This window comes from Neltuma alba, unplaced genomic scaffold, assembly GCF_004799145.2.
Source record: "Neltuma alba isolate B1F8T4 unplaced genomic scaffold, ASM479914v2 tig00001416_pilon, whole genome shotgun sequence".
Lineage (NCBI taxonomy): Eukaryota > Viridiplantae > Streptophyta > Magnoliopsida > Fabales > Fabaceae > Neltuma > Neltuma alba.
The window spans coordinates 1-71,377 of NW_021632456.1; the positions used below are offsets into that span (position 1 = coordinate 1).

At 32.6% G+C, this 71,377-nt stretch overlaps 7 protein-coding genes and 1 pseudogene across 7 annotated transcripts; 4 read left to right on the forward strand and 4 right to left on the reverse strand.

Moving 5' to 3' along the window:
- Window positions 1–732: 732 nt before the first annotated feature.
- LOC114756950 (dynamin-like protein ARC5) lies at window positions 733–4,719 on the reverse strand. Its single transcript, XM_028945933.1, has 10 exons — window positions 4,375–4,719; window positions 3,265–3,429; window positions 3,051–3,173; window positions 2,604–2,825; window positions 2,093–2,226; window positions 1,913–2,005; window positions 1,701–1,764; window positions 1,389–1,437; window positions 1,149–1,231; window positions 733–888 (listed from the first exon to the last, which is right to left on the reverse strand). The coding sequence occupies exons 1-10, from the start codon at window positions 4,705–4,707 to the stop codon at window positions 733–735; spliced, it is 1,422 nt and encodes a 473-aa protein (XP_028801766.1). The 5' UTR covers window positions 4,708–4,719.
- Window positions 4,720–8,267: 3,548 nt separating this feature from the next.
- Window positions 8,268–10,303, forward strand: LOC114756968 (7-deoxyloganetin glucosyltransferase). The gene is made up of 2 exons (XM_028945954.1): window positions 8,268–8,781; window positions 9,127–10,303. Exons 1-2 carry the CDS (start codon window positions 8,268–8,270, stop codon window positions 10,071–10,073), a joined length of 1,461 nt encoding a protein of 486 aa, XP_028801787.1. The 3' UTR covers window positions 10,074–10,303.
- An 852-nt stretch (window positions 10,304–11,155) lies between these two features.
- Window positions 11,156–14,055, reverse strand: LOC114757000 (uncharacterized). The gene is made up of 3 exons (XM_028945994.1): window positions 13,402–14,055; window positions 12,021–12,077; window positions 11,156–11,852 (listed from the first exon to the last, which is right to left on the reverse strand). Exons 1-3 carry the CDS (start codon window positions 13,924–13,926, stop codon window positions 11,505–11,507), a joined length of 930 nt encoding a protein of 309 aa, XP_028801827.1. The 5' UTR covers window positions 13,927–14,055; the 3' UTR covers window positions 11,156–11,504.
- Window positions 14,056–16,271: 2,216 nt separating this feature from the next.
- LOC114756959 (uncharacterized) lies at window positions 16,272–21,081 on the reverse strand. The gene is made up of 3 exons (XM_028945942.1): window positions 20,992–21,081; window positions 19,811–19,987; window positions 16,272–18,829 (listed from the first exon to the last, which is right to left on the reverse strand). The coding sequence occupies exon 3, from the start codon at window positions 18,481–18,483 to the stop codon at window positions 16,564–16,566; it is 1,920 nt and encodes a 639-aa protein (XP_028801775.1). The 5' UTR covers window positions 18,484–18,829; window positions 19,811–19,987; window positions 20,992–21,081; the 3' UTR covers window positions 16,272–16,563.
- Window positions 21,082–30,146: 9,065 nt separating this feature from the next.
- Window positions 30,147–35,269, reverse strand: LOC114757009 (beta-xylosidase/alpha-L-arabinofuranosidase 2). The gene is made up of 7 exons (XM_028946002.1): window positions 34,811–35,269; window positions 32,718–33,005; window positions 32,432–32,601; window positions 31,986–32,083; window positions 31,551–31,901; window positions 31,051–31,461; window positions 30,147–30,904 (listed from the first exon to the last, which is right to left on the reverse strand). The coding sequence occupies exons 1-7, from the start codon at window positions 35,237–35,239 to the stop codon at window positions 30,333–30,335; spliced, it is 2,319 nt and encodes a 772-aa protein (XP_028801835.1). The 5' UTR covers window positions 35,240–35,269; the 3' UTR covers window positions 30,147–30,332.
- Window positions 35,270–54,345: 19,076 nt separating this feature from the next.
- Window positions 54,346–58,899, forward strand: LOC114756991 (BRASSINOSTEROID INSENSITIVE 1-associated receptor kinase 1-like). Its single transcript, XM_028945985.1, has 8 exons — window positions 54,346–54,595; window positions 55,330–55,462; window positions 55,548–55,619; window positions 56,500–56,643; window positions 57,496–57,567; window positions 57,686–57,757; window positions 57,861–57,940; window positions 58,696–58,899. Exons 1-8 carry the CDS (start codon window positions 54,472–54,474, stop codon window positions 58,716–58,718), a joined length of 720 nt encoding a protein of 239 aa, XP_028801818.1. The 5' UTR covers window positions 54,346–54,471; the 3' UTR covers window positions 58,719–58,899.
- Window positions 58,900–61,680: 2,781 nt separating this feature from the next.
- On the forward strand, window positions 61,681–65,220 carry LOC114756975 (BRASSINOSTEROID INSENSITIVE 1-associated receptor kinase 1-like). Its single transcript, XM_028945968.1, has 8 exons — window positions 61,681–61,750; window positions 61,934–62,066; window positions 62,148–62,219; window positions 62,804–62,947; window positions 63,835–63,906; window positions 64,025–64,096; window positions 64,206–64,285; window positions 65,157–65,220. The coding sequence occupies exons 1-8, from the start codon at window positions 61,681–61,683 to the stop codon at window positions 65,177–65,179; spliced, it is 666 nt and encodes a 221-aa protein (XP_028801801.1). The 3' UTR covers window positions 65,180–65,220.
- A 2,260-nt stretch (window positions 65,221–67,480) lies between these two features.
- Window positions 67,481–69,975, forward strand: LOC114756983 (BRASSINOSTEROID INSENSITIVE 1-associated receptor kinase 1-like; annotated as a pseudogene).
- The last annotated feature ends 1,402 nt before the right edge of the window (window positions 69,976–71,377 follow it).

Genomic DNA, 71,377 nt, shown 5'->3' on the forward strand with positions numbered 1-71,377 from the left:
CCATGTTGGTGCAATACTTTAAATACATAAACAGCGTGGGTTGAAAAGGAAAAAAAACGTTGGAGCTGGTCAAAATGGGAGAAGGAGCTAACTTTTGACGGCATGATTTCTCAGTAGATTCTGCAAAGTTATTGAAGGCAGAAGCAACACGTCTAAGGGAACACTCATGACCACTAAGATACTCGCCGTCTTTCTGTCAGAAAACAAAAACATAAATTGGAAAGGGGTCAGCTAGATATTTTGATGAATCTAAGAAATTTTTGACAAGGAGGAAATATAGAAAACAAAATACCTGAAGAAGATACAGAGAATGGGGAGCAATCTCTTAAGTATATGCAGCAGTCTCGAACCCAACTGTGCCCAAAAAAAACCTTTTGTTGGTACACATTAGCATGCTTGCAAATGCACTTGATAGCTCATAGATAGGTGCACTAGATAGATATCATCCATGAAATAATGGTTAAAGAACTAGTAAGACGTAGCTACTTTGCCTTAGATGGAGACTGACCCAAGAATTGCAGTAAAAGTACCAAAGTGTACTCAGATATAATGAAAAGATGACTAGGAGTAACTTCACTCTCATATACTAGTTACCTGATGAAGAAAGGGTTCAAATTGTGTCACGAGCCTTTGCAACAGCGATTACACAAGCAGTCCTATTCAGGATCAAAGTTAAAAGTAAACTTCAGTACCTGTATTACAAGAAAGAAAACACAGAGGACAACCAAATACCTAAGAATTTGTTCCATCATGGATATCTTCAACTCCACAGGCATTTACAATTTCTTCCCGTGTAATTGGGGGACACTTGGTTCCTCCAACCACAAAGCGAAATTCAGCCATTGCCCGATGATATTGTGCACCACCATAGAGATGCATCCCTGCGTTCTACATACAGTGTTAACTCAGTTCATCAGATGTTTGCTTCACAAGAATATCTCGTGTCCAAAACACAAATATCACATCAAATGAAGCTCATTATGAAAAGGCATCCATAAGTAAGCAGAACATCAGCCAAAGGGACAAAAAATAGTAATATTGTCTATAAAGAAAGAAGGCGATAAAATAAATGAGTGATCTGCTTCCTCTAAAAATATAAATCAGGAAGTCAGCAGAAGAAGAAACAAACCGAAAGTGTTGTAACTTACGGGTATTAGCTTGCAAGGGAACTGCACCCCATCAGTACCAACAAATACTCCTCCATTTGTTCGTTCATCCTGTAGTGTTTCACCTGAAGCAGAACCAAAAAGAAAATACATGGTTTCTTTATCAAGCAGAAGGCTATATCCAAAAAAGATAAGCTTTCGTTTCTAGACATCAATATTATTAATTAATATCCACCAATTTTTTTATAGACTTATTTATAGAGCAGTGCTGAGATAATTTACCAAACTTATCAGGAGGCGCAACAACTGTCCCTTTAAGCAACAATGACAACTGAATAATAGAAAGTTATAAAGTCAGGTAGAAATAAATCCCAGAGGACGTTTATTTTCAATATTCAAGCACTATGAATTCCAATAGCTACAGAAAAATGAACAAGCATGCCTATAGCAGTCTGTATAAAATGTTGAAGGGAAAAGCTAATCTTTAGATGTGAGAAATTCAGTAAATTAACAATATCAAGTAGAATAAGAGTTCTTGTACTCCAAAGATGAAACTTTAACAAAGCAGGATTCAAGAGCCCGTTAGATGAATACCTTGGTCAAAAACAGATCATGAAAGGCTCTTCCCTTCTCCTTTAATTTGGCTTCATCCATGGAACTGTATAACATTGGAAGAAAAGATCAAGTGACTAGTGATGATAGAAGCATGAGCACCGAACACAGCAAAAGCTAAACGTAAAATGACCAGTATCGTCCCTGCCCATTGCAGATCATATAACAAAAAATATTTCTAGTTTCACACAAACCTCAGTTCTTGATTAATATCTTTCAATCTCCTTGTTACACTCTGGTGCTCTTTCTCAAGAAGAGGAATGATCAATGGTACATTATCCATATACCTTGCAAGCACATTCTTTATCATTTAGGCACAGATCATAAAAATTTCTAGACCCATTAACAAAATAAAAATCAAGTCTAATGCATACCTCTTTTGGAGCATTTCTTCCAGGAATGACCTAAGTTTGCTTACACCTATCCTACTTCTTTCTTGCTGCGACAATGGCCTGCCTAACTTCTCCTCCAAAGATGTAACATCTTCGACTTCTCTCAAGCATACCGCCTACATTCATAAGCACAACAGCTCATATTTATGCTATTATGCGGGTTGAGTTCCCAGAGGACATTAATGAAACATTTTTCACTTATACTAACTAACTCAAAATGGACCGTGTTTTAAATCAGCCATAATTTCAACATAGACTCTCTCTATAGTCTTGTCTGGCATTTTATAATAACAGGATGGAAGCTTTCAAATAAGCAACTGCTTTATTCCAAGCCTGATCAACAAAAGAAAAGGAAAAAAAATCCAAAGATTACAAAAGCATAGGCAATATAAATTTATAGCATCAAGTAAGTTCTGAGGAGCCAACTAATACGACATTTTCAATATGAGACAAAAGAGCAAATGAAAATAATGAATTGCCGAAAGGAATGAACCTGTTTGAACTCATCATGGGACCTGTATACTGAATCACTTCCAGAACCAACTCTTCCAGAAGGCACAGATGTGAAAAAGGGAGAATCACCCAGAATGCAGCCATCAAGGGCACATGCAGGTGGTGAAAGGAAAACCTCAACATCTGATGGACGTGCAAATTGAGGGATCCTAGTATCTAGCTTGGTTGAGACAATTACAGTCCTTGACAACTCTGGATCAATCTATAAATAAACCAAAACGGGAACTTACTTTTGGAGCCTTGGAACTCTGTATTTATACAAAAGAAGTGCCCACGCATTACATGGACTAATGCAGCTTGCTATATGTTTCATATTTTATATTGATTGATTTCTACTGAAAACACCATGCACTCTGCAAGCAAAGATATTAGGGCCTTAGGGGTACTTTACAAGACAACAAGTATGGAACATGAAGAGGGCACATGCCTGCATTACTACACGCCGTGTAGTAGCATTGCTCCAATCACTACAATCCTCAAGACACAATATAATAAATTCCTTATGCTGCATTTTTGCCCGCACTAAGGACTCCACTGCACGAGCTTGAGCCTGCAATGAATGTTATGAAATCCACCGTTACCAATAAGAACATTGTCCACAAGAAATCTAATGCATATGTTTAAAAAGAATTAAAATTAACCTGTAATGCTCTATTCTTTCGACCTGGAGCAGGAGCAATAAGTCCTGGAGTATCTATGATTGTAAGATTCGGGCAATATTTATATTCCACTTTAATAATTATTTCCTTAGCTGAAAATTGACAAGACTCGTGCTCCAACCTCACATTTTCAGCTTCAATATACGCCTATAAGAACAGCCATACAAGAATAACTTAACATCTACAAAATATTGCAAACAAATGTATGGACAAACATAGATAATCAAAGACTTGCAAAGGGTCCCTAGTTCCTCACATTTATCTACATAGGTCACAAACTCTTCATGAAGCCAAACTTAATCAGCCAGGTGGCTTTTCAAGGAAAACAACACAGTTTATGTTAGTAGAATGGGCTGTTGGGCTTCTTATAAACATAATTAACTTGTGATCTCCGACCCCAATAAGTCAAACAATGAACTATAATAAGCTTGAGTGGTTCACGAGCTGTAACATTTTTTTAGCCATAGGACGCTCAATTTTTTCCTTCATTCCGTTTTGCAGTTCATTACAGTGGGGTTCCAACCCCAAAACATGGATCTCACATGAACCAGGCAGGAGCCATGAGGCAAAGAGGCCAAATGCCGTGGACGAACCTCCATTCCTTAGCCTCAGTGATGGAAAAACACAAAACGCTCTTTAAAGGAAAATAAAGCTCAATCATATTTTCAGTTCATATAGCAACGCTCAACCCTATCTGAATTTTACCAACTTCTTTATCTTATTTACATTATATCTTTTATTCTTTGTATGAATATGCATGCACTTGCAGGTTATCACACACCTAAGATTAGTTACGGATGTTAAATTCTCTACAGTCAGTATTGTATCCAGAACACTATTTCCCACAGTAACCTTCTAATATAGAGTCATATGATAGTTCACGAAAAATTCATGAAAGAAGGTTTTTTTTAAAAAAAAAAAAAAGAAGAAAGGGCTGGACTTATTTAGCCTGTGGGAAAATTCAAAACACCAGTTGTGGGGGACGGTTTTTCCTTGCCAAGTTCTGCAATTTTACAATGCAGACAACTACAGGCAAAGGGAAGGCGAAAGCTTCGAAGTATCGAAGTAAAAAAAAGCAGATATTAAAAAGACCTGAATTTCCATAAGAGACTTCTCTTCGGCCAGAATAGGGTCAGCATCTGAGACAAGATAACACAGAGGGGACTCACAATCAGGGTCGTACTTCATGTGAAGTGTAATGGGTCGCCTGGTCTTGGTGCCGCCGCCAACATGGTTGAACTGAAAGCCCATGAGGGCTTCGACAAGGGCGCTTTTGCCGTCGGTCTGGTGACCCACCACCAGCACTGCCGGCGCGTCGAACGGTGTCTCGAACTCCTGAGCCAACCCATGAAGCTCATTGTAAGCTTCGTAGAGTCGTGAGTGGTCATCACATTGGGTGGCGCCCAAGCTTCGGTCTCCCTCCATATCCTTCTCTTTCCCAATCGGGATAAGAGACTGTAGAGTGGAGACTATACAGTATTCTGTGATACTGTCTGTCTGTCTGTCTCGTGCCGGGGGAGTGGGGAACGCCAAAAAGGCGGGTAAAATGATGATCATTGCCATTGGTCTATTGGATTATAGTTAAGCTCTTTTTTGAGTTTTTCCCCGGTACATAATAATTAAGCTCTAGGCTTACAAATCATGCAAAAATTATCCGTTGAAAAAGCCGGTCCTGGATGTTGCGGTGACTACTCCTAAATCAAGGGGCCATATGGATTCCTAGTAGAAAAAATAACTTAGGTTCAATTTGACTTTTAAATAATTTAGATTAGGTAATACTACCTCCTATCTTAATTATAAGAACTAGTTGACTAATTTGAAGAGATTAAAGAAATAAATTAAATCAGTTATTTGTCATAAATAGATGTTGTCTTTCTTAAAATATCTTTATTAATCAAGTGTATTGGCTAGAACTACTATTATTAAAAAGACTACCTTAGAAAAAAAATACATAAATATGAGAGACAAAATAGATTGGGGTCTTATATTTAGTATCAAAATAAAATTCAAACAATGTCTTATATTAAGGCCCAGAGGTAGTATAATTTAGGGTTAATACAATGATTAGTCCTTACACTTTTCATTCATTTTGGTTTTGGTCCCTGAAGTTTGGAACCTCCAGTTTTGGTCCTTTAAGTTTGCTCCGTTTAAAACTTTAGTCCTTATATTTTTAAAAGGACTTGGTGTCACCTTTAACACTGTTAAATATGTTGACATGTCCCTAACTCTGTTAAATATGCTCATATGGAACCAAGTGGACGAGCTGAGGTGGCTTATAAAAGATTAAAAAAAATTTGACAATTAAAAAAATGGTAGAGAAAGGAACAGGCGGTAAAATGTAATACCCAAGTCGAAGGCCAAAACCATTCTTTGCAATCGGAAAAAGAAAAGGAGAGGGTTAGGTCAAAAGCGGTCCCACTTGGTAGTCGCTGGAGTTGAGCTGGCCGTCGCCAGAGGTGGGGAACTGACCGATCAAGGTGCGATGACAGTGAAGGAGGAATCGCATTGGACAGCAAAAAAAAAAGTAAGCTCATCTCAGACAATCACCGCGCATTCTAACTCAAAGCTTATTTTCAACTATATTCTTGAATATATATTAGAAAAATGGTCTTCTCGAATACGTATTTGAGAACTGGTCTTCTTGAATACATATTCGAGAACTGATCTTGAATACGTATTCGAGAACTGATCTTTGGTCTTCTCTACTCTGTCCTCTTCTCAGACTTCACATGCGCCCCACCTCGCTTTGCTTTGCCTTAGCTCTCAATGTCGACGACGAAAGCGACCTTCGATGACAACATTGACCTTCGGTCAGTTCAAGAATATAACAGTTTCCTTTGTGATAGCGCGGTGATTGTCTGAGATGAGCTTACTTTTTTTTTTTGCTGTCAAATGCGATTCCTCCTTCACTGTCATCGCACCTTGATCGGTCAGTTCCCCACCTCCAGCGATAGCCAGCTCAACTCCAGCGACTACCAAGTGGGACCGCTTTTGACCTAACCCTCTCCTTTTCTTTTTTCGATTGCAAAGAATGGTTTTGGCCTTCGACTTGGGTATTACATTTTACCGCCTGTTCCTTTTTCTACCATTTTTTTAATTGTCAAATTTTTTTTAATCTTTTATAAGCCACCTCAGCTCGTCCACTTGGTTCCATATGAGCATATTTAACAGAGTTAGGGACATGTCAACATATTTAACAGTGGTAAAGGTGAGACCAAGTCCTTTTAAAAATATAAGGACTAAAGTTTTAAACGGAGCAAACTTAAAGGACCAAAACTGGAGGTTCCAAACTTCAGGGACCAAAACCAAAATGAATGAAAAGTGTAAGGACTAATCATTGTATCAACCCTATAATTTATGTTTGGATTGACTTTTATAAAAATTAATTTGTCAAAATAAAAATTATTTGGATTATAATTGAATAAGTAAGTTTCATTTGTAAAATGACCAAAATGAGTGTAATTTTTATTAAATAATAAAAAATATAAATTTACAAAATATAATAATTTTAAACTATTTTAATAAGAAGAAGCTAAATTTAATGCATCAAATATATTTAAAAAATATAGCTATGTGAAATTTTTAAAACAAATAATATATCATAATCAGATATATCCTGCACAATTTATGTAAATATAAAATAAAAATAATATTAAAAATTACAACTATGTTAAAAATTATTTTTATTTAAGAGAACATAAAGTTATTTATAATATGATAATTTTTTTAGAACATTTTATTATTAAAAATTTTGAAAATAAAAAAAATCAGCTTATGAGGGAGAAGAAAAAGAGGGCAAATTTGGTATTCAATTTGCAATAAATGCCTTCAGGACCGGAGACTAGACTAAGCACAAGAATACATGAGCCATAACTCATAAGCACCTCTTCACCTGCTTAATCCAAAAGGAGGATGGGCCAAAAGCTCAACCAAACGTCTCCTTCAATATGCAAACTAATTTTTTCCATTTATAAATTATTTTTACTTGTTGGACTGCAGCACCAAACACACACTGAATATTTTTATATTTTATGAGATGAAAATTATTTAACAAATTTATTTTGTATAATATAAAATCAATTAAAATAAGATAAGCTAAACACTTATTAGTATTGAGCCTGTGAATTTTTTATTCTCTTGCACATATATTTGAAAGTCCATATCCAAAACTCAATCTTAGCAATTCTTGGAGTCCAACGAGCTAGCCAACAAACAGACCCAACTTATTATTTCGACTCTAATTTGAACCATGACATCTGTTAGTTAATTAGCTACAATTGCAAAAATATTTTTATGCAAGTAAAAATCAAGCTACATCTATACAGGCATTTAATAAAGGTGTAGACTTTCATCTTTCATGTAAAGTCAAGAAGCTACTCTAGTATATGATTTATTAAACTTTTAACTTACCTATGACCTGGACTAAGTTTTGGGAAGGGTAATATAGGTGCCCCCAACAGAATCATGATTTAAAATATAAGTCATTTTAACTAATTTATCAAAACTAATAAAAAGTATTTAACTCATTAAATTTATTTCAAATTGAATTTTTTTTCACTTTTATCCATACTAAATAAGATTATAAAGGGGAGAGAAAAATACAAAGATTTACATTTAAACATTAATTACTCTTCAAATGACTTATATTGTGAAATAAAAAAATTTTATACAAATGACTTATATTGTATATCAGGAGTATTTATTACATGCCATAATAAAGGATATTTCCTCATACGTGTCTTTCAGGCCAGATTTTTAATAGGGTACCTTTTTTCCCCAGTTTTCTCAAAAACGAACATGGCTTATCATAATAGACGTGTTTTGTTTCCCGGATTATCTTTGGTCACAAGGAAAATTCATAAACTAATGAAAAGATGGGGCGAGTACAAAATTTCAATTATTTTAGGCGAAAAAAAAAATGAAGACAATAGATTTGTGGCCATTATAAGGAGAGACACAGCCAAGCAGGTTCATCATCAAGAGACATGGAAGGAGGATCTTCCAAAACCCGGAAACCTCATGCTCTTGTGATTCCATTTCCAACACAAGGTCACATCAACCCATTTCTGAAACTGGCAAAAATCCTTCACGCAAGAGGCTTTCACATTACCTTTGTGAACACTGAGTTCAACCACAAGCGCTTGCTCAAGTCCAAAGGCTCTGATGCTTTCAATGGCTTCACAGATTTCTGCTTTGAAACAATCCCTGATGGTCTGCCTCTCACTACCATGGACGCAACACAGAATATCCCTGCTCTCTGTGAATCCACCGACAAGCACTGTCTCGGTCCTTTCTTCCACCTTGTTGAAAAGATGCTTCATGACGATGATGTTCCTCCAGTTTCTTGCATAGTCTCTGATGGAATCATGTCCTTCACCATTAGAGCTTCTCAACATTTTGGGATCCCTAATGTCGCTTTTTGGACTCACAGTGCTTGTGCCTTCATGAGCTTCAGAGAATGCAAGAATCTCAAGGAAAAGGGTATAATACCACTTAAAGGTAAGCTAGCTGTTTTTGTTTTGATCTGATCTTTCTTTAAGATTTATAATGTAATCCCTCAGGAGTTGATAATAACACTATTGAGTGGTACCTCAGAAATTTGAGTTGAAGTAGCTAGATGTACATTGAATGGTGAATTTGATACATAAAAAATGGATTGAGGAAAGGGAAAAGGTAGGAAAAAATATTTTTACTCGGCCTTTTGAATGACAGTGGCTTGGAAAGAAGAGCTTTTTTATGAATCTTTACGGGAGAAAGCTTTCTCATTTCCTTTCCCTTCAGATTATCATAAAGTTGTTGAGTGATTTCACCTTCCGTCTTAAAAAAACCTGATCTTTTTTCCAGATGCAAGCTATCTGACAAATGGGTATCTAGACACCAAGATAGATTGGATACCTGGGATGAAGGATGTAAAACTAAGGGACCTTCCTGGGATATATAGGACCACAGATCCAAATGATTTTCTTCTGGACTTTGTTCCACAACAGATTGAGGCAGCCTCAAAAGCTTCTGCTCTCATGCTTCCCACTTTTGATGCCTTGGAACCTCAAGTCTTGAACGCTCTTTCTTCAATGTACCCACAACTTTACACAATTGGCCCACTTGACTTGCTCCTTCACAACCAAACACCAAACTCATCAGAAAACAACTGTGAGTCCATCAAATGCAATCTGTGGAAAGAAGAGTCAGATTGTCTGAAATGGCTTGATTCAAAGCAACCCAGTTCAGTTCTGTACGTGAACTTTGGTAGTGTCATAGTCATGAGACCTGAACAAGTCATTGAATTAGCATGGGGCCTAGCAAACAGCAAGCAGAGTTTCATATGGGTGATAAGGGGTGATTTGGTAGCTAATGGTAAAGCCATTCTGCCACAAGAAATCACAGAGGAAATCAAAGAGAGGAGTCTGATTCTGGGTTGGTGTCCACAAGAGGAAGTTCTGAAGCACCCAGCAATAGGAGGATTTCTGACTCACTGTGGTTGGAACTCAACAATTGAGAGCATAAGCAATGGTGTGCCTATGATATGCTGTCCTTTTTTCAATGATCAAATGTTGCATCGCAGGTTTGTAAGCAGGGAGTGGGGTTGTGGGATGGAGATGGAGAGCGAGGAGTTGAAGAGAGATGAAGTGGAAAGGCTTGTGAGGGAATTGATGGAAGGTGAAAAGGGTGTGAAGCTGAGGGATCAAGCTAGAAAGTGGAAGAAAATGGCTCAAGAAGCTACACAAGCTGGTGGGTCTTCGTCCTTGAATATGGACAAGTTAGTGAATGAGGTTCTGCTTTCCAAGAGTTAGGCGCTTAAGGAAACCCGTCAGATATTGCAGATGATCTTTTTTTATTGTTGGCGTCAAGGCATGTTGCGTCGCAGTCAAAAGATTTTAAATGTTTCATATGTTATGTTCAAAATTCTTTTTTTATAACAAAAGATGTTATGTTCGCATGTTATATAGATAGATTTTTGAGTACTCGATGTAATCGTAAGCGCGCAAATAAAAAGGTTGAATGCATCGTTATCTAATTGACTTCTTGAGGTAGAAAATTCGTTGCCTTGTATAGTTGCACAAAATATGGAGATAGGCTAGCAAAGGATATTCCCATAATTCCATAATTGAAACTAAAATAGCTTTCATTTCGCGGAGATCATGAAAATTATTTTCATCTCGTGGCGATCATCAACCCTTGGCATACATTTTTTTGTAATTTCTCCCTCACTCTGACCTACACGTAGCGATTTCGAATTGTAATCAAACTAGTTGGGTTGAAGATCAAGGGGAAAAAATATATACGGCGTCCTCAATGGGACAAGAGAAGATTTTTGCGTTAATTTGAGCATGCGGGCAACGATACTCCTTCTATCCCATTTTATAAGCAACAATTATTATTTCCTCGTTGTCCTTAAATATAAGCAACATATATAGTTATTTTAAATTTTGTAACAAATTTTCTATTTTATCCTCACTAATTATTTATTTTAATACTCAATATATTTATTATCTCATTTTCAAACCATCATCTCTCCAATACACATTCTCTCTTTTTCATAATTCTCTTATTATAATAATTTTTTTATTTTCTCTCTTGTACTTCTCTCTCCCTATAAATAAGGGTATTTTAGTGAAAGAACTTCTAATTTCTATACATTTATTGTCTTTAACTAATTTTAACTAATTTTTTATCTACGTGATGAGCTCCAATGTTGCTTATAAAAAGAGACGGAATGAGTATAAGATTATCCAAGAGCACTTGTTTTGTTCGCACTGAGCCCTTTGAACCACAAATATGTATTATTTTTAAAGAATATATATCTCATAATGATAAGGCTTTTGGGGGCTCGAAGAATGTGGATGTAGCACCAAAGAAACAGGGTTCTTGCTTCTTTCCAAAAAACGAATGGAGGTAATATTCAATCTAATAGCGTATAGAAGTCCACTTATTCATTGTAATTTTCAACAACGAATGAGATATAAGATGAAGCTCATAGTGCTAGAGATAGCTTTTCGGTGCACCTAATGAAACAGCTATTTACACGGCATATGAATGACCTCGTTCGTGAAAGCTAGGGGAATAATGATTTCTCAGAAATCAGGATACTAAAGTATGCACAGGTACAACCAACATGTTTGAAATGGTAGAGTTTTTCAGCAGCAAAAGAAACTAAGGATTTCAGAGGATAGGATATGAGAATGTGCAATATTACCTTCTGACAGCAAATATAGGGCTTTCAATCATGGAGATAGCTTCTCCGAACAAAGTTCAGCAAAAGCTGGTAGCCTGTTTTTAGTGGAGGGGCCGTAGAGAACGCTGGAAATATAAGCATCAACATGTTCCCTTGAGGGAGAATTATTAGGTGAAGCGTGTGGAACAACAAGCACAATGTTATCATCCAGGGGTGACCAGTCATTGGTGTGAGAATTGGCTAAGGCACGGTCAGGTTCAGGTTTAACAGGCGAAGCTGGTTTGGATGTTTTAACCGCTTCTTCAGATACAGCTGCACCCTGGAAGTGACGAAAAGTGCGGCTTCTTGGACCACATGCGCTTGATCCTGTACCAGAAGATGACTTGCTCGCATGTGCCTACACAGAATAAGAAACATTCATTAGCTTTCCTTTTTAGCCACCAGCATTTGAACCCCGTTACAGAACAGTTAACCATGAAGTGAACCACAAAGGCACACTCAGCTGGTAAAATGTTCAATTACCTGATTCACCGTTTATTATGTTACAAGACAAATATTTGTATACCTCAGATTTGTGAGCGCTGGAAAGACGAACAGGACGCTGCTCTTTTCCGTTTGCAAACTGCATTATGTCAATCCGGCAAAGTAAACAACTGTATGCCAAGCTATCAAATTCTATCGCCTAACACAGTGGATGAAGGACAGGGAAAGAATGGAAGGGAGAGAATGACTGTAAAGTTCTTAATATTATTCAGCTCATCAAACAGTTTATCATCAAAATAATCTCAGGGCTATTTATAGAGGCCTAAATACAATTATAAACCTAACTTAAACTTCAAGTAAAAGAAGGCATAAAATAGGAAATAATCTACGAAAGCGTAATAGGAAAGAGAATCAAGTCATAATAATAAATTACTAAAACATTAATTGAATCCTTCCGAATCATCTCATTATTTATTTTCCCATCAACAGTTTAATCCTTGCCGATCACTTTTAACTTTCAAGATCTTTCAAATACATCATGTGAATTAAACCCGAAAAACAATGAAAAGCCACCATAAAAGAGTCTAGCATCATAATGGTCACCCCTGAGCGAAAAAGCAAAAGACAATACAAAATATAAATAAAAGATAAAAAAGGTCAAAGAGGAAAATCTCGTTGACTAAGAAAGATAGGCAACTTGAATGATTCTTCTATCAGTATTACAAATTCGGAAGAAGCTGGCAAAAAAAAAATTCGGAAGAAGATTTAAATAAAACGCAATTCAGCACTAACACTTGGACGGATGAATTTAACTCGTCTCTTTTTGGGATAAAAATTTCTTTCTGCCCAACTTTTGTACTCCAGAATTTAAACAATATGCCACAAATTTTCAGGCTGTATCGCATGCCAACAGGCATTACCCAAGCTCGACAGCTCCTAAAATGATTATATACTTGAGAAAAAGTATGCTTCTGATCATAATCACAGTCAGACGGTATGACTAAAAAGGTATATTTCATATTCTTTTACTCAATGTTTAACTTTCCAAGTTAACTATCTTCCAAATTAACCTGAACGTTCACGTAATCTAGACCATTTTATATCTATTATCACATGATAACCGAGTCTAAATTACTTTCAAATGACTCCCTCAGGACCCATTTTGAACAAAAACATCAAATGTTAACTAGGGCGGCCTTTTTTTTTTTGGGTGACACAGGGCAGCTTTATTTTGCCGGTTCTCCAATCCATAATTCAGCATTATTTTAATTCATTTCCCTCTAATATTTCAGTTTTTAAATTCAGTAATTTAAGCCACGAGAAAAAAATTTCGTTCTTTGAAGTTTCTTACACGAGGCATGCCAATAAATAAACACCCCGAAGGAGTAGCAAATAGTTAAAAAATAGTAAACTATAAGGAAAAACCTGAGGCCTTGTTAGATTAGCTTATGGCGCGAACCAACCTTCTTCGTGACGTCCGTCAAGAGCCTCTTCCCTCCAGACGATGTTAGCTTCACCTGGATGTCGTCCATCACAAGAACTTCTTCTTCTGCCTTTACCGGTGTTCCGTACACAGGTGACGAAATCAATGGCATCATCTCCAAATTCTCAATTGAAGACAGGGGCGAAACCGGCAACCTATTTCGAGAGCCACAGCTACTACTCCCTGAACTGCTACTGTTATATTGCTGCAGTAATGCAGACCTGTTCTTGCGGGAGCCAATCGTCGGAGAGGTGAAAGACTCACCAGAAGGCGAGACCCCACCGGATATCGGAGATCCGGCGAGTAAGTAACGCGCAAGCGGAGAGTTAATGTCAAGATTTTCAGCGTACGATTGAAAGGTTGGACTCAATGCCATCGATTGATGAAAGCGTCTACTTCCAATAAACATCGGATCCTCCATCTCTAATTTCATCGGTGAAATATTCTCATTCGAAGCCTTCGCCTTCGGAATCTTGATCTTGCAATTACCGCGAGATTTCTCCATTGACTAATCGCGGATTCCAGACAAAGAATCAGAAGCTATCAAATTGAAACATCTTGACCGATCGAACTTTTGACAGAAAAAAGAAAAAATCTTAGTCCGCGGATATATCAGTTTCAACCACCGATTTCGCTCTAGGAATTCATCAATGCAACGCAATACGGTCAAATCTCAGCAGAAATCGAAGTAAAAAAGGAAAATCAGAATAAGCAGGGAAAGCGAACAAAGAATTTACCCGCACGAAATCGGATAGTCGGAGATGCGCGGAAGAAAAATCCCGTCCTTTTCTTCAGTATCTGAATCCTTCGTGGACACAGAGACCTGAGCTTATATTTATACTCTTAGGAAGTAGTTAAGTGAGATAAGTGTTTACTCTACATTGATCTTCCGTAACAGAGAAGCCTCTCAATCGTCAAGTTGAAACCTGGCGCCAAAAGTGGTATTTGTCATTTAATATCCGCTTGTTCGTCTTCCAGGTTCATGTGGCTGTTTGTTTCTTCGTCTCGCACAATGAAAATGCCAGCTTCGTTCTCTATTGCTTCTACCCTTTGCTGCCAGAGACTGCCGATGTACGGCAGTTTCTCCTTAGCCTGGCGACTTTCCGATTGCCTTCCTTTCTATAGCTGATGATTTTTGGTTTTTTTTTTTTGGCCATGACGTGGAAGTTATATGTCAGAATTCAATTAATCTGAAAAATATTAAATTTAAGCATAAAATATTCTAACATCCTTTATATTTTGACTTAATTATAACAATTTTTCTCTATGTTAAAATCATATAATTAAGTCTATTAAAAATATTTCAAAAATACTTTTTTAATTAAAATTTATGTTAGAAAGAGAATCATTTACCATTTTACTCTTCTTCATACTAAATTCCTAATTTTGATTAAAATTATTTTGAAGAATATTTTAAATTTTTTTCTTTTTCTTAATTTTATTTTTTATTTTTAAAAATACTTGCTTGTTTAATGTTTTTGGGATAAAAACTTAAATGACTTGATTAATGTAGACCTACAAAAATTTGATTAATTCTTTAAATAAATTTATAATTAAGTAAATATGTTTATAAATATCTGTAAAAAAAATTTTGAAAATTTTAAATATTAAATTTAAATTATTTATATAATCTGTCAAACTTGAATCATTTATATTATATGATAAAAAAATACATTTAAAATTTTTTTAGCCGTTTAAAAAAACCTTAATAAATATATTTGACTTGACGTGATGAAAATTTAAAATTATAAAATTTTATAATATAATCAAAATTAATAAATTTTATGACATATTAGATGTTTTGAAAATAGATCTATTAAAATAATTTTTGGTTGTATAAAAAAGGATTTTTAAAAAATATATAAATGTTTGGCATAAAACCAAATATAAATGCTTAAATGATTCTTATGTTAATGAGAGTATTTTAGTCAAAACAAAAGTTCAAGAGTCAAACTTAACGGTCATCTATCATTTGGATGGATTGAAATGAAATCCTAAATATGTAAGAGAGGTTTGTATAGCATATATATTAATTTCAAGGGAGGTTTATATATGTTTTCAAAATAAAGAAAAGATTTCTGTAATTTTAATGATTTCTTCTTTTTTTTTTGGCCATTTACGATTTCAATCCTTAAGTGTAAGTTTTTTCATATTTGCATAAGGTATTGTTAATGCTTATGAAGATTATCTAATCTTCTATTACATTAAGTCAGAGGAATTATGACTGTATGTGAAATTTATTACAAAAATATATTTACTGAAATATACTTGTATATCTGCTTACAATTATAATTGATTTAACTTACATTTTAAAAAATTGAACTTGGCTTTTATTCTTTCTAGTTCTAAATGTAGGAATTAAATCATTAATTTATTGATATTAAAAATTTAATTAAGCTAATTATTTATAACAAATATGTGTTAATTTTTCTAAAACACCCTCTATAATCATTAGTTTCATTAATAAAAACCATTTTATATACGTAATGAATGGGGATTGTTTGAGAAAAAATGTATAAATTTACCCCCAAAAACAAAGACTAAAACACACCCCCTTAACCAGCTCTTATGTTTAAAATAAAAGAGTAAGCAAATTCGACTGTTACAGTCTCTTTTTTTTTTTTTGGGTGAACAATGTTATGGTACAAACTGAAAAAAGAGCCATAACTTTTACTTCTTCTTCTTTTTTTGGATAAAGAACTTTTACTTCGATTTACGTGAAAGAATGTTTTATCAAACTCCTAGTCGGAAAAAACTACAATTACCTTAAACTTTCAATAAGCCAAACTCTTCAGGCAGAAAATAAATAAAAGAAAAAAAGGAAAAAGCTAAAAGCTAACACCAAAAAGCTTGAATTGGGGCAAGTCCAGAAATTGAGGCATTTACAACATTATGCTGTTCAAGGCAGCGAAATGGATTTAGGAACCTTTTAACATTGCCACTTTGCCACCATACCATGAAGAATGAAATCCATGACAACGATGAAAACCCACAAACAATAAAAGCCTAACCATTGACAACAAACTGAAGTCTATACATGAGGTTTTATTGAACAAACACAAACATCTATACACAAATCCAAACACGAAATGTCCCTGGTTCCCATAATGAACCTACAATCTTTCGAGTCACTAGACTCCCTTCAAACACCATCAAGTGCGTTCTTGAGATTCCCTCCAAAGTATAACATGAGGTCGCCACCATGGACCCTGCCCTCTGGCACGTTAAAATCAAGACCTTTCTTCACACCACTACAACCAACAGCAGCAACATGCCCATTTCTACTTTCCTCTGGCTTCTTGGCAGTCAAGAAGCTTAAATAAGATGGTGTTTTCATTGAGAGTGGAACCAAGACCTCTTCTGGTATAAGATGCTGCCTTTTAGCAGGTTTTTCCATGGAATCATAGCAATCAGACACAACACTCACCCCTGAAGATGAATTGTTGTTGTCAATACTGCTGCAGGCAGCAGAAGGTACAAGACCATGGAAGAGTCCCGGTGCAATAAGACTTCCCTTGCCAGTTTCACGCTCTTGCATCATGCTGCTGTGAGCTGCACAGAGACCACTCTTACCCCTTGCAAATTTCTCACATTTTCCTTCTCCCCAGTTGCATCGCTTTCCTCCACCATGAGCCTTGCAGAAATCTGTGCTACCTTGTGCACTCTTTCCACACCCACCAAACTTGCACCGTTTCCCACCGCCATGCCTGACACAACAATCAGTACGGCCTCGTGCACTCTTGGTGCAGCCTGGCACAGCACACCTCTTTCCACCACCATGAGCGACACAAAAGTTCGTGCCTCCATGTACACTCTTAGGACATATACCGCCACCATTGAAGAGGCAGCGTTTGCCTCCACCATGTGCCTTGCACAATGGGGTGCTCCCTTCAGCACCTTTGGTACAACCTTGAAAAGTGCAACGCTTTCCACCACCATGTGCCTTGCAAAACATAGTGCTCCCTTGTGCACCCTTAGCGCATCCTTGGTACTGGCAACGGCGTCCACCCCCATGAGAGATGCACAGGCCAGCCTGCCCTTCAGCACTCCTGGTGCAGCCTTCGACCTTACATCTCTTACCTCCTCCATGCCTGATGCAAAGTCCTGATTTACCTCTTGCAGCCTTAGTGCACCCACCTGGATACCCACAACGTCTGCCACCACCATGTGCAATGCAAAAATCCGTCTTTCCTTCAGCGCTTTTAGTGCACCCAAGATGTTGGCATCTCCTCCCTCCACCGTGGGCCTTACAGTAAGCAGTGCGGCTCTCAGCACCCTTGTTGCACCCTGGTTTCTGACATCTCTGACCACCCCCATGTCCAATACAAAGGCCTGAAGCACCTCGTGCGCCCTTTGCACAGCCAAAAAATTTGCATCTTTTCGGATTGCTCATTCGGTTGTCTGAAGCCATCATTGTGGCCTGGGGTTTGCATATGGTGCCAATGGAGTATCCTGTGCCATTGGAAGGTTCCTGGCAAAACTGAGTTTGTGTTCCTAGAATTTGCAGTTCCTGTGTCTGCACTGAAGTTTTGGCATTGTCCATGCTTGGAGCCAAAAGAAGTGATGGCATGTAGCCACCTGATTTCTTTGCTGAGGTAGAACCCTCGTCAACAACAGGTATCATAGAATAATTATTTTCAGCAGATGCCTGGCTCGAAAGACATGGCACATTTACATCAGTCTCAGTTGAGCATGAGTAGTCCATCACACTAGATGCATCATTAGTTCCTCCGGAAAGACCAAGTTGCAAGATTGAATCACACTCCGATGGCATATGCTGCGGAAAATGGGTGGTCAATTCTTTCTTCTTATTAAGCCCCGCATTGTAGATGTCATCATGATATGCCCTCGGTGGTGGGCCCAATCCCAGAACCAATCTGCAACCATCGTCAGAAGCATTGGAAAGCTTCGTCCCAAGATTGCTCTCAGTGTGCCTGTAATTGGTTGTATTGTTTTTTCCCAACGTAAGGCCATTCAAACATAATGCAGTATCACCAAAGTTATCATTTTTCCCAAGTTCAGCATCAAAAGGACACAATAAAGCTGTCTTGTTAAGATCCATTATCCAGATGTTGTGCACTATAACTACAAAAGGTTGAACTAAGCAGAACACTTCACCACATACTACTTCGATACCAAGGTCTACATACACATCAGAAATGCATGACTAGGAAGAAATTCCAATCTAGAAGCTCCCCCACTTACAAAACCTGACGTATCTGATCTGTCCATTTTCACTGTACTCTAGGAGAAGGTTGCACAAATTTTTCACCGAAGCCAATACCAACAAAAGTATCTTATAACGTCTCCTGGAAAGAAACCTTTAGCAAGAGTGCTCAACAGTGATGTAAAGAGTTCGCTGGAGCTTCCAATGCTCCTTTTGGACAAATCATTGAGCTTCATCAACCCTGACAAAGAAACAAGGCAACGCACTTTCAGGAAACCTTTTTTTTGTGTTTTTTCACCGAAGTACTTTCAGAAGACTTGATTAAAATCTGAAGCGATAGAAGATTCATCATTTTTTAACTCAAACCATTCATCCACATAAACCTTGGTTCCAAGGAAGAGAAATCAGTTCATGAAAATCAAAGAAAAAGGAAAAATCAAGTCATTGTCACAAGAGCTCAGGCATCAATAGAAGAGAAGGATTACTGAATGACACGTTGCAACAGATGCAAGTTCACACACAATCGGCGGGACTGTAAGTGGACATACTAAATTATTATGACTGAAGACAAAGAACAAATGAGAGTTATGCAGAGAGAGAATTATCATTAACGATCATCATGAGCAAAAGGAATCATAACTAAATCTCCCCCCCCCCCGGGTTTTTTTTTTTTGGGGGGGGGGGGACTGCACATGTAAAGAGTAATATAGCAATTTAGCTAGCAATTTTGAAGCCCTAAACTATACTTTGATGCTACACCATAAGAAAAAGAATGCTGCAGGATTGGTTCAACAATCATAAGAAATACTGGTTAATGAAGAGTCATTAACAGAATCAAAATGAAGAAACAAATCAGAAACGAATACCCAAATTAAGATTTCCAAAGAGTATAATGTCATTCATAAAAATCCAATTGAAGACATCTTGAATTCCAGTAACAAGAGGTGAAAAGAAATATGATTTTCTTTCCAGGATTCGTAATAAACTTCTCGGTGGGGAGAAATTGTTGTCAAATGTCAAAGAAAAGAATTTTGCCTTATGAGATAATTTTGCTCAAAACAGAATACAGAAAAAAAGCAATTTAAAGATTCTCCCCCCCCCCAAAGAAAGATGGTGCAAATATTACTTTGATGTGAAACAGAACCAAAATGAAAAACGAAATAAACCAATAAAAAAAGGATAAAAATGGGAAAATAAAAATATAAGAAAGAAGTACTCTGACCTGCCTTAATTTAACAGTAGGATCCATGGCCACTGAATTTATATGGAACTCCAAAGTCATGAAGTCCCTTCAGTGTACGAATTAAATGGGAATTTTCCTACTGAAACCAATTTTGCAAGTATACCGAAGAATGTCAATACCTCCCACACATAAATTATCCGTCCCACAGATTAAAAACTGCACATGAATAAGGTATTAGAAGCTCATAAATCTTTCTTATTTCCTAAATTCTCTTCTGTCCAGACATAAAATCTCCATAAACTATGACCCCAATCAAAAGGCTACTGAAGAAACGAAGATTTACTCCTGCATAAAATTTGAGCATATAAAGTAATTCAAGCCTCAAACTAGGCAGTAATGGCAAATACGGCTTCCTACTAGAACAGAATAACCAACAAAACATACTACATCGTTTTCAAATACTCAATCACTATACACTCAATAAAAAACAAGCTAAATTGCCAGTAAATAGTCACTACCTTCATAATAATACAAACAGAATCAACTTTTGAAAAAAAATTAAAAAAAAAAAAGCAACACAGAATTTAGTTGCAAGAAATAGAACAGCAGATCAACGCAAATTAGAGAAAATTCGCAAATTTTCCGGAGCCTTAGCTTGAAAAAAATTGAAGATAATTGATTTGAAAATGAAAAATACTAGGTGGATGTTTAAAAGGAGGGAACATCAGATCCATGTTATTCATTGAATTCATTGCTTGCTTACTCATAATACTGAAGGTACCAAATAACCAGATCAAAAACTACTGCTTCCTTTAGGGGGGGGAAAGAAAACAATCTATAACCCGACTAGATACCAACAAAAGAAAAAGAGCACAACTTCCGGTGAAAAAATAACAGCCCAAGTTCAACTGACAGCCGAAAGAACATCGAAACCAAAACCATACCCCTGAAGTTTTAAAACCATCACAACAATCACAGTGAACGGAAGCAGTAGCAAAAGAAGAACTAAGGACTAAATGAAACCACCAAGGTGAGTGAAATTACAACACGAAAAGGAAAGAACAGAGCAAAAACATCGCAGCATATAATGAAAAACTTCAGGGTATGAAACAATCAGCTTACGGAAACACAACTAGAGACTGAATTATCAGGCGAAAGAGCAAAATCAAAAGAGATGCTGTGTCAATTATATATATAGTTAGATTTCTCAAAAGGCCTACCGGATCTAGCAGCAACGAGAGATGGGAGGAGAAGGAGGAAGGAGAAGAATATAATTACGCAACAAGGGCCAGAGCAAAATGAGAACCAGGGGCGGCTCTGTTTATTTATTTTCGATTTTTACTTTTAATTTAAAATATATATATATAATTGATGCCCTGCGAAGCTGAAAAAAATCAATGGATCGTGTGAGATACCGAAAACGGGCACAAGAGTAAGAACGAGCTAGCTTCACATGCTCACCGGGGGCAATGGTTGGCCCTTGTAAGAAAAAGGATGTCTGTAAAATCTCAGAATTACCCTTGATGAGAACGGTACGTGTGGACGCTGGGAAGGGTGAATTCGTCTTTTTGCGTCCGCCCATCTTTCATTAGTGGGCATGACGGAAAGATTTTAGTGGCTGAGGCAGGAGTTGTCGTGGCGCGCTCGTGTCGCCCCCATTAAAGAACAAAAAGTGGGAGAGCAGAATAACCTGCGGTAATCGAATTAAGACATTAATCATGACCGTCAAATTTGATTAATTATATAAGTCAATGATCATTGAGTGTAAGAATCAGCGGGTTAAATTTATAGAGTCGAGGTTGCCGTAGAGGATTGGAAGCACTAATAGGAGCGTGGTTAGGCGATCTGATAGAGACATGGTGACGCAATCATTAACGTCGGCTTCGTTTGCGACACCCAGCTCCAAATATTAGCCACTTGATCAATTTTTAAAAAAAAAAAGAATTATAGACCTTTTGGGCCAAAGGAAAAAAAAAAGAAATTTATACATTTATTCGTAAAAATTAATATGCCACTATATTTATCACATTTTAAATGAAATTTTTAGAGTATAAATATAAAAATTGTAAATTTTCTTGTTGTAGGGTTTGATTATTATTCATAATATAGTTTTGAAATTTGAATGATAAATATACACAAATTCAAAAAAAAAGTAAAAGTATAATATTTGTTTACGGAAAAAAAAATAAACATAATAAATTTTCACAGTTGAAAATTCTCGTACCCCACCCATACGAATTTCTTTGGTCATAACTCATGGCATTGATTACAAAACTCGACTATTTATATAAATTAGATTAAGATTTGCTAAAAGACAAATTTAGATCTTTCGTAGGTAACGACCACACAATGCATTAAAAAAATTAAAATAACAACTGATGAAGCTAACCTTGTAAATGTAGTCGCGCCATTCTCTCTAGATTGTGTAAAAGTTAATGTTTTTTTCTTGAAAAAGGAAAATCCTGGATTATGAGATAATTAATACTCATCCGATAATGTAAAATTTAATTAACTAATTTGAATAAATTAATAGTATTAGTTAAATTAGTTAACGTGATACTACTTCCATCCTTAATATAAGAGTTAGTTGATTAATTTGAGTAGATTAAAAAAGTTTATTGAGTTACTTATTTATAATAAATAAGTTTTTTCTTCTTTAAAATACACTTATTAATCATATGTATTAGTTAGAACTATCATTTAATGAAACTTTTAATATGTGCAACTATTGCGATGACTACTTTGAAAAAAATGAATAAATATTATAGATAAAGTAGATTGGGGTCTTATATTTAGAACCAAATTAAAATTCAAACTAGCTCTTATATTAAGGACCAGAGGTAGTATGTTCTTTTTCTAAAACACCTTAATTATCTTTTTTAATTTTCTCCCTCCCTCTCCTTACTTAATTATTACTGAGAGAATATTAATATAATTATTTCAAGAAAAATTGATAAATATATTAAATAAGTTTTATATATAAGTTTGGTCTTATTTATAAGGTACTTTCAGCATGTTTTACACAAACCAAGAAAAACTTTAAACTTCATTAACTATCATTTAAAATTTAATAATTTTCCAACTTTATTCCTATTTAACATTCATTATACCTCATGTAAATAAAGTTAACACAATAATAAATAAGAGGTGAAATTACATATCCATACAAAAAATTTGTCTCAATACCCTATAAATAGAATTAGAAGATATCTTTTTTTCGCACTATAAATAGAACCAGAAGGGTGCGTTAATAACGGGAGAAGTAGTTAGAAAGAGCACCCGACATGTACATTTTCATGTCATTGGCGACAGAACACAATAGTACTAGACAGCTAATAATAATAAGAATCCATGTATTGGATTCTTCATGTGATGCTGCTTTCGAGACAGATGTGTTGCCGATGAACAAGTTGCCAACAGATTCCAAATTCTGCTTCTAATTATCATTACTTGATTGATAATTAACAGAACAGATGAATCTGTGTCAATAAGTGTACCTTATGCTTGCATTAAATACGTATGGAGTAACGTTGGGGGAAAAAAATGCATATGGGGCAACATCAAATATAGTAGTTGATTGATATCCTTAACGTTGGCAAAATATATACACACACGCAAATGGGGTCACGTCAAATATATTCTTCTGTCTTTAAAATAGGACCTAATTATTGAGTTGTTTTTTGTTCTAAATATAAAATTCATTTATCATATTTATCATTTTTCTCTAAATTACCCCTATGGATACTCCTTCAACTATAATCAAGTAGAAGAGGGAGAGGGGGTATTAAGAAAGATAATTATGGTATTTTAGGACAAATATGTCACATTTTTTATAATTAACTAACTTACCTAACTTTCTTAATCTAATCAAATTATTTAAATGGGTTTTATATTAAAGACCGGAGAAGTAATTGATATCCTTAACTTTTAACTGATATGCTATTTTACCAACGGGCGTGATGTCATTTTATAATACTCCTCCGGTCCTTAATATAGGACCCAATTGTTGAGTTGGTTTTGATTCTAAATATAAGACCCATTTTTCATATCTATCAGTTTTCTCTAAATTACCCCTATGGATACTCTCTCAACCATAATCAAGTGGAAGAGGGAGAGGGGATATTAAGAAAGATGATTATGGTGTTTTAGGAAAAATGTGTCACTTTTTTTATAATTAACTAACTTATCTAACTTCCTTAATCTAATCAAATTAGTTAAATGGGTCTTATATTAAGGATCGGAGGAGTAACATTTAATCGTGTTACAGGGTTTAGAAAATTTTCAATTTATTAAGTGTTTAGAAATCTCTCAAAAACACTTAGTACTAATATGTAAACTGTAACAAAATTTGTTTTAACAGCAGACATAAGTGACACAATCAATTATAGAATTTTTTAAAATAAGTGTTCTATTTTTAAGATTGATAGAGCAAGTTTTTGTTAAGAAAATTTTCTACAAGAAATCCAACTAAAAGATTTTACATCTCAGTTATTCTACTACTTTCGATTTTTAATATACGAGTTAGTTGACTAATTTAAATATATTAAAAAAATTAGTTCAATTAGTTATTTGTAATAAATAAGTATTATTTTTCTTATAATATTTTTATTAATTAAGTGTATTAGTTGTAACTACTATTATTATAAAGATTATCTTAAAAAATAGATAAATATGAGAAATGAAATGAATCAAGAATTTATATTTAAGATCTAAATAAAATTGTACTACTTTTTTCGATTAATTTTTTTTAAAAAAAATAAGAGTAATTTTCACAGTAAAAGTAAAATCTACCGTAAGTAGTAATCAACCCAACAACAACGCTTGTGCTGCCAGGTGGCGCCGTCCAACTACCTCTTGATCAACGAGAACTCCACGTTTCTCTTTCTTATTGGGCTGTCAACAAAAAAGGACACAACGGCATCGAACCGGTACGCTTATTACCACCCACGCATCCACCTAACCTACCCTTCAAAAGCGGTTCTCTCTCTTCTCTCTGATCACATATATGCGCCTGCTGCCGCGTCTCGAGCGTGTGTGGTCCCCACGCCGTCATATGCGCCGTGGGGGCCACCATGGGGAAGAAGGACAGAAACCGAGAAACGTGTGGGTAAATCGCATGTGACTGGCACGTGTCGAAAGGGGATTCGTTTTGCGTAATAATTAATAATTATTGGATTGGCCCCCTGAAAAGATCGACGTGTGACGCCTATGCCATAATAAACTACTACTCCTCCGGTCCTTAATATAGGACCCAATTGTTGAGTAAGGTTTGGTCCTAAATATAAGACCCATTTTTTATATTTATCAATTTTCTCTAAACTACCCCTATGGATACTCTCTCAACCATAATCAAATAGAAGAGGGAGATGAGGTATTAAAAAAGATGATTATGATGTTTTAGGAAAAATGTGTCACTTTTCTTATAATTAACCAACTTACCTAACTTCCTTAATCTAATCAAATTAGTTAAATGGATCTTATATTAAGGATCGAAGGAGTACTATAAAATATGAAACAAAAAGATTCTTTGGACTTTTTTTTATTTAAAAAAATCTAGTAAACTTTAAATTCTGCTAAGTTTCTTGTTTGACTAGGTTTTTTTTCCCCTTGTGATGACTATTTTCTGGGAAAAAAATTTGTTCTACAATCATTTCTTTGTACGCCCTCCTGCTCCAGCGTCCATTCCACTTTTACTTAAGATTAGGTCATATAAATTAAGAAATCTTTAATTAATATAAAATATGGACTAAAATACAACAATTTAATTTCCCTTATTTCATTTGATATTTTCCTCAAATTTAGGTATGGTTAAGGGTATAGTCTTAAAAAATGGCTGTAAGCCAAAAAAAAAAAAAATTTAGCCACTGCATATCAACGAGGATTTAATTGATCTCTGCACAAAAAATATATATTGTGATTTAATATTTAGCCGTATCTTGATCTAGCTTATCTCTAATGAGAAGATTGTAGGCTTGCCTATAAGAAATTAAAAAAAATTATCTATGGCTGGCAAGTGTAAATATAATTCAAGAAATTTTATATAATTTCTCCAAAATAAATTTAACTTCTAGAAAAATTAAATACTCCTCTGTCCTATTTATATAGCAGAGAGAGAAGACATTTTTTTTGTCCTATTTATATGGCATTAAAAGAAATTTTGTGTATGGATGTGTAATTTTACTCCTCATTTATTATTGTGTTGATTTTGTTTACGTGAGATATAATATATATTAAATAAAGATAAAATTAGAAAGTTATTGAATTTTAAATGAGAATTAATAAAATTTAAAGTTTTTCTTGATTTGTAAAAAACATACTGAAAATGTCTTGTAAATGAGATCAGAAGAGGCATATGACATATGCCAACCACCTCTCAAGATAAGATGAGGGGACTCGATTTATTGCACGCGAAGAGCTGACGCAGGAAAATTGAACGTTTGATCTATTAAATGTAATAAAAATACTCAAAGTAGCAATCCATAGGATATATAATAATAATTTACATTAGGGTTTGCACTTGCTAAAGGGCAGGCTGTCTCTTAGCATTAACCAAAAGCTTGCTATTATTGTTATTTTAATTCTGATCATTTTATATCATTATTCACGTACCATACTTAATTTCTTGGATTAATTAGTACCTAGTTAAATTAAATAATAAAATTAGTTCTCTTGTATTGGTAATTAATAATTATTTCCATTGTCCCTTGGTATTCATGAGAGGCAGATGATGTCATGGGAATATAATGTACGTAAAAGTTCTTTTTTTTCTCCTTCTTGACAAAACCAAGTTCACTGAATTATACGCCAAAAAAAAAAACAACATGAAGAAGAACATAAAAAGAAGAAAAGAAAAAAAAGAAGGGGAAATGACAAGTTCATTGGAGGGACGTTATCTTCAATTTAAATGAAATATGGAAGGCTTATATTTAATAATCGAGTTAAATGACACTTAATTCAGTTAGATTTTTAGTTATTTGTATGGCCGAAAAGGTTATTTCTAATATTCTAAATCTTACAATAGCTTAAGTTTATTCTTTTTGAATTTTTAAAATTTGTACTTTTTTGCCACCTAATTTTAAAATCTGCACAAATTGTTTTTGGCAAAAAAAAAAAAATCTATACAGAATTTATAGTGAAACGTGTATTATAAATAGTGGAATAGATTTTTAAAAAAAAAGTACATTTCAAACATAGATTCCAAGAATAAATTGAAGTCCTTCATGTTATTTATTCATATTTTAGACAATTCAGCTTCTTTGATGAAATAAAAAGATCAATAATGCTATTGCAATGTCGGGATTAATAATGCCTAGATCAATAACAATACGCATTTTTTAATAAAAAATTTGCATTTACTAAAATTCCTTTGAGTCCATAAAATTAGAAGACTTTAGTTTCAAAGCTAAATGACTTTTTTTTTTTTGACCGGAAAAGCTAAATGACTTTCATTACTAGTTTTTATACAATAAAAAGAGACTGACATACATTAAATACTTGAAGTTCCAATTGGTATTGAATCCCTGACATTCAGTGGTTTATAATTATTGCAAGAGTATTCTTTTTGGCAAAACAAGAGACTATTTTTTTTTATAATGCATAAAAACATACTCCTCTAATCCTATCTAGAGGGTAGAAAGATACTCCTTCAGTCTTTAATATAAGATCCATTTAACTAATTTGATTAGATTAAAGAAATTAGGTAAGTTAGTTAATTATAAGAAGAGTGACACATTTTTCCTAAAACACCATAATCATCTTTCTTAATACCCCATCTCCCTTTTCTACTTGATTATAATTGAGGGAGTATCCATAGGGGTAATTTAGAGAAAACTGATAAATATGAGAAATGAGTCTTATATTTAGGACCAAAACCAACTTAAGAATTGGGTCCTATATTAAGGATCGGAAGAATAATTTTTTTTTGTTTTATTTATAAGTTACTTTATTAAATTTTTACTATGAATGTACTATATTATCCTTCATTCATTATAGTGTCGATAGTTATTTTTTCTTGAAAGGTGCATATATTAAATAAGGACAAAGTTAGAAAGTTACTATATTTTAATAAAGAATTAATACAGTTTAATATTTTTATTGGTGAAATATGTCGAAAATGTCTTACAAATAAGACCAGATAAGTATCAATATCAAATTTAAACCTAAAATTTCATCTAAACATAATAGGTGATATTATTATTATTATTATTATTATTATTATTATTATTATTATTATTATTATTATTATTATAAGAACTGATTAAGTAAGTTTTGAAAGATGAAATGATTGAGAATACCAAGTTGATGATACATAGGGACTAGGGAGGCCGACTTTGTTGAGACGAGTGCAAGTCAATGTCTTGTTCCCAACCAACACATTAGATTATTGATTTCCATACACGAATTCTAGTTTTCTTAAAAATATTCATAAAAATATTATATATAACTAATATTAATTAACGCCCCTTTTGGACTCTTCTGCCTTTTGCATGCAGATTATTTGTTGTCACCTCCATACTCACTGCTCACGCGGACCCGTTCAATACGAGGCGTCATGTCTTCGATCTGTGGAATCTTATACACACTGCGTAAAATTTAAAATGAATAAAAATTGCTTATAATACTGCAGGTTTTTAATATAAAACTTCGTTTGATTTTTATTTTAATTTTAAATATAAGATTTCAATTTATTTTGTCTTTTATATTTATTTATTTTTTTCAAAATAGTCCCCCTACTAATGATAATAATTATAACTAATAAACTTGATTAATAAAGATATTTTAGAAAAGACAACACCTATTTATTACAAATAACTAACTTAACTTGTTTTCTCGATCTACTCAAATTAGTCAATTAACTCTTATATTTAGGATCGGAGGTAGTATATAATTTTCTATGCTATTCATATTATATATTGATTCATATTAATTATAATGGGATACATTGTACATTTGATGAAGTCCAAAATAAGTTAAATCATTTAGTGAGACTTCTTGCAATTTTTTTGTATTTTATACTATATGGAATGAATTGTGTGTTTTTATGGGAGTGAATGTGGATTAGATGGTTCCTGATGTGATTTTCTATATCTTGTTATTGATATATTGATTTTTTATTTAATATTCAAGAAAAATACAATCTAACAATTCTGTTTAATGCTAAAGCTTATTCTTACTCATATTAAGTGATTTTGAGCACTGATAGCCAATAAAAATACTTCAAAATTCATTTATTCTCTTTTGTTGTCAAATACTAATTAGGAGGTGTTTGGATGGAATCAAAACCATGATTTTAAAAGTGCTTTTACGATATACGATGCAAATATGTGGAAGAGTTTATCTCGATTACAGAAAAGTGCTTTTAAAAAGCACTTTTCAAGAAAGCTAAACACCTCCTAAATGTAGGAACATCTCGTAATGAAAATTTGAATATTAATTTGTCATACTGTTAGGGATTGTGTTCTTATACTAAACCAAACTCACATTGGTTTAAATATCTTATTTGAATAGAACTGAGAAAATAATTTCTCGATTTAGGATCTGTGTGTATGCATAATTGCATATGACTGATCGTTGACTGATGGCTATTTTATACTATCTTCATTTCTAATTATAAGAGTTTGTTGACTAATTTGAGGAGATTAAGAAAATAAGTTAAGTTGGTTATTTGTAATAAATATGTGTTGTTTTTTCTAAAATATCCTTGCTAATTAAATATATTGGTAGAACTGTTATTGTTAGAATGACTACCTTGGAAAAAATACATAAATATGAGAGATAAAGTGAATTGGGATTTTATATTTATGATCAAAATAAAAGTCAAACAAGGTCGTATATTAAGGACCAAAGGTAGTATTTGTATAGATATTTTAAATTTTAATGACTTGTTCGGAACTGGGCCAAACAAGCGCTGTTTATAACAGCGTTGTGATTACCCAAACCCAATATTCTCTCTAATGGGCTTGGCCCTTCTAAGTAATCATCTTTTAAAAGAAGATTTCAGGGGGTAAAAAAAAGAGAATGCATATAAACCATATTATTGAGATAAGTTGGGATTGGAAAAAAAAGAGAGAGAAGGGAGTATATTAGGGCAATTTAATCTTTTTTGAAAAAAATACTTAAATTACGTTTTTCAAACTTAATTTTCTTGAAACTCAATAATTTCCTTTTGAAATGTTTCGGTTTTAATAACATAACGCATGGGAAATTGTATAAACCCCTAATCCACCCAGATATAACATAAGCTATCACATTCGACTAATTGAAAATTTAACATAAATAAGACATAAAAATGCTCAAAACTTAGTATTCTAACGTGAAGATTCTATTTATCTTTTTTTTTTTTCAATTGTCCATATTCATGAATAAATTTAAAAAAAAAAACATAATTTCAATTTCAGATTTCTGATTCCATTAATTTAATTGGAGAAATTGGAGAAATAAGACAAACTTGTTACAATTTCCTCAAACTTATTTCTGGTTCCTTTTAAAAATGATGACTTGTAGTAAGGAAACCAATAAGGGGAAAATGATGAGCTTGTGGCTATGGATTTGAAGACTTATTTCAAATCCTTATACCTAAAGGATGCTTCAAGTGTCCCACATGAAGCATATGTTCTCCTAGGGCAACTTTCCAGTTACCCTGTTCATCAATCACACTCAAATCCTTACAGACATTAACCTTAAACTTCACAAGTGATTCTGATTTTCCTGGCAAGAACACTTTCTCAAATCTGACCAAATGCTTCTGAGGCGCGTTGTGCACCGAAGGAGGACTGTAGAACAGGAAAACTGTGTGGCTACTGCTCATTCTTCCTTTGTTCTTGACACTCAAATGAACATCAAAGGACAAGTTTTGACATTGTTCTTCAGCAACATCAAGTGACTGGCACTGCAAGGAACGACAAGCGTGGTCCTCTGCTAGTGGAACTGACACCAATCGTGGTGCACTAACAAGTTTGTGTTCCACTTTGGAGTAGCTTATTCCATCTCCAAATGCAAACACAGTTTCTCCTTTGTAAAATCTGTACGATCTGCCTGGGTATCCTGTTGCAGGATCTGGCCTCATGTTCATGTTGGTCATTGGTACCTTGTCTACATAGGATTGTGGGTACCATGTCATAGGTAGTCTTCCACCTGCATCAAAAATGTCACCCATGAATTCCAAAGCTAGTCGGTGACGTGGTCCTAGAAACTTCAAAAACAGTGTTTGTGCCAAACAGATTTATAGACATGAGACTTGTCCTTCACCATGAGGATTGGAGAGAGTATTAATGACTTACTAGGATTATGGAACCCAAAAATGACATCAGCTATGGCAGCCCCACCAGCTTGACCAGGGTAACCAACCCAAAGGATGCTTGAGATTTTATCATTTGACTTAGCAAATGACACATCCATGCCTCCACCAGACATGATGACAAGAATCACAGGTCCTTTAGCAGCATTAGCAATCTCAGTAACTAAAAGTTGTTGTTGTCCTGGAAGAAGAATGCTAACTCTGTCAAGACTCTCAGCCTCTATGGACTGATCCGCCCCCACTACTAGCACAGTTGCATCTGCAGAAGCTGCAATATTCTTGGCATCATCTAGCAAGGCACTGGCACATTTCACATCCGGACAACCAGCAGCATAGCTTGTAGGAACCAGAGCTGTTAGACCTTGAAAAGGCGATATCACAGTGCAAGGGCTACCTGCAAAAAGAAAAAAAAGTCATTTGTGTGAGAAAAGAAAGAAGTCAACACGTATCAGACACAGCACAAATGTATGCACATAAAAGTACCTTCATAGTTTCCAAGCATGGTTTTAGTAGCATTAGCATTTGGTCCAATAACTGCCAAGGATTTAATGGCTTTTGCATTAAGAGGAAGTGATCCTTTGCTGTTTTTAAGCAGAACAATGCCTTGCCTTGCGGCTTCACGGGCTAGTTCCTGGTTCCATGTGGTGCAAACATCCTTTGGACCAAGGTTTCCATAAGTTTGCTTGCTTGGATCACCATCAAAGAAACCAAGTCTCATCAATGTGGCAAAATTGTTGGACACTGCCTTGTCAATGGTTGGTTCATCCACAAGACCTTGCTTTACAGCGCCTTCTGTGTATTGGCCCAGAAATTTTCCACAGTTCAGATCCAACCCTGTTCAATCAAAATTTTGCATAAGCAAGCAAATATGCATATTATTTTTAAATCCAAACATTGTAGCCTTTCGTGTTCACTTACCTGCTAGAATTGACTTGGCCGCAGCTTCTTCAGGGGTCTTAGTGTAATGTTGATTTTTGAAAAACACATCTACTGAATCGCAATCAGAAACTATGTACCTGCACATCCCATACATGCAAAGCACTTTAATAGCTTGTTTTGTTAATGATGAAACAAAAGAAAAACATTTCTTTTTCCCTTATTAGGTTTTATATCTAGTCAAAGCAAACATTTTTTTCCAAAAGACAGCATAATATAGTTGTTCTTCTATGAGAGATGCAGAAAATTGGAGTTTTTTTCTTCAGGGTAGAATAAAGGATAGAAACTATTTTTTCTTCTTGACTATAGCCTTACAGGCTAGCACTAGACTGACTGTGCTTCCTGAGAAACTGATTTTTATCCTTGTTTCTTTAAATTAATCAGGAAACAAGTAAATGTGTATATGATTTAGGAGAATTAATAAATACCCATTTAGTTTCCAGTTCCCTCTGATGACTCCCTTTAGGAGGTCTGGGTCTGCACAAGTTGGCTTTCCGTTGACCTGATTGTAAGAGCACATGACACTAGCAACATTGCCATCAATCACACAACTCTTAAATGGTGGGTTGTATGTGTCATCCAAATCCTGCTGTGAAACCTACAAAAACCAACAAATCATAGAGCCAAAACAAATTATTTTCTTCATTCATGTCCATAAATGCACACTCAAACTGTCTCTTAAAGTGTTTCTTCCAAACTTAAGATTGCAATTACCACTGCATTGAAGGTGTATCTCACAACTCCTTTCCAGTTATCAAGATCATAGGCTGTGTAGTGCTTGCAACAAGCAGCAACTTTGAGCTTGTTCGAATCGCTATCATCGGTCTGTTGAAGGCCTTTTACGTAACCTGATGCATATTTGCTGCTAAGTAAAGGGTCTTCTCCCGGTGTTTCTTGACCTCTTCCCCATCTGGGATCTCTGAATATGTTTATGTTTGGAGACCAATATGTCAAACCAGCCAACCCTACATTGTGCATTGCTCTTGCTTCTGTTGAAACCACCTGTGTGTCAGAAGAAAATTTAGCCATAAACATCATTTGGAAGCATTCTTAATCGTCCTGTTTTCTAAAGTATTATGAAATGTGCGATTCAAGTGTAATGTTTGCATTATGTGTGCAAGTGATTAGTCTTCAATTATTTCACCGTTTTACAGGCTGAAACCTCTGAATTCATCATTAAAATCCATCTGAAAGCCAATGTTAGTGACAAAGATGGTAATTTTGCAGGAAAATATCAGCCAGGAAAGTAGAATAGTAATGGGATTTGTTAATCATCCACTTAAAAGTACTACAAGCAATGTTTAAAGGACTGATTAATCTTCTAGTTTCTGGTTTTCAATATGCAAAGCTGGAACCTTTAGATGAGGTATTTGCTTTCTTGCATATACCCAGCAAGACCATTTCTGCATTGTTATTCTGTTTTTTTAAATAAAAAATTGTGTTTTGCAATCATACATTTCTATTACCTGCTTAGAATATTTGGATTGAGGAAAATGAGGAGGAAAAATGATGAAAAGTTTGGATGAGATATCTTTTTGGAACTTTTTTCACTTGGAGAGTGGGGTCAAGGATTATTCAATAATCCTCCTAAAAATTCTCCACCTCATGATTTTTTAAAGTCAAGAAATTTTGGAATGGAAAGAAATCATTCAATATTCGCTTTCACCCTTTCTTTTTTTTGGAAAAAAAAAAAGAAGCAATAAGGAGTAGAGATAGTGGGAAAACCAATCATGTAGCTACCCCATCTACCTCACCATATCAATAATGAATACCTCATTGAAAACGCCATGCCTTATTTAAACATTAAATTACTTAATTAATTGGTCCATTTAATTAATCCTCTGTCATGCATAAAAAACACCAAAAGAAAGGAAGAAAATTGCAATCAAGATTCAAGAGTGGAGATATTGGAAAAATCAATCACGTTTTGATCTACCCCATCTACTTCTTTATGTCAATAATGAATAACCCTTATTGACATAATGCTAGTAATTATTAATACATTCTAATTAAAAACCACCACCTTTTTCTCTTTTAAGATATTTTCTCCTGCATCTGGATCTTTAAATGAACAAGACAATGATGTTCTGCATTAAGAATATACTAGAAAATAAGGAAACTACCAACTGTATCAAAGGACTTCATATGTGTCCTATGAATCAACCCTGTAAAATCATCTGTAATATTCAAATCTCACCAAACTCTGTCATATGTTAGTGTAAACAACATTACCCTCCCAACCTAATGCATTAAATTATCCACTTTCAACACTTTTTGTTTGACAAACCATTTTCTTAAACTATCAGAAAAGAAGTTGAAAAGACACAAAGCAGTGAGGGTGTCGTTGAAAAATTTAAGAAAATTTATTGAACTTACTTAAAACTGAATTAAATCTGCCCAAACTGGACCCACAATGGAATGTAATTTTTAAGTTTCATAACTTCATTTACCAACGTGATTTTGGGATTGATCTTCTCATCAAAATCCCAATCAAATTATTTAGAAATAGAAGACAATTATTAAAGAAATAAAAGCCCAAAGTCAAATATATCATCCGTTTTTACAGAACCAATTAAATCTACTTGGTATATCATGTTTAGTTCAAAACTGAATCAAATCAAGAAACACACTCAGACACTGAAATGATATAATGTCAATGAGCTTTGGCTCAGTGATACTGAAGTCATTTTCAGATATAAAAATCCGAGTTTGGATCCAAGTTGAAGCCAACTTGGCACACAAACAAACAAACAAACAAACACAGAAAAAAAACCATAGATGAAGATGAAGAAGAAGAGAAATCTGACCTTTCCAATGGCTTGAAACAGAGAAGCATTGAAAGAAGCTGCAGTGAGAATAGGCATAGGAAAACTTGTAGCTCCTGGAACTACATTGGAAAATCTAGTTCCGGGACCTGTGTAAGAGACGCCATGAAGAGCCTCAGACCACCACTCATATTTGGGAACTCCAAGTCTGGTCACACCTCCTGCAGCATTCACCAAGTTCGCTATTTTCTCCTGCAATGTCATCCTCTTCACCAGGTCGGCCACCCTCGCATCCACCGCCAACGACTTGTCGCAGAACCCATATCCGGCCACCGTCGGATCCTTTGTGGCGTCGCAGGCAAACACAGCCGATCCCTGGCCTGAAACCTGCCAAGAACTCATCAACAAAGCAATGAACAATGTGAGAAAACAGAGCAGAGCAGAGAGTGCTCTGTTTTCATGGTAGGCCATTGTGACCTTGAAATGAAAAAACTAAAGGCAAAACTCAAAAGAGTATGCTTGATATGAATCTGGCACGATACATATTTATATATAAATAAAGAACACGTTGTTTTCTAGCAGCCCGTGATGTGTGTATGGGAAGTAGTTGGAGAGACCTGTATTTTTATTTTTTTATTTTTGGGGTGAAAAAGAGACATCTATTAATGGTGGCTGTTTTTGGCTAAGGTATGCAAAAGAACAACTGTAAAGAATCTAATGCAATTTTTTTTGAGAGTCCGTGAATGCTTTTTCTCTTGGGTGTTAAGGGGAGCATGTTTTGTTTGGGAGCTCCACATATACTGTGAGACAAAGGTTAATTATTTTTCTCGTACATTGAAATATACAGGGTCAGTACGGCAAATCACGTGAGTTTTAGTTGGTTGGTTACATGATGACTACAACTTTGGCTCTGTTTATAGGGATTGGCAATCCGATTGGGAAAACAGAGCATCTAGTTTGGGTTTAAAAAAAATCCATTTTTCACGAGTTGAAGTGATGGTCTTAGTTAAGTTCTGAGGTAAAATAAGATAAAAGTGGGTATTTCAAGAAAGGTAGAGAGTAAAATATGACCAAATTTGACATTGTCCTCTTGATTGATATATGGTGGAAAATGGCGTCATTCAATCAAATTTGAAGGAAGTTAGGAGTTAAAAAATGGAATGTAAAATTTAGCTGTTGGTCTTTATTGGTTTTACCACTTGTTCTCCTTTAGTGTAAAGTTTTGAATTCAAGTCTTTGATCTGAACCAACTCAATAGGATAAGTGGGTGTATGGCATCTCTTCAAAAGATTGCTTTTTTATTTTACTTAACCAAACCCTTTACATGTTTATTTCCAACAGTATAGAGTCACTTAAAATAAGCTAAATGATTTAATTTAGATTTCAGAAACTGATGAGTAGTTAGGGGAAAAAAAACCAAGTGAACTGTTTGGTTGGTATATAACCAAAATATTGAGTGTCTGAAATGAAGAAAACAAAGGTGTAGGGAAGAAAACAGAAGAAGTCACAAGGGACTGTAAATGGCACAGAAGGAAGAAGGAGGAGAGGGCAGGAGACAGGGCTGATGCAGATTTTGAGGGTTGTTCATTGAAACAAAGGGTGAAACAGGAATAAGTTTCCTCACAAATCCCAACTTGGACTTGTGAGGGATTGAAAGGATGGATTAAAAATAATTGAAATGGGATGTCATTTTCATTTTTAATGCATGCCACTCAAGTGATCAAAGCTAAGTTGTTGGCATCTCATGAACAAACCAAATTCTTTTTTTTTTTTTTTTAAACTAGGTAAGGAGCAGACATTAGGGACTAGATAGTTCATGGAATTTATATTCTCTATCTTTGTCTTAACATATGTCTCTTCTAGGCTACTATAAGTGATTTCCATATTTTGCAAAGATAAATCCCTTAATTTTATGTAAATTATTGAGCAATGACAAGCTTGTCATGCTCCTTTCACATAGGATTGAAGACTTATGTAAATTCTGTATAAATGTTGATTTTTTTGGGACTCTTAATTACTTGATCTCTATATTTTCGATTTAGTTGTAATGTAACCTAATTTCTGAACTTTAACTTAATACAACTTAATATTTATTTTGACTCTATTCATACTTAATTTTTAAACTTTTTATGACTCTATCTTTATAGTTTTAACCATTTAAAATATTGGTCATTGCATTTTAAAAAATAATATTATAAGAACTAAAATTATTTTATCAAGATTTATGAATTACTATTTTCAATGGCTAAACTACATGTATATACTAAGTTGTATTGTGTGAATCAAAATTATAGAAATTAAGTTATATTGAGTGAGTTAAAGCTTAATGATTGAATTACAATTGAGATAAAATTATTAAAAAAAACCAAATGATTAAAAATTTGTTTATCTAGGTTGAATACAGCTAATCAAATTAGATTTAAATGATCTAAATTTTTTAAAATAAAAAGTTACACTAATGAGGTTTCTTCTTAACCTAAACATTAATGTGGATTACTCCCCACAGTAGTTTTTTTCTTTCTTTACATTTTTTGAGATGTATGAGTAATGCATTTCATTGTTTAGATATATCATATATCACTTATGGTAGGTGGTTAATTATTGGTATGTACTAAGAAAAAATTAATATCGTGGATGTGATTTTGTCATCTTTTTGAAAAATGAATCTTAGGAGAAGCTTCCTTTTCTATATTTGCTTTTAGTTGAAGGGTAACAAAAATGATAATGCTAGCCCAAAAAAAAAAGAAGTGTAGAAAATGAACCTTGCTTTTGTGAAGGAAACATTTTGTTGTGTTTTGTACATCTTATAGAGCAAAAACGACAATTGGTACACTCAGAGGGAAAGCTTCATAACATTTCAATTTTTATGAAAATGTGTTAAAAAAAAGATTAATTTTTTTTAAAGAAATGAATAAAACCAAGCAAAAATGTGTGAAAAAAATATCTAAAAAAAAATGCTAAAGTATACATTTGGTCCTTTAACTTTATATAAGGTTTTAATTTGGTCCCTTAACTTTAAAAAGCATATATTTGGTCTTTTAACCTTAAAATTATTAGGCTTTAATGATTTTTTTTGTAACAATTATGGATTTTTTTGAAAATTAAACTTAATATGTTAGCATTTGAGAATATTTCATCAATATTTAATATTTTAATGTCATCATTTTCTTAAAAAAATTTAGGGTTAATAGAGTAAAAATATATTTGTTAAAGTTAAGAGATCAAATTGAAACCATATATAAAATTAAAGGACCAAATATATATTTTAGTCAAAAAATAAAAATGCACAAAGTCCGAATAAATAGAAGAACAGTGTTATCCATTGTTGATAAATAGTGTGCTTTTCTGATAGTTTTATATTTTATTTCATATTATATTTATTTAATTAAATTTTATTTGATATCACACAAAAGAAGGTACCTAATAATTTGGAGACATGCATTAAAATTAAATTAGTCGAGTCACTTTCATAAGAAAAAGTAGTCTTTGTATTATTATTTTTTGACCCAGGAATAATAGTTTTTTGGGGCCGGCTAAATTCTTTTTACTGACAAGCTACTGGCTAATCCAAGCCAATAAGCCGACAAAGCCGAGTTGATACCTTTTTGTCCCATTGAGCGAGCAGGAAATTTGACGAAAGCATTAAAAAAAAAGAGTTAATCTTTTTAATATAGGTAATTTATAAATAACTTTTAATTTATATCATATTGCTTCGAACAGAGATACAAAATATCTGTCATCTAAATCTGTTAGGCAAAAAACATTTAAATTTTTTTATTTCACATTTTCACTTAATCAAAAATGTTTTAATTGAGGATTTTTTTACATGCGTCAAATAAATATATAAAATTATTTTAATGTATTTAAAAAGTAAGAGCCAAATTATATAATATGCATGTCTGACAAAAATGAATCTTATATATATTTTTCACTCTTAGCAATTTTTTGGGAAAAATGAAATTATACAAAATAAAAAAAATAAAAATTTCCACTATTTAAAATAAAATGTAGAAGTCGGTGGATCTCATTTCTCAAGTTTTGTTAATGAAAAATGATCACTTTACGTTACTATCCTTGATGACTGACGAGGTACAAGTGGGGTAGCCGTAGTATTTGGGTGGAGGCGAGCATTGGGCCACATGGTGTGACCTACCAATGAAATGCTGGGAGGAGATTTGGATAAGTGGGGCCCACGATAAGCATTCGCAGAGCAGCAAGGCAAGTCACGGGAGACACAAACGGGGTCCAACTTGATTCGGAAACCAGCAATGTGGTGCTTAGGTGGATCCTTACTGTAAACCACTCTATTCCTTTCTTCTATTTTTCTTTTCCTTTTTTTCAAATTATATTCTAATTTCCCAAGTAGAATATTCACTTTTTTTTTTGATACACCGGAAGGACATTAGAATATTCACTTTATTGACTGTTCTAATTACACATTTGTCCTTTTTTATATTATAATTTTTTTAAAACACTTATAATTCTTGAATAACATTTCTATATCTTTTTTAAAATATTGACATGCCAAAAAATTTATATTAAGAGAGCTATTCCAAAACTTAAGGCCAAACATTTTTAGATTTGTGTGCGAATTTGAATTTAATCCATCAATACCAAGTATTTTTCTTGTCCTATTTATAAGATACTTTTAATATATTTCACACAGACAAAAAAAAACTAAAATGCATTAATTCTCTATTAAAATATAATAATTTTTTAACTTTACTCATATTTAATATATACACATTTCAAAAGAGATAACTACTTACACTATAATAAATAAAGGACAAAATAGTATATTTATGCTGAAAATTTAATAAAATAACTTATAAATATGACAAAAAATATTCTCCCTCTGTCCTATAAATAGGATCAGAGGAGTATTATACAATTATTAAAAAATGTTTAACAAAAAGTGGCAAGTTGCAAACTTCTTTCCCCATTTTCCAATAAGAACATTAACTTTAGTGACTTTTATTTCATATTTATATTATTAGTATATTGATATGCCCATGAATCACATTATTATCGAGAGGAATATTGTGAGGAGACTAAGAATACTCGAACTTAACTTAATAATATTAAATATTAAATACTTATATAGAAATTAAAAAATAAAAAAAATGGCAAGATGCAAAACATGAGTAGGGTAAGGAGGAAGTAAGAAGGGTACATTAAGGTATAGTCCTACCCTACCACAGCAAGTTGGCTGGCATAAGGCTCCAAAAATTAGGCCTGCAATTATTGACATTTTCTTGTTTCTTAATTTCTCATAAACAGTTAAAAAGCACCAGACATTGTTGGACCAAACTATCCATTTTTCTCTCCTTTTAACATGATATAATCTAGATATTTATTTATATTATTGGTGGACAAAATGTCACGTTTCTTCTATTCATTCCCTATTCCCAATGAAATAAAATTAAAAAATAATAATAAAACAGTTGTCCCTCCGATTTTAAATATAAAAATTAATTAGGGTTTCCCAAATTATAAGAAAGGGATGGAGAGAGTACTTTTCTATTAGAAGGTTCATCACAAAAGTACATTGAACCATTGAAAGAAAAAAAAACTTGATACCTATTTTTTGTTCACAATGTACTTTCTTTTGTTTTTTTTGTTTTTGCCAAAACATAAATATACAATGTACTTTCTTATTACATCAATTGAAGTCCTTAATTAAGGTTAATGGATTGACTAATTATTGAACCCCTTTGTAGAAATTTTGCAGTGTCAATCAAATTCATTTTGGCTTGCTAATATATGGTAAGATTCATAAATTATTTTCTTCTTTTGAATTAAAGACTAAAACCTAAAAATTGTTTCTTTTTTGGGATTAATTAATGAAATCACTTCATCTAAGGGCGTTTCAATCTCTCATGTTCCCCAAGTCAAACTTGTGATGATGCTTAATTTTCAAGGGTAAACATAAACTTGCTAGGTTCCAAATAAATTTTATCTTGTTTATCTAATTATAAGAAAATAAGACTAACCTAAGCATGCAAGTAAGACTTATAATAATTGTGAAAATTCAAAGTAGCTAGCTGGAGTCAATTCCTTTTGATACAATTGTTTAGTGCCAATCTGCCCTAATTGCCGCAGATTAGGTCTAGACCAAGGACTTCACAAGTGGAATATGAATGGTTCAAAAAACCATGCTATTTTAAGAAAATAAATAGCAAAAGGAGAAAACAAATGTGATTTAAGGTTTTGAAATCATATAATCTGAATAATATCATATGTGTCAGCTATTATAATAAAAAACACAGGGTTTGATTCTAATAATATTGAAATTTGGATTAAACTATGGTATTCATTATTAGACTTTTATTAGGAAATTAAAAACATAATTTATCCAAAGTTTAGATTATAGTTGTATAATATAAAATTAAAATTTTAAAAATATTTTTTTTTGCGGGTTATAATAATATTTAACAGATAGCTTCAGGGGAAGACAGTACTTTTTCAAGATATACTCCTTTTTTTTTTTTTTGTGAGGCATGTCATGTCGTAGGCGACTTAGTTGACTTTCAGTGGGGAACACATGAGTGGGGAAAATCAGTACCCACTTGAAATTTGTTAACTATAATCAAACAAAATCAAATTAGATTCTTCAATCAGGAAAAACAATTTCAACTTTTTCAAGGTGTAATCTAATGCATTTTTTTCAATTCAAAGATAGCTATTAATTACTCCTATCTTATTAGTTATTTAATGATTAATTTGCATTGAGTTCATTCATGTGTTGATCATTGAATTAATCCAACAAGTTAGATTGCGAAATGATGGAAAAAGAGTTTGCAAAATATATATATGTTTTCTCTAGTCATATCATTAATTTAATTATCTTTTATACAATTTTTTTTACTCATTCTCTATTTCATTCACTCTTTCTTCATAAATAAAATAAAAGTATTTTTAAAAAATAAAATATATTACTAATGGGGTTAGATTTAGCAAAAGGAGTTAGTCTCCCAAACGTAGTAAACCAATATTCAAATCTTTTATTAGCAAAGGTGTCCATATCTGGTATATAATAATATCATTACCTCTAATAGAAAGATACTTGTTTAATCTATATAATTTTATTTTACATTGTACATATAGGAGTAAAATTGAAGGGAGCATCGCTTTTGAAAGCACAAAATGACAATCTATTTAATTGTAATGGCTCTGAATTTTCTGTCTTTATTAATGATTGCCGTAACACAATGTTTCCTCCATGTTCAGTGAACCTTCCAAAATTTGCATTCCAAAGTATACAGAAAAAGAGATTGGTGAACTTTTGGCCCTGGGGGTCCCGAAAGGATTAGTCTTTTAAAGAATCTAGATGCTTTGTTAATTAAGACAATATTTTTAATGATAAAAAAAAATTTCATTTCTCTTTATTTGAATTTCAATTCTCTGATTTGGGCAATATTTAGTGTGAAAAATGTTTATTGGATTAAACCCTAATCATTAGGCCTAATGCCATAATTAGCAGTGGTTTGAAAATATAAAAAAACAACCATTTTACGAGAATTAAGCCAACAATTTAACTTTTTCTTTATTAATGAAAGCAATAGGCACTAACAATATAAGGTTATAAACGGGATCAAACTCATGATATCTCACGAGCTTTTATACTAGTGGGCTATAAGACTATTGACAATAATTTAATTTTGAAATGTTTGTTTGGTTAATATTAGGTTTTAAAAGTAAGGAGAAATTCATATTATTTTTGTGAATAGTAGTAAATTTGGTGTCATAAATTCTTGTAGTCTTCTGGTATTAGAAGACAACGAATTTATTATTTTTAAGATAAATCACATAATTAATAATTGATAATTTTTATAAAAAAATTAAAACGATAATATGTAGAATAATAATTCAACAACCAAACCATCAATTAATTAAATTAATTACTTTCTTTCCAAGTCATGATGGGTAGATCGTATTTGGTATAGAAATTTCTCATCTTTTTAATGATATTATTGATTGGTACATGATTGGAGACGAATGGTTATCTTCCTTCCTACCCCCATGTGATTCTGATAATGACCATCTTGAAAAACAATCCCAGATTTGGTACTCCACCATCCTAAAAATAACCTAATTTACTAATAATAGAGGTTGATCTAGTTTAAAAAAATTATTCTATAATGAGAAAAACAGCATCCGATATTCTAATGTTATTTCTCAGAAACATTTAGCATGCTAATTTCGTTAATGGTAATTACTAATTATCTTAATGTTATTTTCTTAATGCATCCAGTACTCATTGATATTATTTTCTAATTAGGTAACTTACGTACTTACATCTAACATCCTAATCTTGTTCATAATTTAGGATGCTGGTTGCGCTATAAATAAGATTACCATGTTAAAAACATACAAAAAATAACGTTAGAGTGTTAGAGTCACGATAAATAATATTAAGATCTAAGATGTTAGATGCACTTGGGACATAACATTACTATTTTACTTGTTTATAATTCATAAAACTGTGCGTCCAAATATCATTACCACTACAACAAAATTTGGAAAATTTGCTTACCCAAAAAAATTGGAAAATTTGATGCCTATAAATGATGAGTCTAACAGTTTATAATTATTCCTCCAATCCTAAATATAAGGCTCCTTTCGTAGTGTTACCAAAGGAGCCTTATATTTAGGATCAGAGGAGTATCAAATTTAACCTTTTACGTAGTAGCATGTGGATGTGAGAATACTATTAGAGGATGATTTGTATCTATAAGTACTTGAATTTGCAACAAGTATAAGCACTTTCATGTGAACAAAAACAAAACTCTCATCACATATTTATTTATTATTCTAAAAATCACATTTTTACATGAACGAAAACAAAACTCTCCTTATATACTTATTCATGATTCTTTAGATCACGATTAAAAAATTACTTATAATTTATTCCAAACGGACCAATAAGTCGAGTCTCCGAAAAAAACTGCTTAATTCTAAACTGTTATTTATGATGAAATTAGGATGGAGGGAGAGAAAAAATGGTAAAGAAGTAGGAGTGGATCCAATTTCTAGAGGACGCTTAGAATCTGCTTTCTTTTTCTTATTTCCCCCTAATTAACTTCATCTTCTATCTAAAAGTGCTTCAGATGATTCGATTCCTTCACCATTCATCTCTATTGCGCTACACATCATTATTCTTAAGAAAATATCATAATTGAGACTGCCATTTTTTAATTTGTATTGAAATGGAAAAGCATTTTGGTTGTGTGTGTGTGTATGTAATATTCACAGCGTAACGTAACAAACAGGATAAAATAAAATAATTGAAACTTTGAAGACACAATAATTTTTTTTATTATTCTTATTGTAATTTTTGTTACATGTGAATTGGGAAAAAAACAAGGCATGCCATGCAACATTACTGGAGATGCCAGCCAAATATGTCTTTATTCACGTGCGTCTGTCTCTGTGTGTGTCTCGTTATATACACATTTATATATTATATATTCCACCAAGCTACAATATATAGTTAAGAAATTAAATAATGTGTTAGGCTTTTAGGCCATTGATAAATAATTGACTGGTATAACTAATGATTCTATACAAAGAGAACATGGTAAGCACAAACATATATAAAAAGGTTCAAATTGATTTACCAATAATGATACGATTTCGATGCATGTTACGTTAACAACTATATCATTTTTTATACTATTGAATTATTATATATGAGCATTTTTTTTTATTGGTTTCCTCTTATTGTAAACAATTTTGTTTGAGACATAATCGATACTAAATGCCAGCACTTCTCCCAACGAGAATTTGAATATTGATTTGTTAATTTATAAGAGACATATCTCTTATTGAGAATTCAATTATTGATTCGTTATATTGTAAAAGATTAATCCATTGCCTTCGACTTAGTCCCATTGGTTTATAGATGAGTGATTAATGATCCATTCAATCCTAAATGTAATATTTAAATAATTACCTTGTAAATATTGAGAAAATTATTTTTTAATTATATACAATTTAAATAACACACAACTGTCACAAAGCTATATTCATGTCCGAGACTCTACTCCTAAGCGTGGCGGGCGGTGCTACCATTTGTCATTAATATTAAAAATAATTAATTAAGTTTTTTATTTGTAAGGAAAAATGTGGTATTGTTTTCGAAATACTTATTTTAATTATTTACAGTGAAAACTATTTTCTTGATAAAAAAACTTTTTATTTGTGAAATTCATAGAAACATTTAGGAAAAATTATATTGATAAAAAACTTTTTATTTGTGAAATTCATAGAAACATTTAGGAAAAATTATAAATTTAAGAGATACAGTATTGAGATTTTTTATTTATGATCAAAATACTAACTCTTATGTTTAAGATGTAATGAAATATTATATAATGTGGATGAATTAATTTAGTGATGCCTTTAACGTATTTTTCACGCAGGGTCCCACAAAAGCATATGGCGTGAATGGGAATCAAGCGTGCTATTCTTGTTTATGTCCCTTTTTTGTTTTTTGCTTTGTTTTGGATGTAAGATGAGCAGCTAGTTGGTACTACATATCATTCTTCCCATCGTTTTCTTTTCATTTTTCCCATAAAAATTTAAAATGAATTCGATTTTGCAAACTTTATATACTACTTCTGGTCCTTAATATAAGAGTTATATGATTATTTTTTAGATATTAAGAAAATTAGTTAAACTTGTTATTCATCATAAATGCATATTAGTCTTCCTAAACTATCATCCTCAATTATGTGCATTTGATGATTAGAATTATTTCTTGGTGGAAATTTCCTATAATTAATAGGAATATTTTGGAGAATAATGACAGATAAAATAGATTAAGTTTTATATTTAGTACCAAATATGACTTCTATCTGGCTCTTATATTAAGAACCAGAGGTAGTATACAGAATAGGACTTAATTGAGTCAACTTTCAAAGGCTATAGTTCTTTCTGATTTTATTAAGGATAGGCCTTTTTAAGGTTTAGAGCACAAAAGGATTTTCTTTTCTCCCAAAAAGTGGGTTTCTCAATATTTGAATTTGTATTCTCCACCTTGTAATGTGAAACCACTTAATATTTTTGTTCTAAACTTCACATCGTGTACGTCTTTTGTATGGATTAGGTGTCTTTGTTGAACATGGTGTCACTTGCTTTTGTTTTTATTTGGACAAATGTAAGCAGAAGAAGAATTACAAGTAATTTCATGTCACATATTTCAAACTATACACTCGAATACAGTTCAAAATATTCGGGAGACAGCAATTAATAATATATCAATTAATTTGATAGATTAAAAGTAAGTGAGACTATGATTGACAACGAGACAAGCTAGCTAGCTGTTGAAGGCCACCGAAAAAAGGTAGAAATTTATACAAGTCCCATTCTTATTATAAGTATCTATTAATAACTTAGTTGTTTATTAGTTATTTATTAAAATATCAAAGTTTCTCTAAGTAAAAGTCCTTAATTAAATTAGTTAGGAAGTTTATAATTAGTTAAAGATACTATGCACACAAAAAAAAGACTCCTTCGGTCTTTAATAATATAAGATTTAATTAATTTGAGTAAATTAAAAAAATAAAAAATTACTTAATTCTAATATATGTGATGTGATCTTTCTAAAATATTCTTATGTAATATTAACTGTATCGTTTTATAAGTTAGGTAGGTTAATTTAAAAAAATGATAAATATGTGAGGTAAAATGAATTAGATTTTATATTTAGGATGAAAATTAACTTCATAATTAGCTCCTAAATTTATGATTGGATGAATAATATTTCAAATAAAACTTATATATTATAAAACATGTTAAAGTTCTTCATAATAAGGACAGGATTTTCACCCCAAAAAAAAAAAGATAATAAGGACAGGAAGGAGGAAGCGATTAAGGGATGATTAAATAATATTAAAAAAAAATTGTGAAGCTTGTGGGTTTATCAGTCTCAATCTCTTAAGGACATGGTGGGGTCACTTTGTGGGGTCCGCGTTTTGACACACTAATAATTCAATAATAAGTATTAATATGTTGAATTTCATTTTATTTATTTCTCTTAAGTGGGAATCATATGTATTCAATGAGGTTCCATCCTTTTCAAAGCAATTAAGTATCAATTACTTTTTGTACAATGTTAGCTAAGTCAAAAATAATTGCCCTAAATTTGTATATAGCCTCTAATCATACATACATCTCATTTAAAGGATTAATTTAATAATGGTCTCCTAACGTTGGATAGGGTGATTAAAGTCAATGGTATATGTCGTATTATTATTATAAGACATAGTATTTATTAAGGTTTTATATTTCAATTTATAAGACATTTTGCATCAATAATTAATCACCAAGTGATTAATGAATCATATACTATAATTCAAAGCTTGTGATAAGACATTAATGAATAATAAAGAAAGCGAAGAAGAAGACAACAAGAATGAAATTGATCATGTTATGCTCCAAGTAAAAAATATTTTCCCATAACTAAATGAATCTATGTCAAAGAAAAATTACTTTTAAATTTTCCCCTAATTAATGCTTGACCACCCTTTATAGTAGTAAATTAAATTATTTTCAATATCTTCTCCAATTTTTCTCTCAAATAGAATTTGATGAGAGGTATTTAAGCAAACAAATCGTATCATGATACGTGCCATCTAAAAAGTAAAAATGAGTTATATTTTGTAGGGCTGGTAATATGGTCAACCTGTAGGTTGCGGGTTGGTCCGTGGGGGGTTGAACCCATGACAGGTCATGCTGAAAAAGCTCGTTTGAAGGCGGGTTGGTTTTTAGCCAACCCTAACCCTCCAAGAACCAACCCACCAACACTTATTTATTTTTTTTTTGAATTTATTTTTTACTTTTAATTTTTTTATACAATATCCCAAAATAATAATATTTTTTTTGTTTTTTCTTAAAATGTTTGATTGAGAGTATCAAATAAATTATATAAGTATTTTTTAATTTTTTAGATATGATATAATATATAATAATATAATTATAATAATTAAAAAGTAAAAAAAGGGGGGTTAACCGGTGGGTTGGTAGGCTAACCCGTGACGGGTTGCAGGCCTGGCAATGCGAGTTGAAAAGACTTATTTACTAGCGGGTTAGACCCGCGTATTACCAGCTCTAATATTTTGGATAATTGTTTTTATTTTTTAATATTTGACATATTTGAGACAAAAAAGCAATATATATATGCACACATCGAAATAAAAATTTTGAGAAGTATATTTATGGTATTTGGCGTTGTTTTGAAAATCAGAATGTACTGCCCACTTTGATTACCCAATGTCTGGTGTGAAAACGGGTAAGTAAAACAGAAGGGTTAGAGAACTGGATAAATCGATCCTGAACTGATAAAAAAATTGATGATCAAATATTCAAATCAATTGAACTGGTTTTTTCCGGTAATAGTTGATTTGGTTTCTATCTATAACATATTTGTTTTTATGCTTATTTATGGAACTACATTCCCATGAGTTTTAATTTGTTTTTTTTTTCCATGTCATTTGCACATAAAAAGCAAAGAACGCCTGTAGGAGTAATTAATAACATTTTTTTTTAATTTTACCCTTATTGAATACAATAAAAAAATAGATGAGAGAAAAATATAAAACATATTTTTTTTTAATACCCTTCTTTAATAGGGACAAATGTATAAGAACATTAAATTATAATTTAGAAATTACTTTTGAATAAAGAATATGGATTATGAGTGGATTTTGTCTTTTTTATTTGAGTAGATTCTACTTTGTTTAGATGTCAATATTTATTTTTATGATACTCAGATTATTATTTTCTTTATTCTAGTATATATTACCACTATTTAGAATATTTTTAATTTAATTATGATTAGTTTGGCAACAATTTAATTATTAAACTATAAACTAGTGTTTTGATTAGTTAATGATTAGTCTGATTTCCATCCAATTAAAGCATGAAAATAAATTATTTAATAACACAAAGGAGTGAGAGAGTAAAGACATGTGAATGTAATAAAAGGCAATAATTAATGAGAGATGATAAAAATAGAAGAAAGTCTAAATGATGATGACTATATAGAGAAGGGTAAGGAATTAATTATAGAATAATTTACAATGCAGTTGCCGTGAAGTGGGGGAAAGCTAGTCAACGATACCTCAAAATGTGTATTAATTATTGGTTAATTAGACTAAACTTTGACCTTATGAGATTAAATATTTCAATTTCTAGTAGTAATGACTAATGATCATGTTTGCTAAATTTACTTTCTATTCACCTATGATATGAATTTCTCACTCGACTCGTTCTAAGCCCATATTTTATACCAATTTTATAGGATGCAGATTAATTATCCCTTTTCTAAACTATGATTTTTATTCAAAAAATCAGTATAAAGTGAAAAGGTTTAAATAACTAATTTCAAAGAGAAATGATTTAAATTAGAGATTAAGAGTTAAATTATTTACATTAAATCAAGATGATAAAAAAACCAGATGAAATTGCGAAGATTTGATGAAAAGGGGAAAAAAACTGTAAAAACTTAATTAAGAATAGATGAAAGTATAAGGATATGATAAAAAAATTATAAGGACTTAATCAAAAATTAGTTTAAACAATAAGAACTTGTAAATTAATTATCCTTTGAAAAAAAAAATTTAATATTTGTCTGAACAATTTAAACAATAATAAATCTAAAATATCAAATCTAGCCAGCGCCTTTGTGTCGCAGTGGCGTGGTAGCTGCCTGTCGGTGGCCTTTATTAGGGTTTGATCCTTGCCTGCAAGCTCTGCTTGCCTACTCAAAAAAAAAAAAAATCAAATCTACAATATAATACTATTTATATATAAATACTAGGCTCGAACTTGATTTAATAATATAAAAAAATAAAACCAATAAAAATTAGTCCAATTGATAAGGTTATGAGTTTAAATATCACTATTAATGTGAGGATATTGTTAATCAGTAATTTATAAGAATTTTTATAAGCTGCTTTTTTAAACCTGAAAGTATGCCTGTTTTGAATGAGACTTTGAACCCAACTCATTTATGCTCTTTTGCATTAAAAGCAAAAAGGGGAAAACTTTTTTTACAAAAAAGTGATTGCAACAAGACTTACCGTCAAGTGGGAGGGGTGGGTCAGCATAAAACATTAAAACTTGCATCTAAAGCATAAAGATGGAGACAATATTCACATGACTACAAGAATAACGGATGATAATTGGGCTTTTTCTTCTTTTTTTTTTCTGTAAAAATATCTTTTTTTTATTGAAAGCAATCTTATTCAAAAGATTGTTCGCTTTAAATGTGAACATTTCTTCTAATAAAAATTTGAATATTTTTTTTTGGTTGCCCAGAGTATCCTCCCACCCAAACGGTAAGAGACTAATCTCTCGGGGTACTATCAGGCGCCGTAGCGGGGACCCCTCCCAACAGTGTTTTTTCCATACACACCGTTCTAAGGATCGAACCCAGGACATGATGTTTAAGAGACCCAAGTCCCTTCCACTTGGACTAACACTTGTTGGTTAAAAATTTGAATATTGATTCATCACTTATGAAAGATTAGTTCTTTTCAATGGATCTAACCCATTAGTAGAGTCTCTTCTTATTTATTACGCCTGTCTCTTCTCCTTCATGGGCCCAACTTATCCGCAAGATATTCAAAGCCAACATCTTAAGTTTTAACCAACGAGAATTATATTTAACAGAAAGTGTTAGTTCTCTACAATTTGGAAAACCAAAGTTTAAATTCTCACAGAAAGAAATACTCATATTTAGTGTCTAATAATACTTCAAAGAGGATATTATCCCCAGGCAAAAGTCAAAACAAAGCAAACATTTTCTTTAATTACTTTCCTTTTGCGTCAATAACAACATCAACACATGACACAATTCATGGGTATAATTTATCTTGATTGCACTTTATTTCTTTTATTTAATTTTTTTTTCACATTAATTACATTAATTTCACGATTTTGCTCCCATATTTGATACCTTATTAAAAGAAATAACACATAATTTTTACATAGTAATGACAGATGACAGAGTAAATTGGTTTCTTTGGAATAGATAATTCAAATGCTTAAAGAGTGCCCACATAGACATTTATATATTACCCATTGGTAATATTCTTGCATCATGAATTTTATTCTTGCCAACTTCTTATTATATCAACTTTTGTTGGATAATATATCACAAAAAAATTTATTAGGTAATACGATTCGTTAAGAATACATGTTCTGATTATTTTTTTTATTTTTAATTTTGAATTAATTGGAGGAATTTTCACAGTTAAAAAATAACAAAAATACATCAATACAGTGTCATATAAATAGTGATTTGGTCTGGAAAATTTTAGGGCGTCGACCCTTTAATATAAGAACTAATTTGACTTTTATTTTGGTCATAAATATAAGATCACAATCTATTTTGTCTATCATATTTATCTATTTTTTTAAACTAGTCATCGTATTAATGACAATTCTAGCTATTACACTTGATTAACAATGATATTTTAGAAAAAGATATTTATTTATTACAAATAACTAACTTAACTAATTTTCTTAATGTATCCAAATTAATCAATTAGCTTTTATATTAAGGACTAGGGATAGTACATATAAATTACATACTATTGTTAAAAATAAGATTTCTTTTCCAGAATTAAAAAATGAATATATATATATATATTTATAGAGAGAGAGAGAGAGAGAGAGAGAGCGTGTGCGTGTATGTCATAATAGTGCCCTACAAGTTGAAGTGATCATAATGAGTAACGTGGTGTTGAAGACGATGCCATTTGGTCTTTTTAGTTGGCATCATTTCTTATCACTTGTGACACATACTCTCACACTAATCACATATTTTTGACCTTTTTCTTTTCTAACTTCGTGCATGTCGTTAATTAGTTAGTTAGTTAACCCCCTATCTGCTGATCTTATTTCTAACCACAAAATTAACTACTTGATGATGACAAATTAATTAGGATTGATTTGTTTTTTTTAATTAATGATTTGACTTCTTATCTCCATTTATATCAAACTGATCACTTCATGTAAACGCAATCCAATGGAAAAACAGTGAAGGGATACTTCAATTTGAGAATCAAATCTCACCAAAGTAAATGACCATAAAAGTACTAATAACGTTAGCCTTAGTAAAAAAAAAAAAGTAACATAATCATAAAAAAAAAGACCATGAAAATAAAACTAAAACCTAATATTAAATTAAACTAACGAAAATGAAATTACAAACTAAATAAAGTTAGCGTTTTCTAATATGAAACGAAACCAATTAATAATCAAAATCTATCTATTTGTTATGTTCATATGAGAGAGGATCTCTTCCAGTAATTTTCTGTCCCTTTTTTGAGTTGCTGCGTTCTGTGGCCTTCAAGCTCTAGCTTATTGTCTTTTGTAATTAAAAAAAAAATATTTCATCTCATTGGTCGAAAATATCTCATTTTTTGGAAAAAAAAAATCTCATTTTTAAAAGACTTAATTATTATTTACCCCTATGAAAAAGAAACTCTAATTAGTAATAATGCGTATTGATACTTGCAAATGAAGCAAGTGACTATAGGTACGCGTTGGATATCATATCATGTCATTTAGTAGTTTCAGAAATATTAATCTTAATTACTGGGGGTAATTAAGTACTTTGCACGGGTTTCTCTAATTAATATGAAGAAACATGAAAATTAAGCCGTTAACGTAGAATGATCAAAATGTTCTAATTTAAGCAAATCTGATTGAAATTGAATTTAAATTGATCAGTTTTACGTTTAATTAAAAAAAAGAAAATATTAACGGAAAATATTGATTTAACATTGCGAAATTCCGGAATCTAGTTCCGAAAAATTATTTTTACGAAGAAATATATTATTTTTGAATAAAACTATTATTAACTTTTGATATGAGCTTAATAAACTAAAAAGTATGATTGAATGATAATAATAAATGTTATGCATTTTAATTTTTATGTAAGAAAATATTTTCCCGCTATTTAATTCTGCCTGTTTGTAGCTTGTGATTTTATTTCATTTTTTCGGCTACCAATAACTTCATTGGAATATATTTTTCCACGGGATCTCAATTAGGCCCATTATTCTGAATCTTTTATCTTCCCAAATGTTATGACATCTTTGGGCCATTGATGTCGCTTCTAGGCCCAAACAGTTTGGGCTCCACAGATTGATAGAAAGCATTTTTAATGTCCTGGAAAAAAGCAAAATCATTTTGTTAATTGTTTTATCTAATTTTTAAAAAGTTTTCTACAGATTTTTTTTCCTGAGTTCTTACAGTTTTATCTATCCTTATAGTTGGGAAATATATTTGATCTTAATTATAATATTTTTTTTACCAGCATCTTAATAATAATTAATAGCTTATTTATAAACTGTTAATTGATTTTATCTCACAAACTTATATTTTTTCCCAAAAGATCTCTATAGATTATACATAATTACAGAGGCCAGAAAAATTAACACAGATTTATTACAAATAATTAATTTAATTAATTTTTTTAATATCCCTAAATTATTTATTTAATTCTTATGTTAGGGATTAAAGGCAGTAAATGTAGGTTTATATGCTCATAATCTATAAATTATGGCTGATGTAGATATTGACTAAAAGTCCTGTAATTTGATAATACCTCTGGTCCTTAATATAAGACTTTATTTGACTTTTATTTTGATCCTAAATATGAGACCCCAATTCATTTTGTCTCTCATATTTATACATTTTTTTTGGAGGTAATCCTTCTAGTAATGATAATACTAGCCAATACACTTAATTAGCAAGGATATTTTAGGAAATACAATACCTATTTATTACAAATAACTACTACCTCTGGTCCTTAATATAAGACCTTATTTGACTTTTATTTTAATCCTAAATATAAGACCCCAATCTACTTTGTCTCTGATATTTATGTATTTTTTTTCAAGATAGTCCTTCTAATAATGATAGTTCTCACCAACACCCTTGATTAGCAAGGGTATCTTTGAAAAAACAACATCAATTTATTACAAATAACTAACTTAACTTACTTCTTTAATCTCCTCAAATTAGTCAACTAACTCTTATAATTAGGACCAGAGGTAGTACTTAATTTCTTTCTTTAATCTCTTTAAATTAGTTAACTAGCTCTTATAATTAGGACCGGAGATAGTATTACCTCTTATCCTAAATATAAAAAAATTAAATCTTACATTTAGAACTGGAGGCAACACAAAAATATAAAATAGAAAAAGAGGTTTTTAAAAATAAAATTTATGATCAACAAAAAAAAAAATCTATAACGGTCTCCTTACACCTCTTTAAATTCTTACTTGAGTATAACTCTACGTGTTTGATTCTTTGAGTATCACGAGTTTTTTATTATTGGACGAAGGACGGAAAAAAAAAATTTAAATGAGGGAATTTGATGTATTGTGAAGAAGGTTGACTTTGACTTAGCTATCTTCAGCAATATTTGACCGATCAACATTCTCCAGCGTTCAACATTTTTACCGATAAAATATAAAAAAACATACACTACGCCAACGAGCTTGCGGCGTCAAGACATTCGAATTTTCATCACTTGCAAAAACACAACGAAACATGTTCTAGAATCCCCTAATCTTTTTCTCATTGAATATTACTTTCTTTCAGAGATATGCTTTGACTGATGACTAATTCAATTGCGACTTGAATCTGTTCATTTATATGAATCTAGTCTATATAATAGTATGGCTAAAGCTCTTGGAAATGTAGAGGAAGAAGATAGGAGAGACATGAGGATGATGGGTTCACTTCTTCTTCTGGCGATTTTAGCGTTTGATTTGGTTCTAAACGTTTCTGCTAATGCCGAAGGTGAGTGGTAACTTTTGTGTTTGATGAATTTTGTGTTGTTAATCTGATGAGCTTTTCATCTTCATCAGAAGGTGGCATGTTTAATTTTAAATTTCTTTTCATTTTTTTTCAACTTTTGGTTCGTTGTTTGGGGCTTGAAGTTCTCATTGATCCCCATTCTTTACGAGTCTAGAATTTAGGAGAATGTGACAATGGCTAACCTTTAGCAAGTTGTTGCCCTGAGCCTTTTATTGGGAGGGTTACCTTGAATGAGAAGAGGAGACTTACAAGGCCCTAGGCTTTCTAACTCCAATAACTAGCTTTTAGGATGTGGTTCTTCTAAAAACTAGTGTTCATCATATTAGTGCTTTTACTGAGACTTGGCCAATCAAAGAGGGCTACTTATGAGGTTTCTAACTGGCAAGAGGCTGACTAAAATGCCGAGTGAAATGCCATATTATGGAGCCGTCAGGATGTCTTCTCTCGAGGGGATGCATTGTCATAAGTCTCATATTCGGAGGGCGACCTTGAAAGAAGAGGCTAATAAGGCCTTTGGTTTTCCAATTCCAACAGCTAGCTTTTGGGATGTGATTCTTTTGAAAACTTGTGCCGGTTACACCTATTTCTTATTTTTGTACATAATTCCCATTACAACATTGTTGACATTTTTATGTGTTCCCATAAAATTGATGAAATGAAGTCGGTTGTCACCTTCGTTTACCTTGTGTGGGACTAAACATCATTTGATATGACAGGGGATGCGCTGTATGCATGGAAGACCAAGTTGGTTGATCCTAACAATGTTCTCCAAAGTTGGAATGCTAGCCTCGTAAATCCTTGCACTTGGTTTCATGTTACATGCAACAGTGACAATAGCGTGGTCCGTATGTAAGTAATTTTTGCGATTTTTGAGCTTCATTTGAGATTCTTACTGCACACATAGTTTAAAATATTGATTTGCGTTTTCTCACAGTGATCTTGGAGATGCAAACCTTTCGGGTCCACTGGTTCCCCAGCTTGGTCAGCTCTCAAATCTGCAATATTTGTGAGTTGATTTGCCTCATTTTCTGATACCAATATTCTGTTTAATAATAATTTTTGATCGGTATTCTCTTCTGTTATCACCTGGCGGCTTCTTGAAAAATGATCTTATGAAAAGTACTGATGCATTAAGCAGTCAGGCAATGAACAGATTTCTTAATTTACTACCACAAAGCTCAAAACCTTAGTAGATATTAATTTGGTATTAATTCTCCACGTTGTCCTGAAGATAGATAAAATTAGTTGCTTTTCCTTCTCCATCGATCGAAACTACCAAGTCCTGATGTCTAAACTCTTCCGTTGTTTTTGGGGATAAGAGAAGCAACTCACTTAAACACTCCATTGAGCATCTCTTACTACTCAATGTGAGATTTAATATTTCAATATCACCAGGTCTCCATCATATCCTTTGTTATCACCTAGTAGCTTCTTGAAAAATGATCTTACAACCAGTACTACTATATTGAGCAGGCAGGCTATGAACTGATTTCTTAATTCACTGCCACAAAGCTTAAAACTTCAGTAGATACAATCACCTGAGACTTGGGCTTTGATTCTCTGTATTGTCCTGAAGATAATTCAAATAAGTTGCCCTTGGTATGGGCTATTAAAGAAACGATACGGACTAATTAGCCAACAAAGGAGAAGTGATCAGTTTGATACCAGAAGCAGCAAATAACTGTGTTTCTTAAACAAACCTTAACATTAAACTGGAAAGGCACAGCCATTTGCTTGGTTGTTTTAATTGTCACCAAATGGAAACATCCACTTCTATTACATTTCAAGGCTTCAATCCTTTGCATGCTATGTTTTCTGGTATTTTAATTATGGTTTTCTAGTACTATACTTTTTCAAATCTGAAATAATGTTGTTCTGGGCTACAGGGAAGTCTATAGCAATAATATATCAGGAACAATTCCGAAGGAGATTGGAAATTTGACAAAGTTGGTGAGCTTGGATCTTTTCTTCAACAGATTAAGTGGTCCCATCCCAGACACATTGGGCAACCTTCAAAGGCTACGTTTTCTGTAAGTCATGCTTTCCTTAATGTCTTTCTAGGATTAGTAGTTTCCACTTTGATAGATGGTTTAAGGTATTGTTATTTGTCCCTTACTATATATATTGAGCATGTGTCTCATGAAGAGATACACTTTTACTAATCCTTTTCTTGCTAAGAAGATCATTTCCTTTCTCCCATGTTTGGATGGGAGAATAAGTCGAGAGGAAGAAAATGGGGGGGGAATGAGGGAAGTGAACCCACCACATTTTCTTGCCAACTTTTCTCTCCAAATATGGAGAGATTTTGAGAAGAAAATTCTTCTTACACCTCTCATGCTATTTTCTCACTCCAACCAACTCACCAAGTCACCTTAAAAGATATGAAAAATATATTCTTTTCAATTTATTTTTAAATATATAAATATGAAAAATATATTTTTAGATGTTTTTACTTGAAAATTGTTTGATAATGTTTATTTTTGTATAGTTTTAATGATGACATGAGATATGATAAATTAGGATATAATGATATTATTGTCATTGTGACATTTGCTCATTTTATTCCTTGATACTTTCTCTCTTTTGTCCAAAGAGGAGGAATGATAACATTATATTATCAATTTTTTGCCTCCCTACTTTTCTTTTCATCCAAACGAAGAATATTAAACTCAATTGTAAATGAATCACTCATCTCTGCACTTAACATATTTATTCCATTTTTGGCGCGTTTAGTTTGCCAAGCAGAAATTTGGTACAGGTTAGCAGCACATTAATCATATTACTTGATAACTGCACTCTGAATTGGGAACCATACTTAGCTCTCCACTGTTCCATTAGTTTAATATCTAAAAACACTAATTCTCTCTGCTCTTTTTAAACAGGCGTCTCAACAATAACAGCTTATCAGGAAACATTCCTATGTCCTTGACTGCCATTGCCTCTCTGCAAGTCCTGTGAGTGTTACTGCCATGAGCTAGTTTTCTGCAACATAATGCAAAGATAATTAGTTGTACTTTCATCTAAAATTTTTAAAATACTGAAACTTGAAACCACTGTTATTGTTGAATCTAGTGATCTCTCAAGCAACAATCTAACAGGAGATATCCCAATCAATGGCTCCTTTGCATTTTTCACTCCCATGAGGTTGGTACTAATAATAATTATTTTTTTAATTGTTCTTTTAGCCGTCATGGCTATTTCTGTGGGATCAGCAATTGTGCTAAGTATCATGTTCCACTCTTAACAGTTTTCGGAATAATCCTGGATTAAAACCTCAAAAGTTCCCTCCACCTCCACCAAGGTTTCAAATTGCGCCAACTCCTTCAGGTTTGTGGATGTTTGTTTTACTACTACTTTTATATTTTGTTAGTTTTGTTTTTCTTGTTTCCAGTCTTATAATTAAAGTATCAAAACAATTCTTTGTTTGGTTTCAAGATCCATGTTTTTCATGCAAAGTCAACTGCATATGAAAGGATATGAAAGAATTGTACTGTTCTTAAGATTTCTGCTCATACCATATACTACCTCCGGTCCTTAATATAAGACCCTGTTTGACTTTTATTTTAGTCCTGAATATAAGATCCCAATCCACTTTGTCTCTCATATTTATGCATTTTTTTCCAAGGTAGTCCTTTTAATAATTGTAGCTCTAGTCAATATAGTTGATTAGTAAGGATATTTTGGGAAAGACAACATCTATTTATTACAAATAACTAACTTAACTTCTTTCCTTAATCTCCTCAAATTAGTCAACTGGGTCTTATAATTAGGACCGGAGGTAGTATATATTGAATTAGAGGGGCAGTCACTAATGTTTAAGGTTATAAGACGGACTGAACTCATAATTTTCTACTTGCAAGAAAATATTTATGCCATTAGATTATAAGGCTATAGGCTCACATCACAGATTTTCATGATGGACTCAGTCAATAAATTGAGTCAATCGTTAAAAGAATTAACAAATTGAGTCATTAAGTTTTCAGCCATCTTTTTATATGAAACTTGTATCAAACATCGTCTCACACACACACAAGCTCTGTAACAGACCTGATTTGTGGGGATTAACAATTGTGTTGTTGCAGCTGGAGGCCCCTCTTCTGCATAATCAGCTCCAACATCATGAACTCTTGCCCAGTTTCTGCCTATTTTCTCTTGCTTCTGGGCTCATAATCCTTCCAATTTGACAATAGAGAGACTGTTACCAGATGATGAGTTCCTATTTTGATAATTTCTGTGTGTGTGTGTGTGTGTGTGTGTTGATGGGCCATTATTTTGGCATACTGTTATGTATTACTCCTCCGGTCCTTATTATAAGACCCCATTTGACTTTTTATTTGGTCCTAATTATAAGACCCCAATCCATTTTGTCTCTTATATTTATGCATTTTTTTTCCAAGATAATCCTTCTAATAATGATAGTTTTAGCCAATATACTTAATTAGCAAGGATATTTTAGGAATGACAACACTTATTTATTATAAATAACCAACTTAACTTACTTCCTTAATCTCCTCAAATAACTCAATTGGGTCTTATAATTAGGACCGGAGGAGTAGCAGTTAGTACTGTTGTGTGAGTGGTTTATCAGTTGCAATGGATCGCTGAGATTACATGGTTACTAGTTTCCTACTTTCAATAAAAAGGCATACATATGCTCTTAATTTGCGCTTTACAGCACAAAATTTTTTTCAAGTATTTGCCTCATGCAATGCAAAATTATTTAAAATAAGTTAATCCAAACACCCTTTATACATACAATCTCCAATCTTTTTTATGAGATTCAATTAACTGAATCACACTGTATAAGAAATTTATTAATATTACAAATATGTAAGGATTGTGTGTTTTTTTTTCCAATCATGCCCTTTTTTATAAGAGGGTAAGTAAGAGAGAGAAATAATGAAAAAAGATTAAAGAGAATATATGGAATAAAAGATAATACAATTGATTAGAAGTATAATTGATAAAAATACATTTAATGTTTTAACAATCCTAAGTTAAATCTTATAAAAAGGACCAGATCAATTCGAAAATTTGAATCTTACAAAAATAGAAGAGCTGCTACTTTAAAAGCTGTAACAAGTTGTTGGTCAAACGGTTTCTCATCCACTGGTTATTTCCTATCAATGATGTCTCGCACGCTCCATTTTACATACTACAAATAATGGTAATATATTCTAACTTGGAATTATTTGTTAGTTCTGGAGTAAACATAAGTCTAATAACAAAATATTTTGGAAAAAAATAATTTGTCAATCGTTATAATTTCAACTCATCAGATATTATTATGGTTTTTTATTAGGTTCTTACAGTTTTCTCAATTATACAGATTAGCTTCTGTACATGCTACAAATAATCATAATATATTCTAACTTGGATTATTTGTTAGTTTTGAAGTGAACATAAATCTACTAACAAAATATTTTAGCCAAAATTAATTTGTCAATCTTTATAATTTCAATTGATTGGGTATTATAATTTTTTATTAGGTCCTTACAGTTTTCTTAGTTATAGGGATTTTGTTTTTGCCAATTTCTTAGTTATAGGGATTAGTTTCTATACCTATAACTTGTTAATAAAGACTAATGTGTGTGCTGATTAAGCGACATGTAAGTTGTCACAAACTAGAAAATAAAGAATTTTTTAAAATATAAAATGATAAAATAAAATTGTATTATTATTAACATAAAAAAAAAAGTTATTATGTTGATAACTATCTCTTTGTATCTATATATAATTTGTAATATATAGCTCACAGCCTCCATCGCTGCATGAGGTCCTGAAGTGGACCATCGTGCTGAAGTCCTCTTGTACGGTTCTATATTGAAAAAAGAATACTCCTATAGTCAACCTAATTAATTCATCTGAGTATATTAAAAATATTAGTTAAATTAGTTAACATGACATATTTTTTTAAAACACCCAATTATCTTTTTTGATTCCGTCAATAAGAATTTTAAAAAAATTAATAAATATGTGAAGGACAATTAAGTCTTATATTAAAGACTAAAGAAGTAATTTGTAATATGGTTTATCTTGATTTCACTCAGTACATGTAGCAAAATTAATTTAAATGTATGTTGAATAAGAGCCAAGTTATCAGCTAATAATATCATTTCGTTTGAAAATTAACACATTAACATTAAGACCCACTAAAAGAAAAAACTACAAAACTTGATAAAAAAAATGAGCTGGAATTATAGGAAGTTACATATTAATTTTTTCTCTCAATATTTTGTTTTTTTGTAATTGATCTAGGTCTAAGCGTATTTATAAAACTATTTGATATTCGCAATTTGAGCACATGAGCTAGGTCAATTACATGATTGCTGGACCATTAATTATTTTTTTAACATTGGCTTTGCAGTAAATATGTTGCAACAAATTTTTTTTTCTGTGATCTCTGAGCCTATTTATTGTAAGGTTAAGAAAGCAAATTAGATTGCAAATTTTTTAACTTTCTTGAGCATATCATTAACCAGATGAAGACTTGAAAAAAAAAGAAAGAAAAAGATCAAGTCACTTCGTAGTGTAGGAAGGTTGACTTTCAGTAATACTCTAAACTCTGAAGCATTAGATTAATCAAAGTTCTGGAAGTTCTTCAGAAGACAAATTCTATGTTCAACGTACTTAGTGACAAGATAATAATGATAATATTAACAATGATTAAAAACATAAACTATGACACTAAGAGGGTGTTTGGAAACACTCAAAATCACTTTTTAAAAGCACTTTTCCGTAAATCGAAGCAAATTCCTTCACATATTTACTTCGCATACCGTAAAAGTACTTTTAAGACTATGGTTCTGTTATTATCCAACCCCCCTGAAACGAACTTCCAGGATCTAGATGTTAGAATTTCAAGCATTGGATGTTGCGTGCAATAATTATATAGTCTTTTTCTCATTATATATTACTTTCTTTCAAAGATATGACTTGACTAATGAGTATTAAATTGCCACTTAATTCTGTTCATTTGTATCAATGTAATCTACATAATATGGCTGAAGCTCTCGGAAATGTGGCGAAAGAAGATAGGAGATATGAAGGGGGTGATTTTTTCTTCGATGGCTTCGTTTCTTCTTTTGGCGATTTTAGCATTTGATTTGGTTCTAAATGTTTCTGCCAATGCTGAAGGTGAGTTTCAGTACAGGCGTCTTTCAGTTAATTCTGTTTTGTTGAACTGATCATTCACCTTTATGTGTTCCCATGAAATTGATGAAATGAAGTCCGTTGTCACCTTCGTTCACCTCGTGGAGGACTAAACATCATTTGATATTAAGGATGTTTTCACCTTAAAATTGCTTTTCTCTATGACAGGGGATGCGCTGTATGCATGGAAGACCAAGTTGGTTGATCCTAACAATGTTCTCCAAAGTTGGGATGCTCTCCTTATAAATCCTTGCACTTGGTTTCATGTTACAAGCAACAGTGACAATAGTGTGACCCGCATGTGAGTAATTTTTGCGATTTTTGACTTTCATTTGAGATTCTTACTGCACAGTTTAAAATATTGATCTGTGTTTTCTCACAGTGATCTTGAAGATGCAAACCTTTCAGGTCCACTGGTTCCCCAGCTTGGTCAGCTCTCAAATTTGCAATATTTGTGAGATGATTTGCCTCATTTTCTGATACCAATATGCTGTTTAATAATAATTTTTGATCGGTTTTCTCTTCTGTTATCACCTGGCGGCTTCTTGAAAGGTGATCTTATAAACAGTACTGATGCATTGAGCAGTCAGGCTATGAACAGATTTCTTAACTTACTACCACAAAGCTCAAAATCTTAGTAGATATTAATTTGGTATTAATTCTCCATGTTGTTCTGAAGATAAATAAAATTAGTTGCTCTTCCTTCTTCATCTGTCGAAACTTATAAGTCCTGATATCCAAGCTCTTTGGTTGCTTCTTGAGATAGGAGAACCAACTCACTTAAACACTCCATTATCTCTTACTACTCAATGTGGGTTTTAATATTTCAACACCACCAAGTCTCCAGCAAACCTTAACATTGAGCTGGAAAGGCACAGCCATTTGCTTGGCTGTTTTAATTGTCACCAGCTGGAAACATCCGCTTCTATTACATTTCAAGGATTCAATCCTTTGCATGCTATGCTTTCTGACATTTTAATTATGGTTTTCTAATACTATACTAGTTCAAATCTGAAATAATGTTGTTCTGGGCTACAGGGAAGTCTATAGCAATAATATATCAGGAACAATTCCGAAGGAGATTGGAAATTTGACAAACTTGGTGAGCTTGGATCTTTTCTTCAACAGATTAAGTGGCCCCATCCCAGACACGTTGGGCAACCTTCAAAGACTACGTTTTCTGTAAGTCATGCTTTCCTTAATGTCTTTCTAGGATTAGTAGTTCTCACTTTGATAGACAGTTTAAGCTATTGTTATCTGTCCCTTACCATATATATTGAGCATGTGTCTCATGAAGAGATATACACTTTACTAATCCTTTCCTTGCCAAGAAGATCATTTACTATAAATATGGGAGAAAAAGTCAAGAGGAAGAAAATATGGGAGGATTGGAGTTTTTCCTTGCTTGTTTAATTTAGATGAGGGAAGAAAAGTGAGGAAAGAAAAAACGGGGAGAATGAGGAGGTGGATCCACCCCATTTTCTTGCCAACTTTTCTCTCCAAATATGGAGAGATTTTGGGAAGAAAATTCTTCTTACGCCACTTATGCTGTCTTCTCACTCCGACTAACCCACAAGGACACCTTAAAAAAATATAAAAAACGTATTCCTTTCAATTTATTTTTAAATATATACAAATATGAAAAATATATTTTTTCTCCACTAGAAAATATTTTCATAATTTTTATCTTTATATAGCTTTGTTAATGATGGCATGAGATATGACAAATTAGGATATAATGATATTATTAACATTGTGACGTTTGCTCATTTTTATTCCTTCATATTTTCTCTCCTTTGTCCAAACAGCAGGGTTAATAACATTATATTTTCAGTTTTCTCTCTATATTTTCTTTCCATCCAAACCAAGAATATTAAACTCAGTTATAAATGAACCACTCATTTCTGCACTTGAAATATTTATTCCATTGTTGGCACGTTTAGTTTGCCAACCAGCAATTTGTCATAAGTCAGCAAGACATTCTCTGAGTTGAGCACCATACTTAGCTCTCCACTGTTCCATTAGTTTAATATCTAAAAACACTAATTCTCTCTGCTCTTTTTAAACAGCCGTCTCAACAATAACAACTTATCAGGAAATATTCCCATGTCTTTGACAACCATTGCCTCTCTGCAAGTCCTGTGAGTGTTACTGCTATGAGCTAGCTTTCTGCAACATAATGCAAAGATAATTAGTTGTACTTTCATCGTAAATTTTGAAAAGATTGAAACTTGAAACCACTGTTATTGTTGAATCTAGTGATCTCTCAAGCAACAATCTAACAGGAGATATCCCAATCAATGGCTCCTTTGCATTTTTCACTCCCGTGAGGTTGGTACTAATAATAATTAACTTTTTTTAATTGTTCTTTTAGCTTTCATGGCTATTTCTGTGGGATCACATGTAGCAATTTTGCTAAGTATCATGTTCCACTTTGCAGTTTTCGGAATAATCCTGGATTAAAACCTCAAAAGTTCCCTCCACCTCCGCCAAGGTTTCAAATTGCACCAACTCCTTCAGGTTTGTGGATGTTTGTTTTACTACTACTTCTTTTATACTCCTCCGATCATTAATATAAGACTCAATTCTTGAGTTGATTTTGGTCCTAAATATAAGACTCATTTCTCATATTTATCAATTTTTTCTAAATTAACCCTATGGATACTCCCTCAACCATAATCAAGTAGAAGAGAGAAATGGGATATTAAAAAAGACGATTACTGTGTTTTAGGAAAAATGTGTCACTTTTCTTATAATTAACTAACTTACTTAACTTCCTTAATCTGAGGACCGGAGGAGTATTTTGTTAGTTTTGTTTTTGCTGCTCTCAGTCTTTTAATTGAAGTTTCAAAACAATTCTTTGTTCGGTTTCAAGATGTCTATAAGACTATGCCTCGATCGTGTTTTTTCATGTGAAGTCAACTGAATGCGAAATGATATGGTAGAATTATACTCTCTTCTTGAGATTTCTACTCATGTGAATTAGAAGGGCAAGTACTAATGATCTGAGATTGCAAATAATATTGAACTTGCAATCTTCTACTAGCAGGGGAGCCTTGCAATCTTCTACTAGCAGGGGAGCATTTATATCATTAGGCTACAAGTATATTTTCATGACCTTGTTAAAAGAATTAACAAATTTTTGTTTTAAAAAAAAAAAGAATTAACAAATTGACTCAATCATCAAGTTTTCACCCATCTTTCTATATGAAACTTGTGTCTAACATTATCTCATATATATGTACTTACACACACACACGCTATCACCGGTCCTAATTATAAGATCTCGTTTGTAGAGTGCAAACGATGTCTTATAATTAGGACCGAAGATAGTATATGAAAACTCTATAACTGACTTGATTTGTGTGTATTGTCCATTGTTTTGTTGCAGCTGGAGGCCCGTCTTCTGCATAATCATCTCTGCAACACCATAAACTCTTGCCCAGCTTCTGCCTATTATCTCTTGATTCTGGGCTTCCTTTCAATTTGAGACTAGAGAGATTGTTACCAGATGATGAGCTCCTAGTTTGATAATTTCTATGTTTTATGTGTGTGTTGATTAGCCCTTTTGGCTCATTGTTATACATTAGCAGTGGTACTGTTATGTGAGTGGCTTATCAGTTTCAATGGATTGTTGAGATTACATGGTTACTACCTTAAAATTTGTGACAAGCTGTTACTTAGATGGTTTCTTATACATTGGTTATTTCTTATCAATAATGCCTCGCATACCCTTCACTTTACAAGGACCCAATAAATAACAACAGAGACTTAATTAAAAATGATTTGTTTTGAAAAAAAGACAATTTATTTCAATTTAAGTAAAATTATTACATAAAAAAGGCTGATGAGTTACGTTCAATTAATTTGAGCAAAGAATTTATAATGAGTTAAAATTACGATAACTTGCATATTAATTAATTTTTTAATATTTTATGATTGATCTAGTCTAACTTTTTTCCCCCCCTGTGATAAGGTCAAACATGTTTATATAACTCTTTTAATATTCGCAATTTGACTGAGTAATCTAAATTTGAGCACATGAGCTTAAACAGTTACAAGAGGTCAATACACATGATTTTTGGGCCATTAATTGTTTCTTATGAATGATACTTTAACTAGACGACTACTCTCTTTATACCATGCCAGATTCACAATAAGCCATTTTAACTAATTTATCATGACAAAAAAAATAATAATTGACTCATTAAACCTGTCTCAATTTAATTTTTTCCCAACTTTATTGATATTAAATAATGTTGTTAAGGATAGAGAAAAATATAAGGAGTCGTATTTAATTATTGATTGAAAGGGCAAAATTAATAAATAAGAATTAATTACTGTCCAAGTGACTTATATTGTGGATTAAGGAATCTGTAGAAGTGACTTACGAGTATATTATAAATTAGAGATAGTAACAAAAAGGAAAAATTAGGGATAAATCCCTCATTAGAAAATTAATTGGCAAACAATCTCTAGGATAATGGGTTGCACAGAGGAAGATAAATTGCACATAAGTGAAATTGAATTACACATAAGGAAGATGATTTATACAAAATATTATTCGGATACAATAGACTAGTTTGCACATAAGGATAATAACTTGCACAAAAGGAAAACTAAATTGCATACAAGGGATATTCAATTGCACATGTAAGACAAGAAAATATAATTCCACACAAGTGAAGATGGATTGCATATGAAGAAAGTTAAGTTGCACACTAGGAAAGTTAAATTGCACAAAGTGCCTAGGCCTTATTTACTAATTGAATCCTCAATGAGGGATTTATCTCTAATTTTCCCTAACAACAATAACTGTAAAAAAATTTTATGGAATATAATTATAAACATTCTAACTTGCGATGATTTACTGGTTCTGGAGTAAATACGTGCAACGAAATTTATTTTTTCCTGGGATCTCTGAGCCTGATTATTGTAAGATTAAGGAAGCAAATTACGCTGCAAATTTTTTGACTCTGACTTTCTCGATCAAATCATTAACCATGTGAAAAATTAGGAAAAAAAAAGGACTAAGTTGCTTCGTAGTGTAGGAAGGTTGACTTTGAATATTGGTCAACAGTATTGGAGTAGTGTTCTGGAAGTTCTTCGGAAGACAAATTCTATGTTCAACATATTACCTCCAGTCCTTATTATAAGACCCTGTTTGATTTTTATTTTGGTTCTAAATATAAAACCCCAATCCATTTTGTCTCTTATATTTATGCATTTTTTTTCAAGGTAGTCCTTCTAATAATTATAGTTCTAGCTAATATAGTTAATTAGTAAGGATATTTTAGGAAAGATAATACCTATTTATTACAAATAACTACCTTAACTTCTTTCCTTAATCTCCTCAAATTAGTCAACTGGGTCTTATAATTAGAACCAGAGGTAGTATTTAGTAACAAAATAATAATGATGATATGATTAACAATAATAAAAACATAAACTACTCCACTAAAAAGAACTTGCAGGTCCAGATGTTAGAATTTCATGTGTTGGATTGCGTGCAAAAACACCACAAGTCACCTTCTCTAACTATATACTGATACTGCTTTTATACAGCCTTTTTTCTCATTGAATGTTACTTTCTTTCAAAGATATGAGTTGGCTAATAAGTATTCAATTGCGATTTAATTCTGTGCATTTGTATCAATGAAATCTATATAATATGGCTGAAGCTCTCAGAAATGTGGCCAAAGAAGATAGAGAGATATGAAGGGAGTGATTTCTTCTTCGATCGGTTCGTATCTTCTTTTGGCCATTTTAGCGTTTGATTTGGTTCTAAATGTTTCTGCCAATGCGGAAGGTGAGTTTCATTACAGGCTTCTTTCAGTTAATTCTGTTTTGTTGAACTGATCATTCACCTTTAAGCTGAAGGAAAATGAAAAGGTTTTCATCTTGGTGGTATCTTTTGTTTCATTAGCTTCTGGCTTTCCTTGATCATCAAGTGTCAAGTTCAATTTTTAATTTCTCTTCATTTTTACCATTGGTTTAGTGATGGGGGCCAGAGGGTATCTTTGATTCTGATTCCTTATGAGATTATTACAAGCACGAGTTGAAAGGGAGAGCTTAATAACAAAAGACTAGAATGTTGGATGAGAGAGTCCTTTGAACTTATCTCCAATCTCAAAATACTAACATGTTGGGGTGAAAGAGCCATTTGAACTTTTATACCCCATTTCTCTCTCGAGGTTCCCTGGTGTAGAACTTGTAACAATGCACCCTTGCTTAGACGCTGACATTCCTGACAGATGACACTTCACTCGGCCTCTTGCCGGTCAAGATCTTCCGTGGCTAGCCCATTGAACTCTCAATAAAAGTATCAATGTTATGAGTATAAATCCAAAAGAAGAGCTTAATCTCAAAAGATAAGTCTGTTGGGTGGAAGAGGTCCTTAAACTGATAGACCTTATTACTCTTGTAAGGCTCCCCACGTGAAACTCATAACAGAACTTTGGCAATTATATTTCTTTTATGAGTCTAGTCTTTAGCAAGTTGGCCTTCGTGTTTCTTATTTCTGTACATATTTCCCATTACAACATGGTTGACATTTGTGTGTTCCCATAAGTTGGTGTAACTGAGCTTTTATTAGCACGATTCGTGATTTTCATGATGTTTACCTTGTGTAGGATTAAATATGATTTGATATAAAGGATGTCTTCACCTTAAAATTGATTTCTCTACGACAGGTGATGCTTTGTATGCATTAAAAACCAACATGGCTGATCCTAACAATGTTCTCCAAAGTTGGGATCCTACCCTTAAAAATCCCTGCACTTGGTTTCATGTTACATGCAACCTTAACAATAGTGTGATCCATATGTAAGTACTTTATGATGGTTTTAACCTTAATTTAAGATTCTTACCACACGTAGTGTAAACAATTCACTTGTGTTTTTGTCTCAGTGGTCTTGGAAATGCAAACCTTTCTGGTAATCTGGTTCCACAGCTTGGTCAGCTCCCAAATTTACTGTCCTTGTAAGTTGAGAATCTAAAGTATTGTTAAGTCGATTTGCCTCAATTATCTGACGCTAGGATTTTTTTTAAGATTAGACTTTAACTGAGATATTCTCTTCTGCTATTCCCCAGAGGCTTCTTTAAACATGATCTTATAAACACTACTGTTATATTGAGTATACAAGCTATGAACTGATTTTTTAATTCACGGTCATAAACATTAGACCTTAAATCCTAAAACTTTATCTGGGATCTTTGTAGCGCCTACACTTACCTTCTAGCAATGTCTGTTTCGAAAGAAACGTCATCTCTTTTTCTCCTCTATACTGTCCTGAAGATAAGTCAAATAAGTTTCTCTTCCTTGTTCATAGATCTCTAGTTCTAAGTTCTGATCTTTTAAATACAGTTTTTTGATGTTATAATTAGTCAAATCTAAAATATTGTTTTTTTACCACAGGGAACTTTATGACAATAATATAACCGGAGCAATTCCAAAGGAGCTTGGAAACTTGACAGTTTGCTTAACCTGAGTCTTTCCATGAACAGATTAAGCGGTCCCATCCCAGACTCATTGGGCAACCTTAAAAAGCTACTTGTTCTGTATGTCATTGTTTCCTTAGTCTCTTCAAATTTCTTCTGTTTGTCTTTATGACATGGAGCTTACAGTCATCACAGCAATTATTACTTTCAAATACATGATAATTAATTGAAACTAGTCAGGGGGGTTTCCACTTTATTTGTTAGATCCAAACGAAATTATTAATAATATTCATGTAGTTGATGTTAAAGTCAGGTTATGGTTGAATGATTCATTTCTTTCTGCTCTATGAAACAGGCGTCTCAACGATAACAACTTGTCGGGAAACATTCCTATGTCCCTGACTACCATAGCTTCTCTGCAAGTCCTGTGCGTGTTCCTCCTACAAGCTAGTTTTCTATTGCACAATGCAAATTTAGAAGTCTAATTGTACTTACATCTTCTTCTTTTTTTTTTGTGACTGTTTAGTGATCTCTCAAGCAACCAGTTAACAGGAGATATCCCAGTGAATGGTTCATTTGCACGTTTTACTCCCAGGAGGTTGGCACAAATAATTTTGTTTACATTTCATAGCCCTTTTTTTGTGGGATCACATGTAAACACCTTGCTAATTATCATGTCCTACTGCACAGTTTTCGGAATAATCCAGGATTAAATCCACAAAAGTTCCCTCCACCTCCACCAAGGTTTCAAATCGCACCAATTCCTTCAGGTTTGTGTATTCTTGTTTTACCTTAATACTGCTGTTTTATATCTCAGTTTTGTTTTTGCTGCTCTCGTGTTTTCCATACACAGTCTATAGTCACATAAAGGGACAATACAATGCAAGTTTTTAGTCATCTTTTTAAATGAAACTGGTATTTAATATGGTATCATCTATTCATGCTACTTAAGAATCCTCCTGTTTTGCCAACAAAAGTTAGTCTAATTAGTAAGAAATTGATTCATAACTAACCCATAAAGTGATGAATTCAAATCTCACTATGTATATAAGGACCTTGTTGGTGCTTGATCTGTAAGTATCTTTATAAACGTTCTGAGCCTGGAGGTATGCTCCAACTCTAATAAGCTCTCGAGATCCAGCTTAACTAAACTTGTTGATGTACATGTATATATGTAAAAAGAATCCTCTTGGTTTGGTATCACTAGAGATTGAGAGATTCATAGGTAAACATGAATACATGTAAACCTAGTCAATCATAAAGATGCACAAAAATATATTAGAAGTGTGATCTGCAGGTGGAGGCCACTCTTCTGAGTTCTGATATGCTTGTGCAGTAGTGTGCAACTCTGTAACTCACTTGATTTGTGTGAATTATGAATTGTATTGTTACAGCTGGAGGCCCCTCGTCCCCATAATCATTCATTTCCAACATCACCTGCTGCTGTAGCAACTCTGCTGCATCTTCTGTGATTACTATTTCATGTTGGATCCTTTGCTTCTTGCCCTGTTTTTGCACTTTTTCTCTGCCTTTTGGGCTCATACTCCTTCCATTTTGAAAGACTAGAGAGATTATTATATAATGATGAGTTCCCATTTCCATCATTTCTTTATTCTTTTGGCATTGTTATGTGAGTGGTTTAGCAGTTGTGGTGGATGGTTGAGATGATATATTTCCTACTTTCTCTAGTTTGTGTATCTTATGTTTGGCTTTCCATTAGATTATTGTGCTTTGGTGTGCAAAATGTAGCTTTACATAATATACCTTAAAGTTTTAATTTTTTTGTAAAAACTGCTTTCATATTTAATTAACATACCTTAAAAGTTTTAACAAGTGGCTAATCAATGGCTTCACATATCATTGCTTATTTCTTATCAATTGATACCCCACATACTCTATTTTATATGGTACAAAGTTATTTGAATTAATTTAACATTTTTCACGTCACGACATAAAACTATTCTCACATATTTATTTCGTATAGTGCAAAATCAATTCTCCATCGTTAATTCAAATGGACAATGCAAATAATCATGAAAATTCAAACTTAATGATGCTTTGCTAGTTTTTGAGCAAATGAAAATCTGACTGCGGACCAATAGGGATATTTAAATACTCCTCCGGTTCTAAATATAAGACTCATTTTGTAGTGTAAATGGGTCTTATATTTAG

Bases quoted from the DNA above. Each gene is read 5' to 3' on its own strand.
- LOC114756975 (XM_028945968.1), top strand. From the start codon at position 61,681: ATGGCTTCGTTTCTTCTTTTGGCGATTTTAGCATTTGATTTGGTTCTA. The intron at 62,220-62,803 runs GTGAGATGATTT...TCTGGGCTACAG, and splicing joins CTCTCAAATTTGCAATATTT to GGAAGTCTATAGCAATAATA. The intron at 62,948-63,834 runs GTAAGTCATGCT...CTTTTTAAACAG, and splicing joins CTTCAAAGACTACGTTTTCT to CCGTCTCAACAATAACAACT.
- LOC114756950 (XM_028945933.1), bottom strand. From the start codon at position 4,707: ATGGAGGGAGACCGAAGCTTGGGCGCCACCCAATGTGATGACCACTCA. The intron at 2,006-2,092 runs GTATGCATTAGA...TGTGCTTGCAAG, and splicing joins GAAGAAATGCTCCAAAAGAG to GTATATGGATAATGTACCAT. The intron at 889-1,148 runs GTAAGTTACAAC...CACTGTATGTAG, and splicing joins TCCCTTGCAAGCTAATACCC to AACGCAGGGATGCATCTCTA.
- LOC114756959 (XM_028945942.1), bottom strand. From the start codon at position 18,483: ATGGATCTTAACAAGACAGCTTTATTGTGTCCTTTTGATGCTGAACTT.
- LOC114757009 (XM_028946002.1), bottom strand. From the start codon at position 35,239: ATGGCCTACCATGAAAACAGAGCACTCTCTGCTCTGCTCTGTTTTCTC. The intron at 33,006-34,810 runs GTCAGATTTCTC...TCTGACACACAG, and splicing joins TGTTTCAAGCCATTGGAAAG to GTGGTTTCAACAGAAGCAAG. The intron at 30,905-31,050 runs GTAAGTCATTAA...TTTTTGATGCAG, and splicing joins TTTTGGGTTCCATAATCCTA to GTGGAAGACTACCTATGACA.
- LOC114756991 (XM_028945985.1), top strand. From the start codon at position 54,472: ATGGCTAAAGCTCTTGGAAATGTAGAGGAAGAAGATAGGAGAGACATG. The intron at 54,596-55,329 runs GTGAGTGGTAAC...TTGATATGACAG, and splicing joins CGTTTCTGCTAATGCCGAAG to GGGATGCGCTGTATGCATGG. The intron at 56,644-57,495 runs GTAAGTCATGCT...CTTTTTAAACAG, and splicing joins CTTCAAAGGCTACGTTTTCT to GCGTCTCAACAATAACAGCT.
- LOC114757000 (XM_028945994.1), bottom strand. From the start codon at position 13,926: ATGGAGAAATCTCGCGGTAATTGCAAGATCAAGATTCCGAAGGCGAAG. The intron at 12,078-13,401 runs GTTGGTTCGCGC...GACATAATGCAG, and splicing joins TGACGGACGTCACGAAGAAG to TTTGCAAACGGAAAAGAGCA. The intron at 11,853-12,020 runs GTATACAAATAT...TATTCTGTGTAG, and splicing joins CCAGCGCTCACAAATCTGAG to GCACATGCGAGCAAGTCATC.
- LOC114756968 (XM_028945954.1), top strand. From the start codon at position 8,268: ATGGAAGGAGGATCTTCCAAAACCCGGAAACCTCATGCTCTTGTGATT. The intron at 8,782-9,126 runs GTAAGCTAGCTG...TCTTTTTTCCAG, and splicing joins GGGTATAATACCACTTAAAG to ATGCAAGCTATCTGACAAAT.